Below are 72,089 nucleotides of genomic sequence, written 5' to 3' on the forward strand. Positions count from 1 at the left end.
AAATTTGTCTGAATGTAACGAATACAAATTTGTCCGAAGTTTCGAATTATCCGAAATATCGAATGCCGCATTTAAATGAATGAAATGTAACAAATTAATAACAATACAGTTCCATTCGTGTAGATGCAGCATTCGTTAGTTGGGATAATTTGTAACTTTGGATACATTTGTATTCATTACGGCAAAATAAGGTTTTTGCCTGGGGCAGTGGTCTCCAAACTGCGGCCCGGGGGCCAGATGTGGCCCCGTGCTTGCTTTTATCTGGCCCTTGAAGCAATATTTCATCCCCTGATACCAATAATGGAGCATAATTCTGCCCACTGACCAGGGCTGGCGCGATTACACACAGTCCAGCTCCTCCATCTAATCACAAGCCACATGACCTGCGGCTGCTCGGCCAATCACAGGACGCCCGCCGCTGCCCATTGCTGAGCTCGGCTCAAACACAGGGCGCACCAACTTTTAGGCAGCAGTTTGAACATTGATTTGCCGCCCCCCTGAAAGTGCCGCCTGGGACCGAGGTATCATCGGGTCCCATGGTAGGGCCGGCCCTGCCACTGACAAGAATGAGTGGGCGCAAATTCCCCCACTGACACCAATGAACAAGCACAATTCCTCCCACTGACACCAACAATGGGACAAATTTCTCCCAATGACATTGACAATGGCGTCTAATATAACCAACGATGGGGCACAATTCCTCCCACTAACACAAAGACGGGCATTGTTTTTTTTCCCCCCATAGACGTTGGGACTTTTTCTACTTCCAATGGCCACAGTCCGGCCCTCCTAAAGTCTGTAGGACAGTAAACTGGCCCTTTGTTTAGAAAGTTTGGAGACCCCTGGCCTAGGGTGTCAAAAATCCTTGCACCAGCCAGGTAATTACCATATATGCTTGCGCTGACATCATCGGTGTATGCGCACTGAAGAACCGGCTCGCTCGTGCCGTTTCTAAAGGGCCTGTGACGCGACCAGCGGCTCCTGCGCCGGAGTGATGTCACGCGACTCCAGCCAGTCACAGAGCCGGAGTCCATGGCCCCCGGAAGGAAAAGGGTTGAAGATAGATGCGGCCACCAGCGGGGACATCTGGGACATCGTAGGCTTTGTTTGCCAGGAAGGACGTGACCAGTGGCTCCTGCGCAGGAGTGATGTCACGTGACTCCAGCCAGTCACAGCGTCGGAGTCCATGGCCCCGGAAGGAAAAGGGTTCAAGATAGATGCGGCCACCAGCAGGGACATCTGGGACATCGTGGGCTTTGTTTGCCGGGACCTCCTGCGCCGGAGTGATGTCACGCGACTCCAGCCAGTCACAGAGCCGGAGTCCATGGCCCCCGGAAGGAAAAGGGTTGAAGATAGATGCGGCCACCAGCAGGAACATCTGGGACATCGTGGGCTCTGTTTTCCGGGAAGTGCAACATAATGGGCTAGTATGCGATGTACACTAGCCCATTATGCCTTTACTTTGCAGGGGAAAAAAGCGGAATGATCTCCTTACTCTATAGAGTTCTATAGAGATAGTGCTATATAAATGTATAAAACAAGTATCATTTTTTTTTTTACCTCTTTGTTCACATTTCATATTTTTGAACATTTTGACCTTCCTGGAAAGTGGGGGTCACGGAGAGACAGTTGTATTATACGGCCTCTTTCATAATTGTTTTTTTTTTTTTTATTGATTTCAAGGGGCAACTAATTGCCATGTGGCAGTTTGATGTTAATGTTTATTGAAGATCAGGAAACTGAGTTTATGAAAAGCTTTTGTTTAGTAACTGCAAAATTTCAAGAACTGTTTTATACTTCCTGACAGTGGAGGGCTAGCTTAATGGTTTGTTTTTATTACTTATTGCAAACATCTGAGAAGTGCGGCAATTACACCCCGTTCCACAGCATGCGCGGCCCATTTTTCATGGCGCACAGAGCAAAGCTGTTCAAAAGTGTTATGTGAGTTTAGTTTTAGCCTGTTTAGGGAAGATTGTTATAGCTTGCTAGGATAAGTTTTTACTTTTATGCTGTGATTACATTTTGTGAGTTTGACTATAAAGCCCACCTCCAGACAAAACTTTTTGTTCTGCGTAGAGTGATGAAGTTTTCCGAACCTCTGTACAATCTTTATATCTGTTTACATCCCAATTTAGGAAAATATTCCGTCCTTTCTCTATATTTAACCACTTCATGATCAGACCATTTTTTGCTATTTAGCAATGCGCTACTTCAACCACTTGCCGACCAGCCGCCGTCATTGTACTGCGGCAGTTTGACTCGTTCCCGGAAATCACTTTCATTGTACTGCAGCAGTTCAGCTCGTTCCCGCGAATCATCATTATTGTATTGCGGCAGGTCAGCCCTTTCCCGCGAAACGCCGTCATTGTGCTGTGGCAGGTCGGCTCGTTCCCATGAATCGCCGTCATTGTACTGCGGCGGGTCAGCTCGTTCCCGCCAATCACCGTCATTGTACTACAGCAGGTCAGCTCATTCCTGCGAATCACCATCATTGTACTGCGACAGGTCGGTTTGTTCCCGGGAATCACCGTCATTATACTGCGGCAGGTTGGCTCATTTCCTACGAATCACCGTCAGTGTACTGCGGCAGGTCGGCTTGTTCCTGCAAATCACTGTCATTGTACTACGGCAGGTCGGCTCATTCCTGCGAATCACCGTCATTATACTGCGGCAGGTCAGCTCGTTCCCGCGAATCGCTGTCATTGTACTGTGGCAGGTCGGCTCATTTCCTGCGAATCACCGTCATTATACTGCGGCAGGTCAGCTCGTTCCCGCGAATCGCTGTCATTGTACTACGGCAGGTCGGCTTGTTCCTGCAAATCACCGTCATTGTACTGCGACAGGTCGGCTCGTTCCTGCGAATCACCGTCATTGTACTGCGGCAGGTCAGCTCATTCCTGCGAATCACCGTCATTGTACTGCGGCAGGCTGGCTTGTTCCTGCAAATCACCGTCATTGTACTGCGGCAGGTCGGCTTGTTCCTGCGAATCTGCGTCATTGTACTGCGACAGGTCGGCTTGTTCCTGCAAATCACCGTCATTGTACTGCGGCAGGTCGGCTCATTTCCTGCGAATCACCGTCATTGTACTGCAGCAGTTCAGCTCGTTCCCGCGAATCATCATTATTGTATTGCGGCAGGTCAGCCCTTTCCCGCGAAACGCCGTCATTGTGCTGCGGCGGGTCAGCTCGTTCCCGCCAATCACCGTCATTGTACTACAGCAGGTCAGCTCATTCCTGCGAATCACCATCATTGTACTGCGGCAGGTCGGTTTGTTCCCGGGAATCACCGTCATTATACTGCGGCAGGTTGGCTCATTTCCTACGAATCACCGTCAGTGTACTGCGGCAGGTCGGCTTGTTCCTGCAAATCACTGTCATTGTACTACGGCAGGTCGGCTCATTCCTGCGAATCACCGTCATTATACTGCGGCAGGTCAGCTTGTTCCCGGGAATCACCGTCATTATACTGCGGCAGGTCAGCTCGTTCCCGCGAATCGCTGTCATTGTACTGTGGCAGGTCGGCTCATTTCCTGCGAATCACCGTTATTGTACTGCGGCAGGTCGGCTCATTTCCTGCGAATCACCGTCATTGTACTACGGCAGGTCGGCTTGTTCCTGCAAATCACCGTCATTGTACTGCGACAGGTTGGCTCGTTCCCGCGAATCACCATCATTGTACTGCGGCAGGTCGGCTCGTTCCTGCGAATCACCGTCATTGTACTGCGGCAGGTCGGCTTGTTCCTGCAAATCACCGTCATTGTACTGCGGCAGGTCAGCTCATTCCTGCGAATCACCGTCATTGTACTGCGGAAGGTCGGCTCATTCCTGCGAATCACTGTCATTGTACTGCGGCAGGTCGTCTCATTCCTGCGAATCACTGTCATTGTACTGTGGCAGGTCGGCTTGTTCCTGCGAATCACCGTCATTGTACTGCGACAGGTCGGCTCGTTCCCGCGTATCGCCGTCATTGTACTGCGGCAGGTCGGCTTGTTCCTGCGAATCACCGTCATTGTACTGCGGCAGGTCGGCTCATTTCTGCGAATCACCGTCATTCTACTACAGCAGGTCGGCTCATTTCTGCGAATCGTGTTCATTGTACTGCGGCAGGTCGGCTCGTTCCTGCAAATCACCATCATTGTACTGCAGCAGGTTGGCTCGTTCCTGCAAATCACCGTCATTGTACTGCGGCAGGTCGGCTTGTTCCCGCGAATCACCGTCATTGTACTGCGGCAGGTCGGCTTGTTCCTGCGAATCTGCGTCATTGTACTGCGACAGGTCGGCTTGTTCCTGCAAATCACCGTCATTGTACTGCGGCAGGTCGGCTCATTTCCTGCGAATCACCGTCATTGTACTGCGGCAGGTCGGCTTGTTCCCGCGAATCGCCGTCATTGTACTGCGGAAGGTCGGCTCATTCCTTGTAGACGCTATATTTTTTGCGCAAACCAATAAATATACGCTTATTGCGATTTTTTTTTTATACCAAAAAATTGAAAAATAATACGTATCGGCCTAAACTGAGAAAGAACATTTTATTTTTGGGGATATTTATTATAGCAAAAAGTAAAAAATATAGCATTTTTTTTTAATTGTCACTCTTTTTTTGTTTATAGCGCAAAAAATAAAAACCGCAGAGTTGATCAAATACCACCAAAAGAAAGCTCTATTTGTGGGGAAAAAAGGACGTGAATTTTGTTTGGGTGCCACGTCGCACGACCGCGCAATTGTCAGTTTAAAGTGGTTGTAAACCCTTTACAACCACTTTAACCTACAGGTAAACCTAGATAAAGGCTAACCTGTAGGTGCTGGAAATATCTCCCAGACCTGCACGGTTTAGGAGATATTTGCAAATCGCTGTACGACGATTTCTTCTGCGCATTGCGCCGGAGTTAGAAAACACGCGCGGTGCCGTTTTTTAACTCGGGTCATGCCGTGAGCGGCGGCTCCCGCGTGCATGCGCGGGAGTGACGTCAAGGGAGGTCGGCTCATTTCCTGCGAATCACCGTCATTGTACTGCGACAGGTCGGCTTGTTCCTGCAAATCACCGTCATTGTACTGCGACAGGTTGGCTCGTTCCCGCGAATCACCATCATTGTACTGCGGCAGGTCGGCTCGTTCCTGCGAATCACCGTCATTGTACTGCGGCAGGTCGGCTTGTTCCTGCAAATCACTGTCATTGTACTGCGGCAGGTCGTCTCATTCCTGCGAATCACCGTCATTGTACTGCGGCAGGTCAGCTCATTCCTGCGAATCACCGTCATTGTACTGCGGAAGGTCGGCTCATTCCTGCGAATCACTGTCATTGTACTGCGGCAGGTCGTCTCATTCCTGCGAATCACTGTCATTGTACTGCGGCAGGTCGGCTCGTTCCTGCAAATCACCGTCATTGTACTGCGGCAGGTCGGCTTGTTCCCGCGAATCACCGTCATTGTACTGCGGCAGGTCGGCTTGTTCCTGCGAATCTGCGTCATTGTACTGCGACAGGTCGGCTTGTTCCTGCAAATCACCGTCATTGTACTGCGGCAGGTCGGCTCATTTCCTGCGAATCACCGTCATTGTACTGCGGCAGGTCGGCTTGTTCCCGCGAATCGCCGTCATTGTACTGCGGAAGGTCGGCTCATTCCTTGTAGACGCTATATTTTTTGCGCAAACCAATAAATATACGCTTATTGCGATTTTTTTTTTATACCAAAAAATTGAAAAATAATACGTATCGGCCTAAACTGAGAAAGAAAATTTTATTTTTGGGGATATTTATTATAGCAAAAAGTAAAAAATATAGCATTTTTTTTTAATTGTCACTCTTTTTTTGTTTATAGCGCAAAAAATAAAAACCGCAGAGTTGATCAAATACCACCAAAAGAAAGCTCTATTTGTGGGGAAAAAAGGACGTGAATTTTGTTTGGGTGCCACGTCGCACGACCGCGCAATTGTCAGTTTAAAGTGGTTGTAAACCCTTTACAACCACTTTAACCTACAGGTAAACCTAGATAAAGGCTAACCTGTAGGTGCTGGAAATATCTCCCAGACCTGCACGGTTTAGGAGATATTTGCAAATCGCTGTACGATGATTTCTTCTGCGCATTGCGCCGGAGTTAGAAAACACGCGCGGTGCCGTTTTTTAACTCGGGTCATGCCGTGAGCGGCGGCTCCCGCGTGCATGCGCGGGAGTGACGTCAAGGGACGTCACGGCCACTCACAGAGCCGGAGTTCGCGGCCCCCGGAAGGAAGTGGGAAAAAAAAAGGACGTCAATTTTGTTTGGGTGCCAAGTCGCACGACCGCGCAATTGTCAGTTAAAGCGACGCAGTGCCGTATCGCAAAACATGGCCCGGTCATTTGGCAGCCAAATCCTCCGGGGCTGAAGTGGTTAACCGAGGTGCTTTTCTAATGTGTTTTGTAATTTTTTATCTGTAGATCAATGAGAAAAAACACAAACATGAGTACCCACTGTATCTTTCATCTGCCCTACATTAGAGAACCAGTAGAACTTGATTGCAGCATTGGTGCAATGTGAATTACTTCAACCTTTTTTTTTTAAAGATTAAATATTAAATATTAAAAGTGCTGGGTGCCATCCTTGTTGCTAAGTTTATCTCGAAACTCTAAGGCTGCTGCATGCACACTGGACGTTTTGCAGTCTCTCCTAGACAGTGGCGCAGCTAGCACATCTGGAACCCGGGGCTGGTCATTTTTTTTGCACCCCCCCCCCCCCAAGAAAAATGGTATGTGGCAACATAGCGGCGCCGTGCCAAAACTGTAGGTGTGGTCAGATTGCTTCAACAGTGGGAGGGGCTTAAATGGCCATATACTTTAATGACTGTGCCACAAGCGAGTATGTGACAGAAAGTACAAACCTCAATACAATCATTTTAATAAAAATAAAACTGTTCTATTGCATATTCTTTACTACACACAGCTAACCTTAAAGTGATATTAAGGTATTTTTTTAACCACTTAAACCCCGGACCAATATGCTGCCTAAAGACCCAAGGTGTTTTTTACAGTTCGGGACTGCGTCGCTTTAACTGACAATTGTGCGGTCGTGCGACGTGGCTCCCAAACAAAATTGGCGTCCTTTTTTTCCCACAAATAGAGCTTTCTTTTGGTGGTATTTGATCACCTCTGCGGTTTTTATTTTTTGCGCTATAAACAAAAATAGAGCGACAATTTTGAAAAAAATGCATTATTTTTTACTTTTTGCTATAATAAATATCCCCCAAAAATATATATAAAAAAAAATGTTTTCCTCAGTTTAGGCCGATACGTATTCTTCTACCTATTTTTGGTAAAAAAAATCACAATAATCGTTTATCGGTTGGTTTGCGCAAAATTTATAGCGTTTACAAAATAGGGGATAGTTTTATTTCATTTTTTATTTTTTTTATTTTTTTACTACTAATGGCGGCGATCAGCGATTTTTTTCGTGACTGCGACATTATGGCGGACACTTCGGACAATTTTGACACATTTTTGGGACCATTGTCATTTTCACAGCAAAAAATGCATTTAAATTGCATTCTTTATTGTGAAAATGACAGTTGCAGTTTGGGAGTTAAACACAGGGGGCGCTGTAACATTTAGGGTTCACTTTGTGTGTGTTTACAACTGTAGGGGGGTGTGGCTGTAGGACTGACATCATCGATCGAGTCTCCCTATAAAAGGGATCACTCGATCGATGCAGCCGCCATAGTGAAGCACGGGGAAGCCGTGTTTACATACGGCTCTCCCCGTTCTTCAGCTTCCGGGGAGCGATCGCGACGGAGCGGCTATAAACGAATAGCCGCGCGGTCGTCCCGGATCGCTCCCCGAGGCTTACCGACTGCCGCATGTACGGGGGGACCCCTGACCCACGTCAAGCAGAGCACGTATAGGTACCTGTATGTGCCTGTCCGTGCCATTCTGCTGACGTATATTTACATGAGGAGGTCGGCAAGTGGTTAAATAACAAACATGTTATACTCACCTCCTCTGTGCAGTTGGTTTTGCACAGAGCAGTCCGAATCCTCCTCTTCTCGAGTCCCCCGCTGGTGCTCTTGGCCTCTCCCTCCTTCCGGGTGCCCCCACAGCAAGCAGCTTTCTATGGGGACATCCAAGCAGGCGCACTCAATCTCCTGATTGGCTCACTGGCTGTAATTGACAGCAACGGGAGCAAATGGCTTCCGCTGCTGCCAAAAGCCAATCAGGAGTGCAAGTCCTTGCAGAGCCAAGGCTCTTGTGGGCATGGACGCATATGCTAAGGCCTAATTGTCATGTGGGCCAGATAGCAGGAAAGAGGAGATGTCGGGTATGGGATTTTTTCTTTCTTTAAATCATACTTACCTAGGTGGATGCTGCATCTGGCCGCCCGCTAGCTCTAAGGCTGAGAACCGAATAATCAAACACCGCTGATCACTCAGTTCTCAGTGTTTGATCATTCTTCCAGAGGCACATTTGTGCCTGGCCTGGCTCGCAGTCTCCACTCTAATTCATCCCAAAGGTTTTCTATCGGGTTGAGGTGCAGGCCAGTCAAGTTCCTCCACCCCAAACTCCTTTATCCATGTTTTTATAGACTTTGCTTTGTGCACTGGTCCAAATCATTTGGTGGAGGGGGGATTATGGTGTGGGGTTGTTTTTCAGGGGTTGGGCTTGGCCCCTTAGTTCCAGTGAAGGGAACTCTTAAGGCGTCAGATTACCAAGAGATTTTGTAAAATGTTATGCTCCCAACATTGTGGGAACAGTTTGGGGACGGTCCCTTCCTGTTCCAACATAACTGCGCACCAGTGTACAAAGCAAGGTACATAAAGACATGGATGAGCGAGTTTGGGGTGGAGGAACTTGACTGGCCTGCACAAAGTCCTGACCTCAACCCGATAGAACACCTTTGGGATGAATTAGAGTGGAGACTGTGAGCCAGGGCTTCTCGTACAACATCAGTGACCGACCTCACAATTTATTATTATTATACACGATTTATATAGCGCCAACAGTTTACGCAGCACTTTACAATGTATGGGGGGACAACACAATTACAGTATAGTTCAATACAGAAGGTACAGGAGGGTCCAGTTCGTAGAGCTTACATTCTAAAGGGAGGGGGTGGTACAAAAGGTAATACGCTGCAGAGAATGATTTGATGGGGGTGGCTCGGGGACAGTTGTTAGGTGGGTGTGGTATAGGCTTCCCTGAATAAATAAGTTTTCAGGGATCTCCTAAAGGTGGACAGGGTAGGGGCTGATTGGACACAGGGAGTTCCAGAGGATGGGAGAGGCTCTGGAGAAGTCCTGAAGGCGAGCATTGGAGGAGGTAACAAGGGAGCTAGAGAGCAGGAGGTCCTGGGAGGAGCGGAGGGGGCGATTTGGGCGAGATCTGCAGATGAGATTGGTGATGTAGAAGGAAGCGATGTTGTGAATAGCCTTGTATGTTATGGTTAGCATTTAGAATTTTATACAGTGGGGTAGGGGAAGCCAGTGAAGGGATTGGCAGAGAGGAGCAGCAGTCACGGATCGTTTAGTGAGGTGTATTAGTCTAGCAGCAGAATTCATAATAGACTGAAGGGGGGGATAGCCTGCTTAAGGGTAGGTAATTAACGAGAGAGTTGCAGTAGTCAATGCGCTTCTGGAAGAATGGTCAAACATTCCCATAGACACTCTCCTAAGCCTTGTGAACAGTCTTCCCAGAAGAGTTGAAGCTGTTATAGCTGGAAACAGTGGGTCAACCCTACAGACTAAATGCCTCAAACACACGATCAGTTTTCCCGACTGGAATCCCGGCCGTGTGTATGCTCCTCACAGTTTTTCCTAAAGGAAAACTGGCCAAAAAACGCCGGACAAAAAAAAAGAACCGGGAAAACCGGCGGACTTTTGCCTGGCGGTTTTTGGCAGTTTTCCTTTAGGAAAACCGGCCGTGTGTAGGGGAAAGAATGAACCGAGCAGGTTCTCGGCTTTCCCGGACATTCCCGAAAGCAAACTTTTCCCGTTGGAAATCCGGTAAGTGTGTACGAGGCTTAAGACTGGGATGCCATTAAAATTCAACCTTTTTTTAAATTAAAAATGTGGTTTGAAAGCACAAACAAAATGCTTTGTGCTTATAATAACGTGCTGACGTGTGGCGTTGCGGTCCTGTGTGGACGGGCGTTCGTGAGAGCCGGCCGGCTTTACTTTTTATCTCATGCTTATATGAAGAAACTACCTTGTAAGTGTATTTTATTTATTAAATTAATCCATTTCCTCCGGTACATCACTATTGTGAGCCTTGTATTTTTCGGGTCCATACTGCCACTCACGTATACCCAGGCCCGTCGCTACAGGACAGGCAAAACAAACAATTGCTTGGGGCCCCCAACTTCCCCTTCCCAGGCTGTAGCATGGCCAAGCTCCTCTTCCTTCCTGGAGTCCTGTCAGTCCGGCCGGGTACCGCGCATGGTACAGGAGATTCAGTTTCCTGTTCCCGGCCGGACTGACAGGAAGTGCACACTGAGTGCTAACTTCCTTTCAGTCCGGCCGGGAACACAGGAAACTGAATCTCCTGTACCGCGCGGTACCCAGCCCGGCCCGGGCACTATCTGATAGGGGACTGGGGACCCATAATGATAGAACACCGGACTGACAGGAGGAAGAGGAGCTCGGCCGCGCTACAGCGGCAGCCTACAGGGAAAAAGGGGAGGTGAGAATAGAAAAACATAGGTACTAGGGAGGAGTAAGAACATGGGTGTAAAAAATTAGTGTAGCGTTAACGTAGGCTTTGCATGCGGGGGGTGCTTGGGGCCCCCATTTTGCTTGGGGCCCCCAAATTCCTTCAAACGGCCCTGCGTATACCTGGAGGATCCTACATACCGGTGTTTGTTGCAGTCCCATCACAAGGCCCGGGCTGGGGTTTACAGCTGCAAGCTGCTTATGCTTGCCCTCTGGTAAGCTTACATCCCTTACGGTGATCTCTGTTGGTGGTGGTTTATCAGCATTAGATTCACAAGTGGAATATTCATTGCACCTTTATTAGGATTTTTTTTGATTAATCGGACTTTCAATTGTCTACATCAGGGATCTCCAAACTTTCTAAGCAAAGGGCCACTTTACTGTTCATCAGGGTTTAGGGGGGCCAGACTGTGGCCATCGGGAGTAGAAAAAGGTCCCGGCATCAGTTGGAGTAAACCATGCCCCATCTTCGGTATCAGTGAGAGGAATTGTGCCCCATCACTTGTGTCATTGGGAGGAATTATGCCCCAATCGTTGGTGTCTTTGGTAGGAATTGTTGGCCCGTCATTGGGCGGTGTCATTAGGAGGAATTATGCCCCAATCGTTGGTGTCTTTGGTAGAAATTGTGCCCCATCATTGGGCCCCATTGATGTCATTGGTAGGAATTTTGCCCCATCGTTGGGCACCATTGATGATGTCATTGGGAGGAATTGTGCCCCATTTTTGGTGTCTTTTGGTCGGAATTGTGACCCGTCATTGGGCCTCAGTGTTGATGTCATTGGGAGGAATTGTGCCCCATCTTTGGTGTCATTGGTCCCAATTGTTGGTGTCATTATGAGTAACTGTGTACCATTGTTGGTGTCAGTGAATGAAATGGTTCCCCAAGGGCCAGATAAAAGCAAGCAAAGGGCCGCATCCGGCCCACGAGCCGCAGTTTGGAGATCACTGGTCTACATGATCTTCTTGTGATTCACTTCATTGGACATTGTCATTTTCACATATTCACATGTTATTTATTCAGGTATTTATTTTGTACTGTGGCAGGTCATTTATTTTCTTGTACTTTTGGGGCCAGATCTACGTACCCTGGCGCGTCCTGTCGGGCGTAGCGTATCTCTGATACACTACGCCGCCGTAACTTACTTTTTGTTGTTGTATCCTCAAAGAATGCGCGCCGTAATTTTACGGCGGCGTAGTGTAAATTTGGCGGCGTAAGGGCGCGCAATTCAAATGGATGTGATAGGGGCGTGTTTTATGTAAATACGTCTTGACCCGACGTAAATTACGTTTTTTTTCAACTGTGCATGCGCCGTCCGTGGGGGTACCAGTGCGCATGCTCGAAATTAAACCGGAACAAGCCAATTTTTACGACGGTGACGTCATTTTACGCAAAGCACTATTCACGAACGACTTAGCAAACGACATAACATTTTCAAAATTTGACGCGGTAACGACGGCCATACTTAAAGCGGGGGTTCTCCCTAAATTATTTTTTTTTTTCTAGCATGTCATTCAGCATAGTAGCGTGAGCTACAGTATGCCTTTATATATTTTTTTGGCGCCGTACTCACTGTTTAATCGCGTAGTAAAGTTTCAGGGGAATGGGCGTTCCTATGCAGAGGGCTCGTGATTGACGGCCGGCTATGGCGCGTCACGCTTGACGGAAATAGCCGAAATAGGTGTTTGCTCTTCACAGGGCCTGCGCAGTCAGCTCCGATGTCTGTGCGCAGGTGCCGTATAGCGCCGTGAAGAGCCGAGACCTACTCCGGCTATTTTCGTGAATCGTGACGCGCCATAGCCGGCCGTCAATCACGAGCCCTCTGCATAGGAACGCCCATTCCCCGCGGGGAGTCTGAAACTTTACTACGCGATTAAACAGTGAGTACGGCGCCAAAAAAAATATAAAGGCATACTGTAACTCGCGCTACTATGCTGAATGACATGCTAGAAAGTTGTTTTTTAGGGTGAAACACCACTTTAACATAGGATACGCCTCATATAGCAGGGGTAACTATACGCCGAAAAAAGCCGAACGCAAACGACGTAAAAAAAATCGCCGGCCGGACGTACGTTCGTGGATCGCCGTATCTAGCTAATTTGCATACTCGACACGGAATTTGACGAAAACGCCACCTAGGGGCCAGCGTAAATATGCACCTACGATCCAGCGATGTACTAAGACGTACGCCTGTCGGATCGATCCCTCATTCCGTCGTATCTTGTTTTGTGGATACAAAACAAAGATACGACGCGGGAACTTTGAAATTACGTGGCGTATCAATATATACGTCGGCGTAATTCGTTTGTTGATCTGGCCCTTGGTGTGTATATCACTTTTTAGTTGCAGCTGATATAGGGCATTTAGCGCGGTATTTTTTCCTGTTTGCGTATAATAAAAGGTTGTTTAACCCCCCCAAAAAAAAGAAAAAATTCATGTGCGTGTAAAGGCAGGTGTCCCAATACTTTTGGTAATGTAGTGTACGTGCCTGGTCCGAATATAACTTCTGCATGCTACTTATTTAATTAACCACTTCCCGCCCGGCCTATGGCCGATTTACGTCCGGGAAGTGGTTATGAAATCCTGACAGGACGTTCTAGAACGTCCTGCAGGATTTCATGCCGCGCGCGCCCGTGGGGGCGCGCATCGCGGCGATCGGTGATGCGGGGTGTCAGTCTGACACCCTGCATCTCCGATCTCGGTAAAGAGCCTCCGGCGGAGACTCTTTACCACGTGATCAGCCGTGTCCAACCACGGCTGATCACGATGTAAACAGGAAGAGCCGCCGATGGCTCTTCCTCACTCGCGTCTGACAGACGCGAGTAGAGGATAGCCGATCGGCGGCTCTCCTGACAGGGGGGGTTAGCGCTGATTGTTTATCAGCGCAGCCCCCCCTCGGATCGCCACACTGGACCACCAGGGATGCCCACCCTGGAGCACCAGGGTGGGCAAAAAAAAAAAATGACAGAAAAAAAAAAAAAAAAAAATGACAGAAAAAAAAAAAAAAAAAAGCATAAAGAAAAAAAAAAAGATGCCAGTCAGTGCCCACAAATGGGCACTGACTGGCAACCTGGCAAAAATCAGTGCTGCCACCCCAGTGTCCATCAGCACCACCCCAGTGTCCATCAGCGCCACCCCAGTGTCCATCAGTGCCACCCCAGTGCCACCCCACAGTGCCCATCCATGCCCAGTGCCCACCTATCAGTGCCCATCTGTGCCACCCATAAGTATCCATCAGTGCCGCCCATGAGTGCCCATCTGTGCCGCCTATGAGTGCCCATCAGTGCCGCCTATGTGTGCCCATCAGTGCCGCCTATGTGTGCCCATCAGTGCCGCCTATGTGTGCCCATCAGTGCCGCCTATGTGTGCCCATCAGTGCCGCCTATGTGTGCCCATCAGTGCCGCCTATGTGTGCCCATCAGTGCCGCCTATGTGTGCCCATCAGTGCCGCCTATGTGTGCCCATCAGTGTCGCATACCAGCGCCGCCAATCAGTGCCACCTCATCTGTGCCCGTCAGTACTACCTCATCGATGTCCATCAGTGCCATCTCATCGGTGCCCATTAGTGCCGCCATATCAGTGCCCGTAATTGAAAGAGAAAACTTATTTACAAAAAAATTAACAGAAAAAAATAAAAACGTATTTTTTTTTCCAAATTTTCAGCCTTTTTTTAGTTGTTGCGCAAAAAAAAAAATCGCAGAGGTGATCGAATACCACCAAAAGAAAGCTCTATTTGTGGGGAAAAAAGGACGCCAATTTTGTTTGGGTACAGTGTAGCATGACCGCGCAATTGCCATTCAAAGTGCGACAGTGCTGAAAGCTGAAAATTGGCTTGGGCGGGAAGGTGCGTAAGTACCTGGTATGGAAGTGGTTAAAGACCCGAACATTTGATTTAAACCTTTTCCAGCAGATATTGCTTCCAGGTTGCCAGCAGGCGCAATAATTGCTCCATCTCGGAGTCCTGTAAATAAATCAGTAGATCTAACACATGCAAATCAAAGTAACAATAAACGAAAATTTAACAACTATTTTATATATATTTCCAGATTACTATAGCTGTAATATAAAAAAGACAGTATTCTTAAAATAGGTTCCAATTGGCATTGCTGATGCAGTATTAGCATCTTAATATGTTCCAAATTGAGACGAAAAAAGAAAAAAATCGAGGCTATTTATGTCAAAGTTCCTGCTGTTCAGATACACATGTTCACCACAGGTGCCCATGTGGTTTGGTGACACGTGTTTACCTTGTGGCCAATACATGTAATTACACTGGGGGTACTGGGGGTACTGGGGGTGCGAGCCTTCACAAACACCCACCACTCAGCGTCCTCCTAATCAGGTTTGGAATCTAAATGAATTATTTAAACATCTTTCAATGATCATGCATTGCATATGTTGAGTTATAAGGTAGAGCCAACGTAGTGTGGATTACGGCTCGCAGCTGTGCAAATGATTTCTAAAAGATGTTTAATAAAAAGTTTTTTTTATGATTTACTATAGCCTGGTGTTTTTAGAAATGGCTGACAAGGTATTTGATTTTCCGATAACAGTTATGGCTTCTGCGTTGGCCAGTGGGAGGGAAGAGCAGATTTCCAGATACTCCGTTCTATTCTTCCTCTTCTACAGAAGATGAAAGGGGTTCTGTGAGCTTAGAGATGATTGAAGAGTTACAGTGAGTGCGGAGACGAGGTATTCAGGCAGCTGGGCAAACTTTTAATGCACCGCTTTAAAGGGGTTGTAAAGGTACAATTTTTTTTTTCCTAAATAGCTTCCTTTACCTTAGTGCAGTCCTCCTTCACTTACCTCATCCTTCCATTTTGCTTTTACATGTCCTTATTTCTTCTGAGAAATCCTCACTTCCTGTTCTTCTGTCTGTAACTCCACACAGTAATGTGAGGCTTTCTCCCTGGTGTGGAGTGTTGTGCTCGCCCCCTCCTCCACCCCAAACTTGTTTATCGATGTTTTTATGGACCTTGCTTTGTGCACTGGTCCTAATCATTTGGTGGAGCGGGGGTTATGGTGTGGGGTTGTTTTTCAGGAGTTGGGCTTGGCCCCTTAGTTCCAGTGAAGGGAACTCTAAGGCCTTGTACACACGGTCGGACCAAACCAATGAGACTGGCCCCTCGGACCGTTTTCATCGGTTCACCGCTGAAGTGGCCTGAAGGTCTGATGTGCGTACACACCATCAGTTCAAAATCCGATCGTGTCAGAACGCGGTGACGTAAAACACACGACGTGCTGAATAAAACGAAGTTCAATGCTTCCAAGCATGTGTCGACTTGATTCTGAGCATGCGCGGGTTTTGAACCAATGCTTTTCTGTACTAGCCATCGGTTTGGTCCGATGGGGCAGCGGTCCATCGGTTCGGTTTTGAAACATGTTTAGAAATTTTGAACCGAAGGAAACCAGACCGATAGCCTATACACACGGTCGGTTTGGTCCGATGAAAATGAACTTCGGTTCATTCTCATCGGACCAAACCGACCGCGTGTACGGGGCCTTAGGCTGCATTCACACCTGAGCGTTTTGTCGCCTGAAGCGCGACGCCCCAAAACGCTAGAGGAGAAAAAATACATTATTCTCTATGGAGATGGTTCACATCTCCACTACAAAACGCCTGACGCCGAACGCTTGAAGCCCAAACAAGTTCTGGACCCTTTTTTGTCGCTCGAATTTGGGCGTTTGGGCGTTTTACATTGATGACCCTAGACCTGTAAAAAATCGTGGTTTAAAAAACGCCACGTTTTGTCACGGCAAATCGCGGTAAAAAAACAACACAAAACGCTATGCTCAGGTGTGAATGCAGCCTTAAGGTATCAGCATACCAAGACATTTTGAAAAAATGTTATGCTCCCAACTTTGTGGGAACAGTTTGGGGACGGCCCCTTCCTGTTCCAACATGACTGCGCACCAGTGCACAAAGCAAGGTCCATAAAGACTTGGATGAGCGGGTTTGGGGTGGAGGCACTTGACTGGCCTTAACCTGATAGAGCACCTTTGGGATATATTAGAGCGGAGACTGTGAGCCAGGGCTACTTGCCCAACATCAGTGCCTGACCTCACAAATGCTCTTCTGGAAGAATGGTCAAACATTCCCATAGACACTCCTAAACCTTGTGGACGGCCTTCCCAGAAGAGTTGAAGCTGTTATAGCTGCAAAGGGCGGGGCCAACTCAATATTGAACCCTACGGACTAAGACTGGGATGCTGTTAAAGTTCAGGGCCCGTATTCAGAAACATCTGCCTATCTTTAGGCGGGCATAGCATATCTCATATACGCTACGCCGCCGTAACTTTGAGAGGCAAGTCCTGTATTCAGAAAGAACTTGCGCCTAAAGTTACGGCGGCGTAGCGTATTATGGCCGGCGTAAGCCCACGTAATTCAAAATAGGCAGGTAGGGGGCGTGTTGTATGCTAATTAGCAGTGACCCCACGTAATTGACGTTCTTAACGAACGGCGCATGCGCCGTCTGTGAAAATATCCCAGTGCGCATTCTCCAAATTACGCCGCAAATAGTCAATGCTTTAGACGTGAACGTAACTTACGCACAGCCCTTTTTGCGTACGACTTACGCAAACGACGTAAACGACGCAAAATTCGACGCTGGCCCGACGTCCATACCTAACATTGGCTACGCCTCATAGAGCAGGGGTAACTTTACGCCGGAAAAAGCCTTACGTAAACGACGTAAAAAAATGCACCGGACATACGTTTGTGGATTCGCGTATCTAGCTAAATTGCATACTCGACGCGGAAATCGACGGAAGCGACACCTAGCGGCCAGCGGAAATATGCACCTTAGATCCGACGGCGTACTAAGACGTACGCCAGTTGGATCTAGCCCAGCTTCAGGCGTATCTTGTTTTGTGGATACAAAACAAAGATACGCCGGAGCAATCTAGCAGTTACGCGGCGTATCAATAGATACGCCAGTGTAACTGCTTCGTGGATCTGGCCCCAGGTGTGTAAAGGCAGGCGTCCCAATACTTTTGACAGTACAGTGTACCTTCCTATTTACTATTGCTAGCAGCATAAAGATTAAAAATAATTAAAGCGGTGTTTCACCCTGCAGAACAACTTTTTAGCATAAAATTCGGCATAGTAGCGCAAGCTACAGTATGCCTGTCCTAATTTTTTTATCCCCGTACTCACTGTGTACATAGAAGATTCCGACTGCCCGCGGGGAATGGGCGTTCCTTTCAAGAGGGAGGGTGATTGACGGCCGGCTCTGGCACGTCACGCTCCCCGAAGACAGCCGGAGTAGGTCTCGGCTCTTCACGGCGCCTGCACACAGACTATGCGCAGGCGCCGTGAAGAGCCAAGCCTATTTCGGCTATTTCCGGAGAAGCGTGACGCGCCAGAGCCGGCCGTCAATCACCTTCCGTCTGGATTGGAACGCCCATTCCCCGTGGGCAGTCGGAATCTTCTATGTACGATTACACAGTGAGTACGGGGATAAAAAAATTAAGACAGGCATACTGTAGCTCGCGCTACTATGCCGAATTTTATGCTAGAAGAAAAAAAATTTATAGGGTGAACCCCCGCTTTAATATTGATTGAGTTTAGTTGAATAGTGGTCTTTTATATCTTCTAAGGGTTCAGATTTATTATAGATAGATAGTTTTACAGGACAAAAATACATTTGAAATGTAACTGTCTACGTGATGAAAAGCAGCATTTCATCTGTAATTATTTTTTTAAATTTTATTTGCTTCATACAAAATTACATTACACGTTAAAAATGTTTTAATGAGCATTTAAATACCATTTACGGGTCTATTAAACAGATGTATCTGTATGCCAAAAGGCGCGTCTGTACCCTTTACACGAGAGCAGCTTGGTTTCCAGGGAAACTTCCATACTGTATTCTGACAATACTGAGTCACCTATAGCACCTAAGTGTAACTCTGTAATAGTGAAGGGCTTATATAACACATCTGCTAGTTCTAAAGCATTAGAAATATCTGTGGTTTATAAAATGTCAATTTGTTTTTTAGTTTTAAAAAGAAAACTTAATTTAACATTTAGGCCCATTTTGCAATAAAAAGGATACTGACTGTACTGAACGATTAGGGATGAGCTTAACGCCTTTACCAAAAACTGCCCCTGTAGATAAAGGGCGTCTGTAGATAAAACCAGGGCCGCTAATAGAAATCATGGGGCCCCATACAGCCTACCTGACGAGGCCCCCTTCAGCTCCACCCCTGGTCCCGTCCCTGGTCCCTCCTTCAGTCCCACCCCTGGCTCCACCCCTGACCACCCCAGATGCCATATTGTGCTGCAGACAGTACCACCCATATCATGCCACCCGCCAATGCCATATTGTGCTACAGACAGTGCCACCCATGCTGCCAATGGCATAATGCCATTGGCAGCATGGGTGGCACTGTCTGCAGCACATTATGGCATTGGCGGCATGGGTGGCACTGTCTGCAGCACATTACGGCATTGGCGACATGGGTGGCATTGTCTGCAGCACATTATGGCATTGGCGGCATGGGTGGCACTGTCTGCAGCACATTACAGCATTGGCAGCATGAGTGGCGCCGTCTGCAGCACATTACGGCATTGGCAGCATGAGTAGCACTGTCTCTGCAGGCAGCACATGCGTTATGGCATTAGCGTCATGGGTGGCACTGTCTCTGCAGGCAGCACATGCGTTATGGGCCATAACGCATGTGCTACCTGCAGACAGTGCCACCCATGCCGGCAATGCCATAATGTATAGATGCTGCTGCAGTAGTAGTAGATCTTGAATCCACCATAGACCACCATAATCTCTGCTGGAATTCCAGCAACCTCTTGTGGACTAGTTGGGTACAGTTCTACTCAGTTAAGATCACAACCAAACATGCCGCAGACAATCAAGTCCACCTGAAATAGATGAAATAGTCCCTCCCCCTGCCTATTGAGCAATCAGCAAAAAAAAAAAAATGGAAAAGCTAAAAGTGGAATCGGACATACAATGTTTGGTCATGGTGGTAATTAGTTCTCTGTTCAGGTTGCCCGGGCCCCCCTGCCTATCAGCGGCCCTGGATAAAACCAAAACCAAAGCTGAATAATATCCCTGCAAAGGTGTAAGACATTTACATTACCTCATGAAGCCTGACTGGGAAACTTCTAAGGACGTTGCTAAGAGATGCATAGTGTTACTGTTCACCTTCACCATCGAGGAGCGAGCCCTAGGGTTTCCACTTGCCACCTGTCCTGGATTCACCGGGACAGTCTGGGTTTCAGATCCTGGGTCTGGAGGGGATTATACTGGGGGACAGACTGACCTGGGAGGGATTATACTGGGGGACAGACTAGCCTGGGGGGATTATACTGGGGGACAGACTGGCCTGTGGGATTATACTGGGGTACAGACTGGCCTGGGGGGATTATACTGGTGTACAGACTGGCCTGGGGGGGATTATACTGGTGTACAGACTGGCCTGGGGGGATTATACTGGGGGACAGACTGGCCTGGGGGATTATACTGGGGTACAGACTGGCCTGGGGGGATTATACTGGGAGACAGACTGGCCTGGGGGGATTATACTGGTGTACAGACTGGCCTGAGGGGATTATTCTTGGGGACAGAGTGACCTGGGGGGGAGGGGGGATTATACTGGGTCACAGACGGACCTGGGGGGATTATACTGGGGGTCATACTGACCTGGGGGGATTATACTAGGTCACAGATGGACCTGGGGGGATTATACTGGTAAACAGACTGACCTGCAGGATTATAATGGAGTACAGACTGACCTGGGGGGATTATACTTGGGGACAGATTGACCTGGGAGAGATTATACTGGGGGACAGACTGGCTTAGGGATTATACTGGGGTACAGACTGGCCTGTGGGGATTATACTGATGTACAAACTGGCCTGGGGGATTATTCTTGGGGACAGACTGACCTGGGGGGGATTATACTGGGTCACAGATGGACCTGGAGGGATTATACTGGGGTACAGACTGACTTGGGGGATTATACTTGGGGACAGACTGACCTGGGAGGGATTATACTGTGGGACAGACTGGCCTGGGGGGATTATACTTGGGGACAGACTAACCTGGGAGGGATTATACTGGGGGACAGACTGGCCTGGGGGATTATACTTGGGGACAGACTAACCTGGGAGGGATTATACTGGGGGACAGACTGACCCGGGGGAATTATACTGGGTCACAGACGGACCTGGAGGATTATACTGGGGGACAGACTGACCTGCAGGATTATACTGGGGTACAGACTGACCTGGGGGGATTATACTGAGGGACAGAAGAACCAGGGGGATGTACTGGGGAACAGACTGACCAAGAAGGGATTATACTAGAGGACAGACTGACCTGGGGGGAACATGCTGGGGAACAGAGTGACCTAGGGGGGTTGTACTGAGGGACAGACTGGCCTGGGGGGAACATGCTGGGGGACAGACTGACCTGGGGGGGGATTATACTGGGGGACAGACTGACCTGGGTGGATGTACTGGGGAACAGACTGGCCTGGGGGAATTATACTGGGGGACAGACTGGCCTGGGGGGAACATGCTGGGGGACAGACTGACCTGGGGGGGATTATACTGGGGGACAGACTGACCTGGGGGGATGTACTGGGGACAGACTGACCTGGGGGGGATTATACTGAGGGACAGACTGACCTGGGGGGGATTATACTGGGGGACAGACTGACCTTGGGGGAACATGTTGGGGGACAGACTGACCTGGGGGGGATTATACTGGGGGACAGACTGACCTGGGGGGATGTACTGGGGAACAGACTGGCCTGGGGGATTATACTGGGGAACAGACTGACCAAGGATGGATTATACTGGAAGACAGGCTGACCTAGGGGAATTGTATTGAGGGACAGGCTGACCAGGGGGGACAATTATACTTGGGGACAGACAGACCCGGGGGGATGTACTAGGGAACAGACTGACCATTGAAGGATTATACTGGAGGACTGACTGACCGGGGGGAAATATATTGGGGTACTGACCTTGGGGGGGATTGTACTGGGAGACAGACTGACCTTGTATGATTTAACTATGCTCCTTAAGCTTTTGGGGACGCCCACTGTTTGCCACAGGACGCTACATGCGCTGCAATACTACACTTCTTGGGGCACCCAAAGGTAACCCAGCTCTTTTACAATCCTATAGTGTAAACTGCAAAAAAAAATAAAAAATGCTTTGATCCACTAAAGTGTTCAGGCTTAGCTTAATGAAAAGGCGGCAACCCTAGCGAGCTCTCAAGCACTGAGATCAGAGCTACTGCATCAAAGGAGAGAAAGCAAATGTGAGGGGGATTGGATCAGAGAAAGAGCTCACTCCTGTGATGGTGAAGGTGAACAGTAACACTAGGCCCCACTTAACAACGCCCTGGAAGATTTTCAAGGCAGGCTTCATGATGTCCGTAAATGGCCTACACCTATAAAAAGGGCATTATTCAACTTCAGGGCTTGTTTTTCTCTACAGATGTCCTTTATCTGCACAGGCATGTTTTGGTAAAGGGGAACTATGGGGTAGATTCAGATAGAATGGTCTATCTGTCCGCCCGGCGTAACGTATCTCAGATACGTTACGCCGCCGTAATTTAGGGCGCAAGTTCTGTATTCAGAAAGAACTTGTGCCCTTAGTTACGGCGGCGTAACGTAACTGTGTCGGCGTAAGCCCGCCAAATTCAAATGTGGATGATGTGGGCGTGTTTTATGTATATTAACTACTTAAGGACCGGACCAATATGCTGCTAAATGACCCAAGGGGTTTTTACAATTCGGCACTGCGTCGCTTTAACTGACAATTGCGCGGTCGTGCGACGTGGCTCCCAAACAAAATTGGCGTTCTTTTTTTCCCCACAAATAGAGATTTCTTTTGGTGGTATTTGATCACCTCTGCGGTTTTTATTTTTTGCGCTATAAACAAAAATAGAGCGACTATTTTGAAAAAAATGCAATATTTTTTACTTTTTGCTGTAATAAATATTCCCCAAAAACATATATAACATTTTTTTTCCCCTCAGTTTAGGCCGATACGTATTCTTCTACCTATTTTTGGTAAAAAAAAATTGCAATAAGCGTTTATCGATTGGTTTGCGCAAAATGTATAGCATTTACAAAATAGGGGATAGTTTTATTATTTATTTATTTTTACTACTAATGGCGGCGATCATTCTGCCGGACACTTCGGACAATTTTGACACATTTTTGGGACCATTGTCATTTTCACAGCAAAAAAAGCATTTAAATTGCATTGTTTATTGTGAAAATGACAGTTGCAGTTTGGGAGTTAACCACAGGGGGCGCTGTAGGAGTTAGGGTTCACCTAGTGTGTGTTTACAACTGTAGGGGGGTGTGGCTGTAGGTCTGACGTCATCGATCGAGTCTCCCTATAAAAGGGATCACTCGATCGATGCAGCCGCCACAGTGAAGCACGGGGAAGCCGTGTTTACATACAGGTCTCCCCGTTCTTCAGCTCCGGGGAGCGATCGCGAGGGGGCGGCTAGAAATGAATAGCCGCACCCTCGTCCCGGATCGCTCCTGAAGCTACGGGAACCGCCGCATGTACGGGGGGGTCCTGATCGGACCCCCGACCCACATCTAGGCAGGGACGTACAGGTACGCCAATGTGCCTGTCCGTGCCATTCTGCCGACGTAAATGTACATGCGGCGGTCCGGAAGTGGTTAACTGTGACCCTGCGTACTTCACGTTTTTTATGAACGGCGCATGCGCCGTTCGTGAAAAAATCCCAGAGCGCATGCTCGAAATTCTGCCACAAATCGTCATTGCTTTCGACGTGAACGTAAATTACGTCCAGCCCTATTCGCGAACGACTTACGCAAACAACGTAAAATTTTCAAAACTCGACGCGGGAACGACGGCCATACTTAACATAGGATACGCCTCATTTAGCAGGGGTAACTATACGCCGAAAAAAGCCTAACGTAAACAGAGTAAAAAAATGCGCTGGCCGGACGTACGTTTCTGAATCGGCGTATCTAGCTCATTTGCATATTCCTCGCGTAAATCTATGGAAGCGCCACCTAGCGGCCAGCGTAAATATGCAGCCTAACATACGACGGTGTAAAACACTTACGCCGGTCGGATCTTAGGGAAATCTATGCGTAACTGATTCTATGAATCAGGCGCATAGATACGACCGGCCGGACTCAGAGATACGCTGTTGGATCTTCTATCTGAATCTACCCCTATGTCTTTAAGGTTCGATCTGAGCAAAAGCTTGGACCGAAACTTGACTGTTTGGGCACTCAGATAGAGTTGGGGACCCCAGGCCCCTTCAGGCCTGGTATGAATTTTAAGGGAGACCTCAGGCAAAAAAAAAATCTTTAGGTCCCCCCAAATTCTATACCAGCCAGGAAGGACTTGAAGGGGAACCCCCACACAAAAATGCAAGAAAATAATTGTGAGGTCCCCCCAAGAAATCCATACCTTTATCCGAGCCATGGTGCCTGGCTGGCCGTGAATTGTGGGGGACAAGCATTCTCTCCCCCTCCTGCATCATATCAAGTCACATGCCCTCAACATGGGGGAGGGGTGTACTTTGCCAGGGAGGGATGCCCTTGGCAAAGCACCTTCTTACCATGTTGATGAGCACAAGGGTCTCTTCCCTACAACCCTTGCCCAGTGCTTATTGGAAATTGGAAGCCTTCTTTAGCAATAAGGGAGCCCCCAGATACCACCCTCCTCCATGTGAACGAGTGAGATGCACACAAAAAAAAGTAAAGTGTAGATAAAAACACAAACACAGTTTATGAGATTTACTTTAATTGAAAAAAATCTAAATAATGTCCAAGAAGATCCACATGACGAGTGGGAGGAGCTGCAGTGCAGAAAGCTGGAGGGGCAGAGATTGGATCTGAGCTGAGCTGAGAGCTAGGGGGAAACAGGAAAGATCTCACGGTGATGACGGCGGCCATATTTTTGAAGCCAGAAACAGATCTGGTGCTAAAAATAGTCCTGATTTCCCGGGACAAAAGCAAAATCCTGGGATTTTAATCGGGATGGCCTCCGATCGGGATGAGGGTCTCAAAATCGGGATTGTCCCGGGAAAATCGGGACTGTTGGCAAGTATGCACTATGCCCGACACCTGCTGACCCCCCTGAAAGAAAAAACCCACCAATAACTGACACTTATCTGGTCCTGTCCCTTTAGTTAATTGCAGTTGTTGGAGTAATTGACAATACACATCCTGGGCCAGATTCACAGTCAGCTTACGCCGACGTATCTATGTATCTATGTATCTACGCCGACGTAAGTTCTGTGATGCGCCGTCGTATCTATGCGCCGTATTCAGAGAACAAGATACGCCTGAATTTTGCCAAGATACGACCGACGTAAGTCTCCTACGCCGTCGTATCTTGGGTGCATATTTACGCTGGCCGCTAGGGGCGCCTACTTTGAATTAGGCGGGCTTACGCCGGCCCATTTACGCTACGCCGCTGTAACTTAGGGAGCAAGTGCTTTGTGAATACTGTACTTGCCTCTGTGTGTTACGTCAGCGTAGCGCATATGAGATGCGCTACGCCCGCACAGAGATACACCGATCTCTGTGAATCTGGCCCCCTGTGTTCTGTGGTACATAATATGGCTTTATATTATTATGCTTCTTGGGCAGGTGTATGAGATTTTGCTTTACCGTTGGGTCCCAAGCCCTACTCCATAGAAGTCGTGATTATTATACACTGCACTGATGATTGCCAAATAGCCTAAAACAGCCGTATACAGTTTGGAAAAAACGGACTAGGAAAAGTCCCAGGTTTGCTTGATGACCTCCCTCTCCAGCACCTAAATGAGTTCCTTCACCCCACTGAAATTCCTATAAGGTTCAACCTTCAAAAAACTGAAACCTTCTATGTATCCCCCCCTCACCCCCCATCCACAAAAGGGCACTTGGGCCTGGTGATTAGCCATTCAGATACTGTAAGAAGTGGTGGTGTTTGTTCACCAGTACCTGAGGGGGAGAGTACAGACCTATTCACAACATAAGGACTGTAGAGATTTATAAAATCGAGAAACAGCCCGTGTTCCACATCCAGACCGCTGCAAGATTTGATCCGGCCCACAGCTAGAGTCAGTGGCATATACTCAATGCACTGACTGAGGATTAGGATTAGAAAAGGCTGCCTATTGTCTCTGCTTCTGATGGGGACCCTGATGTAAGAGGGAATTCTAAGGCAGACTGGGATATGAGAGGGCTATGATTGGGACCCTTATGTATTGATGGACTCTGATGGGGACCCTGTTGTAAGGAAAGACTCTGATGGGGACCCTGTTCTAAGGAGGGACTCTGATGGGGACCCTGATGTAAGGAGGAACACTGATGGGGACCCTGATGTAAGTAGAAACTCTGATTGGGACCCTGTTTTAAGGAGTAACTCTGATGGGCACCATGATGTAAGGAGGAACTCAGACAGGGACCCTGATGTAGGGAGGAACTCTAAAGGGGAGCGTGTTGTAAGGAGGAACTTTGATGGGGACCCTGATTTAAGGAGGAATTCTGATGGGGACCCTGATGTAAGGAGGAACTCTGATGGGGACCCTGTTTTAAGGAGTAACTCTGATGGGCACCATGATGTAAGGAGGAACTCAGACAGGGAACCTGATGTAGGGAGGAACTCTAAAGGGGAGCATGTTGTAAGGAGGAACTTTGATGGGGACCCTGATTTAAGGAGGAATTCTGATGGGGACCCTGATGTAAGGAGGGACTCTGATGGGGACCCTGATATAAGAAGGAACTCTGATGGGGACCCTTATGTAAGGAGGAACTCTGATGGGGACCCTGATGTAAGGAGGAACTCTGATGGGGACCCTGATGTAAGGAGGAACTCTGATGGGTACCCTGATGTAAGGAGGAACTCTGATGGGGACCCTGATGTAAGGAGGAACTCTGATGGGGACCCTGATGTAAGGAGGGAGGGACTCTGATGGGGACCATGTTGTAAGGAGGAACTCTGATCGGGAGCCTATTGTAAGGAGGAACTTTGATGGGAACCCTGATGTAAGGAGGAACTCTGATGGGGACCCTGATGTAAGGAGGGAGGGACTCTGATGGGGACCATGTTGTAAGGGGGGGACTCTGATGGGGACCCTGATGTAAGGAGGAACTCTGATCGGGAGCCTATTGTAAGGAGGAACTCTGATGGGAACCCTGATGTAAGGAGTGAGGGACTCTGATGGGGACCCTGTTGTAAGGGGGACTCTGATGGGGATCCTGATGTAAAGGGGACTCTGATTGGATACAGTGAAGCCCTCATACTGAAAAGTTTGGAGACCCCTGTAATACAGCAACCAACTGTATAACATCCACCCAAGAATGACCACAGAGCCTGTCACTCAGTTCAGCTCACAGAAATCGTAACTTATATTTTTATTTAACCTATGGAAGAAATTAAATCAGTGATATGTAAGTGGATCCTGGTCTCCTCCCAGTCATCCTGAACTTCTTCTACAATAGGCTGTCACTAAATACTGGATTGTGCGCTTTCATTTCTATTCTGCGACTCAGGCAAACTCTTCAGGGCCTGTCCAGATCCCATTCTGGGTGTGACGGCATGCTTTTATTCCCGACTCTAGGTACTATGGCCCAGTGTGAGCGAGGTATTGCTATGCTCCATTGGGAAGCAGGATAACATTAAGTCATGTTATTGCTACTGGATTAAACGGTTGTGCAGACGGAACTTTACAGTAGCAGTAATTGATAAAAGGTGTGCACTTGTACATAGAAATATATATCTGCAGATCTCTAGAGATGAGAATAAATGAATATAAATTATAATATATATATAGTATCTCACGAAAGTGAGTACACCCTCAAATTTTGTAAATATTGTATTATCTTTTCATGTGACAACACTAAAGAAATTACACTTTGTGTAAATTTGCTGTCCCCTCAAAATAACTCAACACACAGCCCTAAGTAAAAAATTTTCAAATTGGGCCCAATTAGCCATTTTCCCTCCTCAGTGTCATGTGACTCGTTAGTGTTACAAGGTCTCAGGCGTGAATGGGGAGCAGGTGTGTTAAATTTGGTGTTATCGCTCTCACTCTCTCATACTGGTCACTGGAAGTTCAACATGGCACCTCATGGCAAAGAACTTTCTAAAGATCTGAAAGAAAAGAATTGTCGCTCTACATAAAGATGGCCTAGGCTATAAGAAGATTGCCAAGAACCTGAAACTAAGCTGCAGCCCGGTGGCCAAGACCATACAGCGGTTTAACAGGAGGGGTTCCACTCAGAACAGACCTCGCCATGGTCGACCAAATGAGTTGAGTGCACGTGCTCAGCGTCATATCCAGAGGTTGTCTTTGGGAAATAGACATATGAGTTCTGCCAGCATTCCTGCAGAGGTTGAAGGGGTGGGGGGGTCAGTCTGTCAGTGGTCAGACCATACGCTGCACACTGCATCCAATCGGTCTGCATGGCTGTCATCCCAGAAGGAAGCCTCTTCTAAAGATGATGCATAAGAAAGCACGCAAACAGTTTGCTGAAGACAAGCAGACTAAGGACATGAATTACTGGAACCATGTCCTGTGGTCTGATGAGACCAAGATAAACTTATTTGGTTCAGATGGTGTCAAGCGTGTGTGGCGGCAACCAGGTGAGGAGAACAAAGACAAGTGTACAGTCAAGCATGGTGGTGGGAGTGTCATGGTCTGGGGCTGCATGAGTGCTGCCGGCACTGGGGAGCTACAGATCATTGAGGGAACCATGAATGCCAACATGTACTGTGACATACTGAAGCAGAGCATGATCCCATCTCTTCCAACATGATAACAACCCCAAACACGACGACCACTTCCTTACTAAAGAAGCTGAGGATAAAGGTGATGGACTGGCCAATCATGTCTCCAGACCTAAACCCTATTGATCATCTGTGGGACATCCTCAATGGAAGATGGAGGAGCACAAGATCTCCAACACCCACCAGCTCTGTGATATCATCATGGAGGAGGGGAAGAGGACTCCAGTGGCAACCTGTGAAGCTCTGGTGACCTTCATGCCCAAGAGGGTTAAGGCAGTGCTGGAAAATAATGGCCACAGCTGCTGTCAATCACATCCAATGACGCGGCAAGAGCTTCCCACCTTGGAAGGTAAAGATGGAAAGCTCTTGCAGGGGGGGGGGCGAGACAGCCGCCGAGGGACCCCAGAAGACATGGATCGGGGCCACTGTTTCCAAACGAGCCGCACCGTGGAGGTATAGCATGTTTGTTATTTTAAAAAAAACATTTTACTTTAGTGATCCTTTAATTCAGCCAATAATCGGACAATTGTTGTCGGAATATCCGATCACGCTTACACAAATTCGTCGGACTAAAATTCAAAGTACAAACACGCATGCTCTGAACCAATCAGACAACAATAGCAGAAGTTGCCCAAAAGGGTGGCGCTAAAGAGCTGACAAATCACGTGGTTTGGTGAATGTTGGCTGAAAATGTTCTGCCGTCTGTATGCAGAACAAGTTTACAGTCAACGCCCTTCGGACAAAAATCCACGGACTTGTCCGATGGAAGTCCGATCGAGTGTACGAGGCTTAAAGTGGATGTAAAGCCACTCTCATCCTTTCTAAACTACTGCCATGGTGCTGATCTATAAGGATATAGATGCCTCCTGCATGTATCCTTACCTGTCACATGTCTCCCCTCTGTCTGTTATAAGAACTGAAAAACTGCAGATTCTGTGGGTGGATCTGTTGTCTGGAGCCCGGTGGGTGGAGTCGTGATGTCAGTAGACTCCCCCCCCTCCTCTACACTCCCCTTGTCAACATGCATTTTGTCCTGTGTATTTCTTACACTAAATTCTGCTATGATCACTAACATCCAGTCAAAATCCAGAAAAGTAACCACATGACTTTAGAAAAGGAGTGGGGGTGGGAATTAAAAAATAATGCCTGTCTCCAGGCTAGTGCATGATATATGTAAATAACCTGTCACTCACAGCAAGGGGGGCGGAACGGACTAAGGTTTTTCTCTGTAAGTCCGTTTTTTCTCACTGAACAATAAAAGAGGATTGCTCAGAGCTGGATTAACTCTGTTTGGCAAGACTGGGTACAGATGATAGGAAATCTTATACTCGACATTGTGACATCAAATTTTTTTTTCTGGAAATTACTGTTTACAGGGTATAGGGATATTGGGCCAGATTCAGGTAGGAGATACGACGGCGTATCTCTGAGTGTGAGGCGTCGTATCTTGGCGCCTGATTCAAAGGCCCCATTCACACCTAGGCGTTTTTACGCCTGAAGCGCACTGCTCACAAACGCCAGAGGGGAGAATTAACATTATTCCCTATGGTGACTGTTCACACCTGAACGCCTGAACGCCCAAACGCCTGTCGCGCGAAGCTCAAACAAGTCCCGGACCTTTTTTTGTCGCGCGAATCGCGCGACAGCGGCGTTTGAGCATTTTTTTTTCCCCATAGAAAGTAATGGGAAACGCGCGTATTGAGCGTATCGTGCGACAACGGGCGTTTCGTCGCTTTAATCAATAGAACTTGTCGCCCATGCAGAAGATTAAAAAAAATCTACCAACATAGCAACAAGTGATGAAAAGATGATAATTTTTCCTATTGGCTAAAATAAGAAACGCCGAAGTACAAAAACGTCGCACGACGCTGTATGCAAACGCGCAAATAAGCATGAATACGCGCGAAAAAAAACGCCCGAAAAAACGACCGAACGCCCTACGCTCAGGTGTGAATGCAGCCAAAGAATCAGATACGCCAGAATTTGTCTAAGATACGACCAGCGTAAGTCTCCTACGCCGTTGTATCTTAACTGCATATTTACGCTGGCCGCTAGGGGAGTGTACGCTGATTTACGCCTAGAATATGTAAATCAGCTAGATACGCCTATTCACGAACGTACGCCCGGCCGTCGCAGTACAGATACGCCGTTTACGTTAGGCTTTTTCCGGCGTAAAGTTACCCCTGCTATATGAGGTGCAGCCAATGTTAAGTATGGATGTCGGGCCAGCGTCAAGTTTTCCGTCGATTACGTCATTTGCGTAAGTCGTTCGCGAATAGGGCTGTGCGTCATTTATGTTCACGTCTAAAGCATTGGCTTTTTGCGGGTTAATTTGGAGCATGCGCACTGGGATACTTTCACGGACGGCGCATGTGCATGTGTGGGGTCACAATAAATTTACATAAAACACGCCCACATGTTCCACATTTGAATTAGGCGGGCTTACGCCGGACTATTTACGCTACGCCGCCGCAACTTTGCTTTGTGAATACTGCACTTGCCTGTCAAAGTTGCGGAGGCGTAGCGTAAATAGGATACGTTATGCCCGCACACAAATACGCACTCCCTACCTGAATCTACCCCATAATAGTTAACCGATTCCTTTTAAAAACGATTACAAATTGATAAAAATCAGTCATATAATGTACCTGTAGTTTCTAGTTTTCGTTTTTGCATCTAGTTTCAGAGCCATAGAGCAGTGATGGTTTGGAAAACAAAACTAGAAACTAGACACACATAGGTAGATTCACAAAGAGTTAGGCCGGCTTATCTACAGATAAGCCGACCTAACTCTGAATCTACGCCGACTTATGTTTAAGTGTATTCTCTAACAGAGATACACTTAAACATATCTAAGATAGGATGGCTTGCGCCGTCCTATCTTAGATTGAAATGTTTTGGCTTACCGCTAGGTGGCGCTTCCATTGCGGCCGGCGTAGATTATGTAAATGAGCATTTACGACGATTCCCGAACGAACGCGAGCCCGCCGCAGTCGATTAACGTTGTTTCCGTACGCGATAGGCCGCCTAAAGTTATTCCACCTATGAGGTGGAATAACAATGTTAAGTATGGCCGCCGTTCCCGCCGCGAGGTTCGAATTTTTTACGTCGTTTGCGCAAGTCGTCCGCGAATCGTGATTTACGTTGTTTACGTACGCGTCGAAATCAATAGGCCCGTACGGCCTACTTAGCCGCAATGCGCACTGGGAAATGTAGTCGCCCGGCGCATGCCTCATTTCCATACCACACGCCCCCCTCCAAGTCATTTGAATTAGGCGCGCTTACGCCCGCTCGTTTTAGGCTACGCCGCCGAAAATTAGCAGGTAAGTGGTTTGAGAATCACTACTAGCCTAACTAATTTACGGCGGTGTAGCCTAAAAAGACTAGGCTAGGCCGCCCTAAAGTTAGGCGCCCCTACGTGAATCTACCCATAAGTAATCACACCTCCTTGATTAGTGACCACAGAGAGAAAGCTCCCAGCACTGTGGTCATCAGGAAACAGACAACCAGGAAGTGTGGAGATCAGAGAAGAATTACAGCAACTTGAGAGCAAAAATGTACAATGAGGACATAAAAACAGCACTGCATTAAGGTAAAGAAAGCTATTAAGATAAAAAAAAAAAATCCTCTACAAACACTTTCATTTCCAAAGCTCTTCTCCTTTAAACATGTAAACAATTTCCAAATCCAGTCCTTATAATGTTTAGTATACAATTCCATGGTAGCTCATTTAGAAATGTAGCCTACAGTTTATATATATATATATATATATATATATATATATATATATATATATATATATATATATATATATATATATATATATATATATATATATATATATATATATATATGTATGTCATATGTTATAGCTATCATTTTTATGGATTTTATGTATATACACAGCAACCTCTATTTAAACTGGATGACTTGCAAAAAAATGTAAACTTTTTTATGAAAACAAATATTTAAGGGTTTGCACCACCATTAGGAATGAATGATGATGATGAATCTGTAGATCTATATTTCCTTTATCGCCACTTTAAAATATAGCAAACTTGGTAGGAGTGTTTTTTTTTTTTTCTTTCTGGTTTTAACAGTATTCTTGTGTTTCAGATGGCAGCGGGCCAGAAACCACGGATATAGAACGATGTTTAACCCTAGTGCAAGAAAAAACAAGATGGCTCAGCAATTAACAGCATTATATATGTTCGTGTTAAGTAGTAACAGATGTTTCTTTTGGTTCCCAACAAATTCCTTGCAAACCAGCGACCATAGATGTTGACAAAAGTTTATGAAAGTGCATTTGCTTTCATTCCTCTTTCTTGTATACGGTCAGTAAATTGTGCGAGCCGAAGCTCAGATTCTCACACTAATGCCGCGTACACGCGACCGTTTTGAATACCATGGAAAAAAACGAAGTTTTTCTCGATGGGATTCTTGTCAAGCCTGCCTTGCCTACACACGATCGTGAAAAAAAAATGCTCGAGCAAAGTGCGGTGACGTACAACACGTACGACGACACTATAAAGGGGAAGTTCCATTCGGATGGCGCCACCCTTGGGGCTGCTTTTGCTGATTTTTTGTCAGTAAAAGTTTGGTAAGAGACGATTCGCGCTTTTCATTCTTCGTGCTTTTTAATCTGTTACAGCGTGACGAATGTGCTATCTCCATTACGAACGCTAGTTTTACCAGAACGAGCGCTCCCTTCTCATAACTTGCTTCTGAGCATGCACGTTTTCCCCCGTCGTTAAAGCCTACACACGACGTGAAAAACGACGACGTGAAAAACTTTTTTTTTTTTTTTCTGTCTTTTCAGGTTGTTGTCTTCCTCGTCTCTCTCACACCGCCCCCCTTGGAGATAGGGCTCCGGGTCCCCGTGGGAGGGTGGCAGGGGCCGGGAAGTCCAGTACTTAACGACAACAAATAAGGTGATCGGAAATGAATAGAATAAATATAACTTCGTACAATGTGAAAGGGCTAAATATTCCATTAAAAAGAACGAAATTAATGCTGGAACTAGGGAGATTAAAAACACAAATTGTTTTCATACAGGAAACACACTTCAGAAAAGATAAGATTCCAAAATGGAAGAACCAGAGATTTCCAGTGGTTTATGTGGGGGCATCCCAGTCGTCAAAAGCAAACGGGGTAGCAATTTTATTAGCCAAAAACATAACATGGAAAGAATCTAAGGTGGTGACAGATGAAGAAGGAAGGTTCCTATTGATAAAGGGGACAATAAACGAACAACAGGTCACCCTGGTAAATATGTATCTCCCTAATGTAGACCCAGTAGCCACTTTGGGTAAATTCGCAGAACTGATAAAAGAAAATAAAGAAGGAGCTCTGATATTAGGAGGAGATATGAATATGCTATTGGATCCTAGACTGGATTCTTCCAGGGGGTCCTATGGCATATCCAACTCTAAATTGAGGCAAGCAATAAATATGCTGTATGACCTGCAGCTAGTGGATAGTTGGAGGTCCCAACATGTCCATGAAAGAGACTATAGTTTTTACTCCCATAAACACAAAACCTATACACAAATTGATTACATCTTTTTAGATCGAGCGGTTTTGATGAATTTAAGGGAAACTTCAATCGGTCCAATCACTATTTCGGACCATGCCCCAGTTAATTGTACCATCGATTGGGGAGTTGCAGGACCTAGGGAATGGAATTGGAGGATTAATGAATCCTTAATCAAAGACCCAGATTATGAGGAGAGGATAAGCCAGGAAATAACTTCATTCTTCGAAAGGAACAACGACGATGAAACATCCCCACTTTGTAAGTGGGAAGCACATAAGTGTTACTTGAGGGGAATGCTGATTTCAATGGGGGCTCATAGGAAGAGAAAATTAGGGGTAAAACTAGATACCTTGCTGGGGGAAATTAAGATAGCGGAAAATGAACACAAGAAAGCGCAAAAAGCAACAAATGAGGATAGACTGATGTCCCTTCGAGAGAAACTCAACTTATTATTGATGGATAAGGCGAAAGCCAAGCTGAGTAGATGCAGAAGGGCGTATTATGAGTTTGGCAATAAACCCAGTAAGATGCTAGCAAACGCACTGAGAGAGTCAAGAGCCAGAAAACACATAGAGAAAATAAAAACACAGGGAGATAACTTAGTGAGCTCCTCACAATTAATAGCGAAAGCATTCAGAGATTACTATAAAGGCTTGTACCAATTAAATAATCAACCAACCGTAGAGGAAAGTCAGAAGAGAGAAGAGAGAGTGAAAGAATATCTAACGAAGTCAGGAATGCCCAAAATTCCAAATGAAAGCATAGGGAGCATGGAGAGTCCGATCACAGTTGAGGAATGCCAAGAGGTAATAAAGGAAATGAAACCAGGCCAATCACCAGGGCCAGATGGATATACGCTTTTATATTATAAGACATTTCAAGATAAATTAATACCGAAATTTCTAGAGGCTTTCAACTCATTGAAAGAAGGATCCCCGATGAGACGAGAAACTTTAGGGGCACACATAGCGGTTATTCCCAAGGAAGGGAAAGATCCCACAGTATGTGCGAGCTACCGACCAATATCTTTGTTGAATATAGATTTAAAAATATTTTCAAAGATAATCGCTAACAGACTAGTAAGAAACATTCCCCCCCTCATACACCCAGACCAGGTAGGTTTTGTGCCCGGAAGGGAAGGAAGAGAGAATACGCAAAGAGTGCTAAGTACCATTTACCTGGCCCAATTCTATCATAAGCCATTAGCACTCATTTCAACAGACGCAGAGAAAGCCTTCGACAGGGTGGATTGGGTTTTACTGAATGCTACATTAAAATTTATAGGGCTCGGTGTTGGTATGCAGAATTGGATTGCTAGCCTTTACTCTTGCCCTTCTGCGAGAGTGAAGGTAAATGAGGCACTCTCTGACTCTTTCCCAATCCGGAACGGGACTAGACAAGGCTGCCCGCTTTCCCCGATTATTTTTATTTTAACACTGGAGCCACTACTGAGGACAATTCGATTAAATCCAGATATAAGAGGTTTTCAGATTAAAGGAACTGAATATAAAGTAGCGGCTTTTGCAGACGATCTGTTGTTCTCAGTGGCGGCTCCAGAACTATCATTGCCCCCCTTGATTAAAGAGATAAGGGAATATGGAGACCTTTCCAATTTCAAGGTAAACTATAGCAAATCAGAGGCGATGGGGATAGAAGAAAATAAACAAATTAAGGACCAACTAACAGTAAACTTTCCCTTTAAATGGTCGGATTCCCATATACTCTATCTAGGGACAAAAATATCAAAAAATTTAAATAGAATCTTCGAGCTGAACTTCGTTCCGATAGCAAGGCAAATTAAATCCGATTTCATGAGATGGGAAAAAGAGACCTACTCTTGGTTTGGGAGGATTAGTATCTTAAAAATGAATGTGTTACCAAGACTACTCTATTTATTCCAAACCCTACCGGTAAAGATCCCTCTGAGTTTTCTTAGGGACTTAAGAGCTAGGTTCGCGAAGTTCATATGGGCAGGAAAAACGGCAAGACTACGTAGGGAAATTCTAACTTTGCCCAAGGAGAGGGGAGGAGTGGGTTTCCCGGACCCAATAGGATACTATGAAGCAACACACATGTCAAGGGTGGTTGAATGGTGTATCCAGGAGAAATATAGACCATGGATACTTTTAGAGCAAAAAATCACGAATATCCCCCTCGAAGGTTTGGTGTGGATACAAGAAGTAGACATACCAGGGGAGGTTAAGAAACATCCAACAGTAGGTGCAACTCTACGTGTCTTGAATTTTTTTTTTAGGAGAACGAAACTTGCAACATATCCAAGTCCACTAACCCCGGTACTGGGAAATCCTAAATTTCAACTAGGACTTCTAGACCCACACTTCAAGATATTAAAACGATTAGGCTGGAGTAGAGTAATACACTTTGAGGGGGACATTTCAAGGGCAAGAAGAAAGGAAAGGGACGAGGCAATAAAAAAAGAGCTAGATTTAATGAGACAAAATCAACTAAAAATGGCCATCAGAACATTAAAAAGGGGACCGCTCAGAGACCTTACAGGATTTGAGGAACTGTGTCTGAAGGGAGGGGAGATGAGACACGGTCTCTCAGTGATGTATAGCCTCTGGGTGGAGACGGAAGCACCAAGGGACCTACCGTTTATACGTACCTGGGAAAGAGATTTAGAAGTAGTGTTTTCAGAAAATCAGATAAAAAAGATTTTTAACTTTACACATAAAGCATCATTGGCCACCAGATACTAAGAGGGAGGGTATAAAATCTTAATCAGATGGTACAAAACTCCCGTAGCATTAAGTCGGATATTCCCGGAAGTTTCAGACAGATGTTGGCGATGTGGTAAAGAGGAGGGCACTATGTTACACGTTTTTTGGTCTTGTGTAAAGTTAAAGGACTTTTGGAAAATGGTCATGGACACAGTTAAAGATATCGTGGGGGTGGACCTGTGAACTAATCCGGCCACCTACCTATTATTGGATATACCAATTTCCATGGCCAGGTTCAAAGGGTCCCTGATTAGACACCTATTGGTTGCAGCAAGGGCATGTATTCCAATCCTTTGGAAAAGTACAAATATCCCAAACAAACAACAATGGCTAGGCAGAATATCGGAAATTCAACAGATGGAGAAGCTCACCATGGGCATAAGAGAACAAGAGGAAAAGTACAGATTGATATGGACACCCTACATAAGATATAGAGAGGGAGACCTTTGAGAGAATGGGGAGGGGAGAGGCGACAACGACAATGACCTGGAAATTTTTTTTTTTTTGGGGAAGGGGGGGATGGAGAGGGGTGGTTGGGAGGCGAGCGGGAGGTGGGTGGAGGGGAGATATGCATGGGTTATTCATAATATATAGTTATCAAGGTAAACACTTACATACAGAAACTAGGATGCATAAAAGTTGAATATATTGATTTATGTAGTAACATATAGAAGCCATATTTGTGTGCAAATGTAACAACATGATATGGATAACTTTGAAAAAAAAAATAATAAAATAAAGAATTGAAAAAAAAAACTACGAGAAAAATTAGAGCAGGTTCTGAATTTTGAATGGCCATTTTTCTCGTCTAAAAAAATGCTCTGGAGTCCACACACGACCGTTTTTAATGACCAATTTTAAAAATGAAGGGCCAGATCCACATACATTTAGATAGGCGCTGCGTATGTGAGATACGCTACGCCGCTGTAACGTACTTTTGAATTCTTCGAATCCACAAAGAATTCGCTCCGTAAGTTACGGCGGCGTAGGGTATCTCTCGGCGCGTAATTCAAATCAGCGAGTAGGGGGCGTGTTTCATTTAAATGAAGCGTGTCCCCGCGCCGAATGAACTGCGCATGCGCCGTCCCTAAATTTCCCGCCGTGCATTGCGCTAAACGACGTTGCAACAACGTAATTTTTTTAACTTAGACGTGAATTACGTCCATCCCAATTCAAATTTCGACGCGGGAACGACGGCCATACTTAACATGGCAAGTCTAACTATACGCCGCAAAATAGCAGCTTTAACTATACGCCTGAAAAAGCCGACTAGAGACGATGTAAGAGAATGCGACGGCCGCGCGTACATTCGTGGATCGTCGGAAAAAGCTAATTTGCATACCCGACGCGGAAAACGACGCAAACTCCACCCAGCGGACGCCGAAGTATTGCATCTAAGATCCGAAGCCGTACGCCTGTCGGATCGAACCCAGATGCCATTGTATCTTGGTTTGAGGATTCAAACTAAAGATACGACGCGGGAAATTTGAAAGTACGCTGGTGTATCAGTAGATACGCCGGCGTACTCTCTCTCTGGATCTGGCCCTAAATTTTTCTCGTCATGAAAAACGGTCGTGTGTATGCGGCATTAGACCCCTTTCCACACTGAGGAGTTTTTCAGGTGTGTTAGCACTAAAAATAGCTCCTAAATACTGCCTGAAAAACTCCTGCGCTGCAGTCTCAGTGTGAAAGCCCGAGTGCTTTCACACTAAGGTGATGCGCTGGCGAAGCCGCTCCAAAAGTCCTGCCAGCAGTATCTTTGGAGCGGTGAAGGAGTTGTGTGTTTACCGCTCCTTTCCATTGAAAACAATGGGACACCACGGCAGAGGCGCATTGCGGGCGGAGTTAACCCTTTTTCGGCCGATAGTGGGGATTAAAACCGCACCGCTTGCGCCTGAATACCTCCCAAATAGCGGCGCTATACCACCACCGCACCAGTATAAAAGGGGCCTTAGGGTGCTTTCACACCTAAGCATTGACGGCGTTGGCGGTAAAGCGCCGCTATTTTTAGCAGCCATTTACCGTAGTTTTTGCAAGGTTTTCGGACGCAAATGGGGCACTTTTAACCCCTGCTAGTGGCCGAAAAATGGTTAGGAGAGGCGGAGGAGATGCTGCTTGCAGGAGTTTTTTTAACGTCCTGCCAGCGCCATCGCCTCAGTGTGAAAAAACTTGGGCTCTCACACTGAGACTGCAGGGGAGCCGTTTTTCAGGCACTTTACAGGCAACATTTTTAGCCCAAAAGCGCCTGAAAAATGCCCCAGTGTGAAAGGGTTTTTAAAGAAGAGCTCTGCTCAAAACGAGTTGTTCTAAGTGTCTAATGGCAGGTTCATCGGATTTTCCGCAGACAAAGCCTCTGACTTTTGTCTGAAGGGTGTTGGCCAAAAACTAGACATGTGCACACTGAAATACTTTGTTTCGGAATTTTGTTTTCGTCCGAAAAATAAATGTATTTTGTTACTCCCGAAATTCGTTTTTATTTATTTTGTGTCGTTAAAAAATGCATTCGTCCGAAAATCCGAATTAATTAAGGTCGAATCTGTCATTGAAGGCTTATGGTGTTTGTCGAATGTTCTAAGAAGATACGATGGAGCAGCTAAACTGTACGACGCCGCAATCGCACATTTCCGGTCGAATGCTCCGCCCACAAGCTATAGTAGAATTCTAATGTTGTATGACACTAGTAATAATTATATTTATAAATTATTACTAGTCAACCAACAATCAAATTCTTCTATAGCCTATGAGCGGAGCATTTGACCGGAAATGTAGGATTGCGGCGTCGTACAGTTTAGCTGCTTGTCGAATCTCCTTAGAACTTTACGACAGACACCATGGGCCAGATCCACGTAGCCCGGGCACAACTTAACTTTTCCCGATTTAAGTTACACCGTCGCAATTTTTCCAAGTTAGTGCCCGATCCACAAAGCACTTACCTGGAAATTTGCAGCGGTGTAACTTAAATCCGTCCGGCGCAAGGCGGGCCCAATCGAATGGGACGAGTCCCATTTAAATTAGGCACGCTCCCGCGCCGGACGTACTGCGCATGCTCCGTCGGGTAAATTACCCGACGTGCATTGCGCTAACTGATGTTAGCGCAATAGACGTTAACGTAAATGGCGTCCAGCGCCATTCACGGACGTCTTACGCAAACGACGTTGATGTTTAAATTTCGACGCGGGAACGACGGCCATACTTAACATGGCTTAAGAGAACTAGGGCTCAGCCCTAGTTTTACGCGGCGTAACCCGACGGAAACTACGAAGATTTAGATCGACGGGCCGTTCGGGACGTTCGGGGATCGCTGTAAGTCTTCATTTGCATATTCTACGCCGGCCGCAATGGCCTCGCCACCTAGCGGCCGGCCTAGAATTGCATCCTTAAGATCCGACAGTGTAATTCAATTACACCTGTCGGATCTTAGGGCTATCTATGCGTAACTGATTCTATGAATCAGTCGCATAGTTAGAAACAGAGATACGACGGCGTATCAGTAGATACGCCGTCGTATCTCGTTTGTGGATCTGGCCCCATAAGCCTTCAATGAAAGATTCAACGTTTCTATGTTTTTCGCGGCTTCATCGAATCTTCGTTCATGTTGAATGGTCTACCCCAACACTGTCTCTATAATGTTGAATCTTTCCTCTCTATGTCGAATAATCTCGGACTAATAGAGTTAAGGTTAGGCACATTCGACCTCAGGTACCATAGACACGGATCGCTATTGTCAGCGTCATGTCGACTCTCCTATCTATATGCAACTGTTGTAGCAACGAAAACTAAAATAAAGCATTTTTTTAATGTCGGATCTTTCGGATTTCGGATTCTGCGCATTCGTTTTGGTTTGTAAATACCAGAAATTCGGCCGAAAATGCATTCGGGCGAAAACTAATACACATGTCTACCAAAAACTTGTCTTGCATACAAACGGCACACAATTGTCGGCCAACAGCTCTTTAGCTCCACCCTTTGAGCGCCTTCTACTAATGTCGTATTTGGTGAGCATTGATTCTGAGCATGCGTGTTTGTACTTTGGACTTTTGTCCAAAGGACTTGTGTACACGCGCTCGTAAAATCCGATAACAGACCGTTGTTTGCGGAAAATTTGTGATGTGTTTTAGAAGACTGTGAGAAAAGGACGGGGCATGGCGATCTGAGCTGGAAGTGGGAGCAGGTACCAGTCAAAACCAGGTACCCCCTCTACCCCAAAAAGTGCCAAATGTGTCAGTGGAGGGGGGGGATGCAAAGAGGTGGAACCTCTCCTTTTGGGTGAAGTTCTGCTTTAAGTTTGCTGAATAAAAAGTCCTGCTGGTAAGCCCCACATTATACAAGCTGGATTAACTGAACTACACAATAAAATCCATACCTGGAATTCAGCTTTATTAACTCCCCCTCTAAACTTACAAGAAAAGCATAATGTTATAGTTTATCATAAATGAAAAAATGGCTGCAATCTATTAAAAATCGGACCAAGCATGGACCTCTTGGGTAGAATATTACCTACCTAAAGATTTTGACTTGTCCCTGTTAGCCATGTAACATTTTTTATTAGCCTTTGGGCTCCCCTACATTGAGATACAAGGTGGTACGGTTCCATTTCCCAACCTCCTGCACTACCCCTTCTCCTAAAATTATTTTTCTGACCCTTCCTATTTGCTTCCTTCCTTTTTATGTCCTCTTAAGCCTCGTACACACGGCCGGGAATCTCGTTGGGAAAAAAAAAATTGGCCCAGATTCTCAAAGGAGATACGACGGCGTATCTCCAGATACACCGTCGTATCTCTGAGTCTGGGCGGTCGTATCTTTGCGCCTAATTCTTAGAATCAGTTACGCATAGATTTCTATTAGTTCCGACCGGAGTCTGTTACGCAGTCGGATCTTAACTGCATATTTACGCTGGCCGCTAGGGGCGTGTACGCTGATTTACGCCAAAAAATATGTAAATCAGCTAGATACGCAAATTCACGAACGTACGCCCGGCCGACGCAGTCCAGATAAGCCGTTTACGTTAGGCTTTTCCCGGCGTAAAGTTACCCCTGCTATATGAGGCGTACATGCGGCGTACCAATGTTAAGTATGGACGTCATTCCCGCGTATAATTTTGAAAATTTTAGGTCGTTTGCGTAAGTCATTCGTGAATGGGGCTGGACGTCATTTACGTTCACGTCAAAACCAATATGTCCTTGCGGCGTACTTTGGAGCAATGCACACTGGGATATTCCACAGACAGCGTATGCACCGTTCGTGATAAACGTCAATCATGTCGGGTCACAAGTTATTTACATAAAACACGCCCCCCTGTTCCACATTTGAATTAGGCGGGCTTACGCCGGCCGATTTACGCTATGCCGCCGCAACTTACGGAGCAAGTGCTTTGAGAATACAGCACTTGCCCGTCTAAGTTGCGGAGGTGTAGCGTAAATAGGATACGCTACGCCGGAACAAAGATACGCCGATCTACGAGAATCTGGCCCATTGTTTTTCCCGACGAGATTCCTGGCAAAGCCGAGTGTACACACAGCACATTCAAAAGAACCGCCGTTCTTTTGAATGGCAAGAACAAGGTGATGTAATCGACACGACGAGCATGCGCTTGTCACATTCGATGCTGTCGCCGCCATCTTGCTTCACCCTACACTACCCTTGTAAGCTACCACGCGCGTCGAAGTCTCATCGAGCATGCGCGGGCTTACAGGAGGACAGGTAAGCTTGTAGCCGCATACACACACAGTTTTCTCGTCGGGAAACAGGCCGACAAGAATCCCGACGACAAAATAGAGAGAAGGTTCTCTATTTGTCTCGTCGAGATTCCCGGCAGTTTTCTCAACGAGAAAACATACATATACACGACCGGTTTTCTCGTCAAAAAGCTCTGCCAGCAGTTTTCTTGCCGAGAAAACCTGCCGTGTGTACGAGGCTTAAGACCAGCCATTTTTTAACTAGGGTTTCTCCAGAGGTTTCTAGGGGTTTCTTGAGCTGTGGCTGATTGACCTCCTGTTTGATGGTGATTGCATAGTTCAAGGACTAATGTTACTCGGCAAAGCCAGCAAAGCCACCCCTGTAATGCCGTGTACACAAGACCCTTTTTCGGGTTGTAAAAAATTACGTTTTTTTTTTTTTTTAATTAATTAAAAACGATCGTGTGTGGGCTCCAGAGCATTTTTCACAATGTAAAAAATGGCCATTAAAAATTTAGAACATGCTCTAACTTTTCACACCATTTTTAACGTTGTTGTTTTTTTACGTCGTAAAAAATGGTCGTGTGTAGGCTTGAACGACGTGAAAAAAACGTGCATGCTCAGAAGCAAGTTATGAGACGGGAGTGCTCGTTCTGGTAAAACTAGCGTTCGTAATGGAGTAAGCACATTCATCACGCTGTAACAGCCTGAAAAGCGCGAATCGTCTTTTACTAACACGAAATCAGCAAAAGCAGCCCCAAGGGTGGCGCCATCCGAATGGAACTTCCCCTTTATAGTGCCGTCGTACGTGTTGTCCGTCACCGCGCTTTGCTAGAGCATTTTTTTTTCACAATCATGTGTAGGCAAGGCCGTTTTAACGATCGGGTTGAAAAAAACTTAGTTTTTTCTAGACCATTAAACATTTCATTTTTTCAACCCGAAAAACGGTCGTGTGTACGCGGCATTAGGGTTGCATTCTTTATACTGATCGCCGATGTAAATGTTAGGGTTCCTTGAGACCTTTTTTTAAGCATTCTTGTGGGGTAAAGGGGTCTGGAAAGGCTGGGCTAGACACTGCTTTTTTTTTTTTCCTTCTACAATTTTTTATTCTCTAACATCACAATTCACCTACTTATGGGCCTCAACCCAGTGGCCTATGGTAGTTTCAACAGGTGGCCACAAGCTATTGGAGAGATCATTCTGCTTCTACTACAGCAGTGGTTCTCAACCCTTCTAGTGCCATGACCCATTGATAATGTGGGTTGTTGGCACCCAAGGCAAGATAAGTAATTTGCGCCCCTAGCCCACAGACGTTTAGCGCTCCCCGAGCGAGTCCCTTCCACTTGTACAATATTAAAACTCCTTATGGTATATTTTAGGATGCACCACTCTTTCTCTTTGTTCTCCTTTCTTTTCCTTTTATCTCTCTCTATCCTAATTTCTTGTTTTTTGCCCCCTATCCCTCTATTGTTCTTTCTATTATTCTTTTCTCCCTTTTTTCTTTGTTCCTCCCCCTCTTTTCCTCTCCTTTCCATATTTTCTCTATTTGTATTCCTTCTCTTACTCCTTGGTGGAGGGAATAAGATGAGTGGCAGTGCTGGCGGAGGGTGAGATCAGTGGCAGTGCTGGTGGGGGTTGAAATCAGTGGCAGTGCTGGTGAGGGGTGGGATCAGTGGCAGTGCTGGTGGGCAGGGCCGCTGTTAGGAATCATGGGGCCCCGTAGGGCCTACCTGACAGGGGCCCCACACACACACACCTGACGGTATTCTAAACAATATTTTCACAAAAAAATACATTATTAATGGACACAAATGCCACTTCAATTCCCCCTCTTAGTACAAATCTCCCCTGCCTGCACAATTCCCCCAATCCCTCCTCTTAGCCCCGAATTCCCTCATCGGCTCCTGGTACACAATCACCCGCATCTCCCCTTCCAGCACAAATCTTCTTTCTTCAATCCCTCTCCTAGGACACATTCCCACAAATCCCTCCTCCTAGCACAACCCCCTCTCGGGGCAGGGGAAGAAGCTCAGCGGGGGGTGGCCAGGTTCATTATCCCTCCATGTCTCTCACCCAGCAGCTAAAAGCCGACGGAAGGGACAGGGGGAGAAACCTGGGTGAGAGACATGGAGAGCATTGTTCTCCACCAACCCTCCTGCTGTCTGGGCCCCTCTGTGTGCCAGGGCCCCCTACAGAAGGGCTGGTGGTCCCCCCTATCAGCGGCCCTGTTGGTGGGGGGTGGGATCAGTGGCAGTGCTGGTGGGGGTGGGATCAGCTGCAGTGCTGGCGGAGGGTGGGATCAGTGGCAGTGCTGGTGGAGGGTGGGATCAGTGGCAGTGCTGGAGGAGGGTGGGATCAGTGGCAGTGCTGGCGGAGGGTGGGATCAGTGGCAGTGCTGGTGGAGGGTGGGATCAGTGGCAGTGCTGGTGGGGGGTGGGATCAGTGGCAGTGCTGGTGGGGGGTGGGATCAGTGGCAGTGCTGGTGGGGGTGGGATCAGCTGCAGTGCTGGCGGAGGGTGGGATCAGTGGCAGTGCTGGTGGAGGGTGGGATCAGTGGCAGTGCTGGAGGAGGGTGGGATCAGTGGCAGTGCTGGCGGAGGGTGGGATCAGTGGCAGTGCTGGTGGAGGGTGGGATCAGTGGCAGTGCTGGTGAGGGGTGGGATCAGTGGCAGTGCTGGTGGGGGGTGGGATCAGTGGCAGTGCTGGGGGGAGTTCTGACCAGCCAACTTAGGTCCTCTTGATCAAGGTCATCTTCTGATCTGAGAACTGTAGTGGGGACTTTTAATGGCAACTATAATTACAGGTAGTGTTACTCACTGTGTTTCTGGCTCGGTCACGAAAAGGCCGGGAGAGTGGTGGGGGCTTCAGGAACAGCCCAGGATTTGGTGACCCCTGGCAAATCACCATTCGACCCCCGAGAGGGTCCTGACCCCCAGGTCGAGAATCCTACAGGATTATTATTTCTCTACCAGACTGCAAATTCCTGGCACTAGAGTAACTAAGGCTCCCTGTATAGGGTGGACCTGGCTATACTCATTTATAAGAGCCCCAATGCTCTTAAAAACCTGCACTTAGATTTGCAATGGGGCTTGAAGCGGTGTATCTCTTTTTTATATTAGTGATGAACTGTTTTTGACTTTGTATGTTCAACACTTGCTTGTTCCACCCTGTAACTTAGCAAACTTCTAATAGAAGTTTATTGAAGCTGAAAAGTATTTACCACCCCTCAGTGATCACAGCACTCCCGCTAGCAATGCCTTCATCTGCTTTTGTTTCCATCTTTGTTGAGGCATTATCCAGAGTCAACACCTGCTCAGAGATTAGACAATCATTTAAAGTGGTCGTAAACCTAGTTGCACCACTTTTACCTACAGGTAAGCCTATATTAAGGCTTACCTGTAGGTACTGGAAATATCTCCTAAACTTGCACGGTTTAGGAGATATTTAACATATACACTTGTGCCGACGTCATCGGCGCACTGAAGAAAGGGTGCAATCGTGCTCCACGGCCCCGGAAGGAAGAGGGGTGAAGATTGATGCGGCCACCAGCGGGGACAGCAGAGACATTGCGGACTTCGTTTGCAGGTAAGTGCAACGTAATGGATTAGTATTCCATGCACACTAGCCCATTATGCTTTTACTTTGCAGGGGACAAAAGAGGAAGTAAAAACCATTAGGGTTTACTTCCTCTTTAACCAGTTCCCGACCCCCGCATGTACATATACGTCCACAATATGGCACGTACAGGCACATGGGCGTACACGTACGTCCTCGCCTATTAGCGGGTGGGGGGTCCGATCGGGACCCCCCCCGCTACATGCGGAGGTCGGGTCCACTCGGGGAGCGATCCGGGACCACGGCGCGGCTATTTGTTTATAGCCGCTCCGTCGCGATCGCTCCCCGGAGCTGAAGAACGGGGAGAGCCGTGTGTAAACACGGCTTCCCCATCCTTCACTATGGCGGCGCATCGATCGCGTCATTCCCTTTATAGGGAAGACACGATCGATGACGTCATTCCTACAGCCACACCCCCAAACAGTTGTAAACACATACTAGGTGCACCCTAACTCCTACAGCGCCACCTGTGGTTAACTCCCAAACTGCAACTGTCATTTTCACAATAAAGAATGCAATTTAAATGCATTTTTTGCTGTGAAAATGACAATGGTCCCAAAAATGTGTCAAAATTGTCCGAAGTGTCCGCCATAATGTCGCAGTCACGAAAAAAATTGCTGATCGCCGCCATTAGTAGTAAAAAAAAAAAAAATAATAAAAATGCAATAAAACTATCCCCTATTTTGTAAACACTATAAATTTTGCGCAAACCAATCGATAAACGCTTATTGCGATTTTTTTTTACTAAAAATAGGTAGAAGAATACGTATCGGCCTAAACTGAGGAAAAAAAAATGTTTTTATATATGTTTTTGGGGGATATTTATTACAGCAAAAAGTAAAAAATATTGCTTTTTTTTCAAAATTGTCGCTCTATTTTTGTTTATAGCGCAAAAACTAAAAACCGCAGATGTGATCAAATACCACCAAAAGAAAGCTCTATTTGTGGGGAAAAAAGGACGCCAATTTTGTTTGGGAGCCACGTCGCACGACCGCGCAATTGTCTGTTAAAGCGACGCAGTCCCGAACTGTAAAAACACCTTGGGTCTTTAGGCTGCATATTGGTCCGGGGCTTAAGTGGTTAAAGCGGATGTCCGCTGAAAAAAAAAATATTAAAAGCCAGCAGCTACAAATACTGCAGCTGCTGACTTTTAATAATAGGACACTTACCTGTCCTGGAGTCCAGCGCCGTCCGCAGCAGAGGACGAGCGAATGCTCATCACTCTGCTGCCCCCCCCCTGCCATCCTCGGTGAGGGAACCAGGAAGTGAAGCACTCCGGCTTCACTGCCCGGTTCCGTACGGCGCATGCGCGAGTCGCGCTATGCCTGCCGATTGGCTCCCGCTGTGTTCTGGGACCCGAGTGTTCCCAGAACACAACGGGGGGGGGGGGAGGGTGACGTCATGCCCGCAGTCTGCCCGAGACTGTGTGGCCAGAAGTGGGTGCAAATACCTGTCTTTAGAAAGGTATCTGCACCCCCCTCCCCCCTGAAAGGTGTCAAATGTGACACCGGAGGGGGGGAGGGTTCCGATCAGCGGGAGTTCAACTTTAGAGTGGAGCTCCGCTTTAAATTCTGGTACCTGCCTGTGCAGCTTTTGGCTGTGTTCACAAATTTCTGACACAAAGTAACCCCTGCTGCATCCTTTCACATTGTGATTTACAATGTTGCAGTCCGATCACTGGGGTAGAGGATACTGAGGACACACTTCCTCATGCCTGTAGCATACTGACAGCATGATTCCAGCCTAGGCAAAGTCACTTGACTGAAGCTCGAGTGCTTTTTAATTATAAACAGTAAAACCTCTGATTGTGAGTAACGCAGTTTACAAGCGATTCGCAATACAAGCAATACAAGTACAAGTGTCATGGCATTTTGACCATCAAGCATCAAGATAATCAGCAAGCACAATCTATAATTTGTCCTGATTTTATTACTGGACTTTTACATTCCTTTATGCAAATAATTATAATGAAAATACACTGAAAATAAAAATGTAAGGATTGTTAATTACTATAGGTGGATGAGAAAACGCTACAAGCATTGGAATAGAGGGTGTTGAGTTAGATCTATGATGCAGTGTGTAAAATAATCACTAAGGAAGGGGAATGATTAAGCAAATAGCAACTGTAAGCTGGATGTATAGCCAAAAGTTATTGTTGCTTTGGGTAGAGTAATGCCTCGTACACACGAGCGGTTTTCCCATCGAAAAAAAGTCAGATGAGAGCTTTTGGCCGGGGAATCCCGACCGTGTGTATGCTCCATCTGACTTTTTCCAACAGGAAAACCGCCGGGAAAAAAAGAGAGCAGAATCTCAGGAAAAAATCCTAGCGGGAAAACCGTTCGTCTGTATGCAATTTCAACACGCATGCTCAGAATCAAGTATGCTCGTTCTGGTAAAACTAGCGTTCGTAATGGAGATAGCTCAAAGCTGCTAATTATTGCATCATTTAATGCAGCGCATTATTTTCTTCTTTATAATGCTACAATAATGAAGTTGTTTTGCTGTTGTTCTGTCAAACTTAGTTCTTTATTATTTCTCGTGATCTCATAAATATATTCCTATTGGTTTTTAAAGCCAGATCTTCATAATAATGTTTAGAATTTTTTTTTTTTTTTTTTAATCAAGATCTCCTGTTTTTTGGATTTGTTTAAAAATATTTTCTAGTGATCTTTTTTATTTATTTATTTATTTATTTATTTTGGTGTGTCAAGTTACCACACCAACATTATTATCTTGTATTTTTTTTACCTCAAGGAGGTTGGTTGGTGTCCCTTATTAATTTGACAGTGGCCCAGATTCAGGTAGATTTGCCCATTACTTACACCTGTGCAGCTCAGCTGAATTTTTCTGCGCCGGGGCAATTTGTCAAGAATGCCACTTGATTCAGGATGCCTTTTGTCTGTTAATTTGCTCCTGTGTAAGGCAAAATTGAGGGCGCAAGCCTGTGCAAGTGAAAGTGGGTGTGCCCCTATGCAAATAATGGTCTTTCCACTCAGCAGTGGCTTACGCCCGGCGCATCCTCTACGGAGCATGCTCAGATCAAACGCTTCCATGTGTGCCTGTGTGCAACTGCACCTGTCCTATTTTCAGGGCAAATCCTGCTCACCTGCTTGCACTGAGCAAATAAATAGGGGCAGACCTGCGCAGGTCCTGTGCAAAATTACATCCTGCTTGTTCCATCCCCCCCCCCCCCCCCCCCCCCCCCCCCCCCCCTGAGCAAGGTCATTTTGCAATTTTTTTCTGAGATGGCAACTCCTGATAAGAAAAAAAAAAGAAAAGCAAATTTTGTCTCCGCTGAGATGGATATACTGCTTGCGGCACTGACGCGCCATACTGCAGTTCTTTTTGGTTCAGAGCGGAAGAATACCACCGTAGCCCAAAGGAGGGCAATATATGAGGCTATTACATTGGACATAAATGCCCTGGGCATTGAGGAGAGGACCTGGGAGGACATCCAAAAAATTTTTACTGACATGCGTCGTCGAGTCAGGGACAAAATTGTCCTAATCAGAAAGCATAGCAGGGGCACGGGAGGAGGACCAGCCTGCTCTTTACGATTAAATCCAGAGGAGGAGGTTATCGCACAGAGTTTAGCGCTGGAGCAGGTGGAGGGACTCCCAGGCTATGACTCCACTGTTGGGGACTTGGGGACTGGTAAGTTTTTTTTTTCTCATATTTGCTGTGTATCATGGGAGGGGGTAGAAGGGAACATATGAGGGGGTAGAAGGGAAGATGTAAAAAGTTTTTATTTCTCATATTCGCTGTGTATCATGGGAGGGGGTAGAAGGGAACATGTGATAAGTGTGTTGCTCCAGCAACATATTTTTTTTTGTCATCCACAGATGTTGATGATGAGGCTGGGCCGTCATCGGCTGTAGGGCGACCCACGCCATCCCCAGAACATCATGGGGTCCAGTCAGGCCCCCTGCAGATACTGGGCATGTTGGTGGAGGAGGATATCGCCCATAGTCCATCTAGGGAGAAGTAGGTGGTGGAGGAGTCCATTATCCTCAACCTGGATGAATCTGTGTACCTCCAGGAGGATCCCACCATCCCTGACCTCCCCACCACCCCCACCATAACGTCATCCCCCCCCCGGGCAAGCCCCCCCCGTGTCCCCCCCCCCAGTGTCCCTCCCTTCCAGTGTGGCCCCCTCCCCTTCTTCTCCCTCAGTTCGTGCCCCAGCCTCTCCTCCAAGGAAGGCTCTATGTAAAACGAGGGGTGTACCCTCCAGCCTCCGTGAAGGTCTGCAGGAGGAGCAGGCCCGGCAGACCCGCCATATAGGGGACATGGTGGGAGACTTGAGGCGGGTGGCGGACAGCCTGGCATCCTCCTCCTCCTCTCTGGCCCAAACCAGCAGTGTGCTCACCCGCCTGGCCAACGCCATGGAGGGCATGCAGGCACCACCTGCCAGGAGTGAGGAAGTAGGGGTTGATGCTCCTCCCCCCCCTCCATCCCCACCACAGGCTCCATCCTCAGCCCAGGCTCCCTCCCCACCACAGGCTCAACCACGCAGACTGAGGAGCCAGAGCCGGGGCACCCTTGGCACAAGGATGTCCAAAAAAAAAATATTATTTTCCTTTTATTTTTTGTATTTTTTACCTATCCCTTGCTGCTCATATAAGGAGCTTTTTCTATTTATTTTGATTATGCTTATATTTTTTTTTTGGGGGGATATTTTTTTTTTGCTCAGATTAGGAGCTTTTCTAAGTTTTTTTTTTTTGTTTGTTTGTAGTCCCTACACACGGTGAGGAGTGCTGTAGTTGCTCTCCAGCTGACCTGTGGCCATCTGTTGCTAACTTGCCCTGCTTTTATAATGTGCAAGTTTGCCCGGGGCAACAGCTTGCGCGCTTGGTGTGCAAACCTGCGCCTCACCCCGCGCAGGTTTTTGAATCAGCGTTAGTTCCTCATTTGCATATTTGCTGAGGGAAAACACTGAGAGCGCAAGTTGCACCCTGTGCAAAAATGCCCATTAATTTGCGCCGGGGCAGAGAAACTGCCTGCGCTGAAAAATGCCTGATTTCAGGCTTAGCTTGTTTTCTGGGTCATCCGCAAATTTGCCTGGGTGCAAATCCGTACTTACGCGGCGCAAATTGCGATTGCCCCCGCGCAAGTCGTACCTGAATCTGGGCCATTGTATTTTTTTAAATGTTCCTGCCTACACACAAACAAACTGTCAAGAAAAACACATAGGCAATTTTTTTCTGAAAAAAAAATATGCATTTGTAATGGCTCATAACAAAATAAAGAGGAAGGCAACGCTGGAGAAACTGCTGCAATTTGCCAAAGCCTTTGGACCCCAGGGCAGACATCAAGTCAGAACGAACTAACAGAAGCACTGAAGAACAGCAAGGCCTATGAAGAGCGACCTGAAAATCAGAAACGGTGTGGACAAGAACGCACTGAAAAACAGATACGAACTGACTACACACACTGAAAGACAGATATGAACCCACAAGCACCAACTGAACAGCAGAAAACTATCTGAAAAGCACAAAAGCCTGAAAGCGCGAATTTGTCTCTCACCAAACTTTTACTAACACGAGATTAGCAAAAGCAGCCCAAAGGGTTGGCGCCATTGGAATGGAACTTCCCTTTATAGTGCCGTCGTACATGTTGTACGTCACCGCGTTTTTGACGGAATTTGGTGTGACCGTGTGTACGCAAGGACATACTTGAGCGGAATCCTGTCGTAAAAACCATCGTTTTTTTTCGACAGGAAAACCGCTCATATGTATGGGGCATGAGAACGGATGTAGGCTCCTGCCAGTTAATTTATTTTTTTGGTTGTGTGTACCATTAAAGGATCACTAAAGGAAAATGTATTTTAGCTAAAATAGCTTCCTTTACCTTACTGCAGTACTGGTTTCATGTCCTTATTGTTCGTTTTTGCTTTGAAGTTGCTGTAATTCTGCTGTGATCTCCACACTTCCTGCTTGTCTGGCTCCTTATAACCATCATACTGGGAGCTTTTCACGGTGGTCTAAGCTGTCATCATTACTGTGTCTAAAACTCCTCAGAACCAATCAGATTCATTTTAAAAACAAAACACTGCCCTGGATTTGTTTGTTTTTGTTCTGTGGGTCTCTTTACTTCACAGAAACATGAAACCAGTTTAAAACCGAAAGTGAAACTAGAGGCACATTATACTGTATGATTGAATTTAAGACACAACAGAAAGTTAAAGGAAATCTCCCAAAGTGAGGTGAATTTTTACTCTTGGCGGGCTGGCTCTCCCCTGCTTCCAGAAGTATTACTGGGCTGCGGTTCTTGTCACACTCCGGTGGTGGCTTTCGGAGGAGCCGGCCAACCCGGCGGCTACTCTGGAGGCCGCACTCCTGGGATCCTACTCCGAACTCCGCAACCTTATCCATCGGGGGCCAAGATCTAGCCCGGCTGTTACGTCCTCGATGGACACTACCCTGAGGGTGTGGGAAGTTGTTCGGTCCCAAGTTCAGAGCCCCAGCTGCTGGTCCCCGCGTACTCCGCTATGGGAAACCCGCGTCTTTCCCACTTCCACTCCATACCTGACCCGGCCCTATGGGCCCGTTTCGAGGTTAAGACGCTTGCGGACATAGTCACGGCGGGCAGACTACTCACCTTTGATGAGTTAAAACAAAGGAAAGGCCTGACGAATCGGATGTTTTTAGGTTTCTCCAACTGCGTCATGCGTTCAGGGCACAATTCCCTGGGCTCATTACACTTGAAACTACGAGGGTAGAGCGAATGCTGAGTGCGGCGGATGAGACTAAGCCCTTGTCTGCTCTGTACTCGCTGTTGGTGGGTCTGGACACGTCTAAGGTTTCCCAGTTGTTCTCGGTGTTGGCAGACGGATATTCCGGGGCTGGCTGACGACGACTGGGAGGAAGGCATACAACAATACCTCACCCTGGTGGGTGTCGGCTAGAGATAGGTTTATTCAACTCAAATTTCTGCATAGGGCCTACTTCTCCCACCAGCGCTTAGCAAAAATTTACCCGGAGAGGAGTCCTATCTGCACCAGATGCGGCGTGGAGGAAGGCTCATTCTTCCATGTGGTCTGGTCCTGTCCCATCTTGCAAACTTACTGGCAGGGGGTGGCTAATGTAATCAAAACGGTATGTAAGATCAGCGTACCCTGTGACCCTTTGCCGTTGCTTCTGGGAATAGTGGACACACTGCCTGCGACTGCGGCTAAAAAACGTTTTATTTTTTTTGCAGCCTTTTACGCCAGGAAAGCAATTCTGTTGAAGTGGAGGGAGGCTTTCTCCTCCACGATACGACAGTGGAAGATGCTGATTAATGCTGCTCTTCCTCTGTACAAACTAACATACATGGGTCGCAACTGCCCTGGGAAGTTCGATAAGGTGTGGGCGGCTTGGGTAAAAGCGGAACATTTGGACCTTGACTAGGGAGGCAGTATAATACTGAAAACCAGGTTACTTTCTCTGGGAGTGCTGGTGAACGGTACTTGGGGCCGAGTGGGATCCTGCTGGACTGCCTATGCGGATCACGAATGACTGAGGGGCTTTGGTATAGTGAGGCCCATACCCCCCCCCCCGCCTCCCCTCCTTTCCACTCGTCTGCTAACACACTGTGCAGTAGGCTGGCAGGGGCTTATCCCTGTGCCTTTAGGGGGGATCTTGCTTCCACAATTGATGTGACCCCCGAGGGGGAAGATTATTTCTGCGAGGGGGGGCTGGTGGGAGACGAGGGCTATGCAGACTGCAGCTTCTAACATTGCATTTGGTATGTGCTTATCTGTTGACCCCACTGTGTGGGGGAAATTCTCTCACAAATACGCATGATCAGTCACCTTGCGTGGTAATCTATTGTATCTTCATTCTTTACTGCTGTATAACATGCTGAATTATGTATGGCGAATGTCTGGCAACTGTATGTTTGCTCTGTTTATTTTATATCAATAAAAAACTCTTTTGTTAAAAAAAAAAAAAGTGAGGTGAATTTTCCCAGTTGGATGTCACTAGAATGGATGCCCCCCAGGGGAAGATTTCCCTATTACGTCTTGTTCTGGAGACAACTCTAAAATTTTGGCCTTCCCCTCACTTTTGTTCATCAACTGATAATGGTCACCAATACAAATAGAGGGGTGAATCTCCTCAATGGGGGCACAGACTGCAATTAAAACTTAACAAAGGGTCTTGTCCTTCCCCCCTTCAATCTAAAACATAATTTCTTTATAATGCAGAAGCAGACTTGTAACATACATAAGGATGAATATGTTGAGATAGATAGGACCTGTAAAGAAAACGAAAGAGAGAGAAACAAGAATGCAGGTACAGACAGTCCAAAAGAGTTAGGGCCCCCTAGGTGAAGGGAAAAGGGAATTGGGTGCCAGATACTTTAGATATTTTAATCGATTTTTTTAAAATACAAGAACATCTGACATAGAAGGGTTATGCACAGGATACTCAAAAATAGTCAAAAATGTAAATTCAGAAAAAAAGACCTTTAAAGTGGATGTAAAGCCACTCTCATCCTTTCGAAACTACTGCCATAGTGCTGATCTATAAGGATATAGATGCCTGCTGCATGTATCCTCACCTGTCAAATGTCTCCCTCTGTCTGTTATAAGAACTGAAAAACTGCAGATTCTGTGGGTGGATCTGTTGTCTGGAGCTCAGTGGGTGGAGTCGTGATGTCAGTAGACTCCCCCCTTCCTCTACACTCCCCTTGTCAACATGCATTTTTTTCTATGTATTCCTTACACTGAATTCTGCTATGATCACTAACATCCAGTCAAAATCCAGAAAAGTAACCACATGACTTCAGAAAAGGATTAGGAGTGGGAATTAAAAAATAATGCCTGTCTCCAGGCTAGTGCATGAGATATGTAAATAACCTGTCACTCACAGCAAGGGGGCGGAACGGACTAAGGTTTTTCTCTGTAAGTCCGTTTTATTTTACTGAACAATAAAAGAGGATTGCTCAGAGCTGGATTAACTCTGTGTGTCAAGACTCGGCACAGATGATAGGAAATCTTATACTCGACATCGTGACATCAAAAAAATAAAAAAAATCGGGTTTACATCCACTTTAAGCTGAAGCCGACACTCTACTCTTCATACCCCAGACCCTATATAATTTATACATATATGTCAGGGGTTCCTTGAGCAAAGGGCAATTCCTACTCTCAGATAAGTAACCAGTGACACACTGATCTTTTTAGCTCTCTGTAAGAGTGGATTTTCTCAAATGACCACATTCCCAGTGACCATCACACTAATGTAATGTGAGCTGTAGATAATATAGGAATTATTAGTAGGAGTTTCCCACAGCTGAAACGTTATTTCAAGGGTTTTCCTCAAGTTAAAAGGTTTAGAAAGGTTGCTTTAGAGCAGTGGCTCTCAACCTTACTAGTTCGTGACCCCTTGATAAAATTTCCTAAGTTGTGGGGACCCCTAACTGTAAAATTTTCGTATAGTGGTTGTCTGCACCCAAGGCAAGACAAGTAATTTGCGCCCCTAACCCACGAACATTTAGCGCTCCCTGAGTGCCTTCCACTCGTACAATATTAAAACCCTTATGGTACATTTTAGGATGTACCACGCTCTCTCTGTGTTCTCCTTTCTTTTCCTTTTTATCTCTCTCAATCCTAATTTCCTGATATTTCCCCCCACTTTCTCTTTAGCCGTCTTTCTTGTTCTTTCTCTTATTCTTTCTCTCCCTTTTACTTTGTTCCTCCCCCTCTTTTTCTCTCCCTTCCATGGTATTCTCAATTTTTTTTCCCTCTCTTACACCTTGGTTGGGGGGGTCTCCTCCAGCTCTCCCACTTCACATTCCTCACCAGTCAGCTGATCGCTAGTCTCTGCCAGCAATGCTCTGTACTGAATGGGTGGCTGCGAAGAGGCTTAGTTGGCGGCCGCGGGCTCCAGGAACAGCCAGCTGGGCGGCCACAAGTTGCAGGGACAGCCCAGCTGGGCGCCACGCGAAAAGTCTGGGAGAGCGGTGCAGGCTTCAGGAACAGCCCAGGATTTGGTGACCCTGGCAAATCGTCATTCGACCCCCAGGTGAGAACCACGCTTTAGAGACTCCTAACTACTAAAAAAAAACACCAACATTCTTAATTCATCTGGGGACATTTAAATTAATACAATTTAGTTAAAATCTGTCTTCTGAATTTCAGGATCAACTCAACTATTGGCCTTTCACAGTGATAACACAGGCAAAAACTTAACTGATTGGCTCTTATTGGGTCTATGAGGCTGTCAGTGACATCCTGACCTTAAAGCGGGAGTTCACCTGAAATATTTTTTTTAACATTAGATTGATGCTCATTTAGTCTAGGGGAATCGGGTAGTTTTTTAAAAATTGAAGCAGTACTTACGTTTTAGAGAGCGATCTTCTCCTCCGCTTCCGGGTATGGTCTTCGGGACTGGGCGTTCCTATTTGATTGACAGGCTTACGACGGTCGCATACATCGCGTAACGAGTAGCGAAAGAAGCCGAACGTCGGTGCGGCTCTATACGGCGCCTGCGCGCCGACGTTCGGCTACTTTCGGAAAATGTGACGCGATGTATGCGACCGTCGGATGCCTGTCGGAAGCCTGTCAATCAAATAGGAACGCCCAGTCCCGCAGCCCATACCCGGAAGTGGCGGAGAAGATCGCTCTCTAAAACGGTAAGTACTCCTTCGATTTTAAAAAAACTACCCGATTCCCCTTCACAAAATGAGCATCCATCTAATGTTAAAAATTTACTTTTCGGGTGAACCTCCACTTTAAGCCTCAGGTGCCCACTTGGGGACACACCATACCCCCCTTCCGCCCCAGTAAAAATGCTGTGTCCTATATAAACATTATTTTAGTGCCATGACCCCCTTTTAGCGACTTATGCATACTGTGGGCAGTAATCAAGCAGCTAAGAAAAACATTTCGAGATTACTTGTGCTGTCACACTTCAGTGACGATATTACCTGAGTATATTTTTTTCTTTTTTTTTTTTTTTTTTGCTCTGCACATACTTAGCATTGCTTTGCATGCTAATAGGCTTTAGAGAAACCCTGATTTTGTAAAGGCACGCACTCCTCATGAATCATTACCGAACACATGATCGTAATTGGCAAAATAGCCATAAAAGAATTGTGAAGGTGGATTAATTACAATTCATTACAGTGTAAATTTTCCCTGGGCTATTGTTAAAGAGCAGAAGTTTTAGGGTACAGTCTTTTATGATTCTTTCACCATGTCATCGAAACGCAGGCTAAGCACCAAACTCTATTCATTACACTGAAAACCACTAAGCTTTATTGTTTTCCCAACATTCCAGCTTATTATAAGATTTCATATGGACAGCACATTTTTAACAATTGGCAGAAAGTCTCAGTGAAATAGTAGAGTCCATTCCCTCCTGGTCCCCACTGACATCCATTTTACAAGTACATTTTCTGCACTGTTTATAAATATTAATTCCCACTTAACATTGTTAAATTGCAAGCCGTATATTTTGTGTGTGTTATTATTAAACTCTTACAAATTAACATTTTCTAATCTTTTTCACCTGCACGATGTAATCGGCCTTTTACACTCTCATAGGGAGGGTTTACTGAGTTCTTTAAAGTGGAGCTAAAGTTCGTTTAATAACAAGTGCTGACAGGTAGGTTTTTTTTTATGACAGAGGAGACCTTGCATGTCTCTTTTGTTGTAAGTGTACAAGCCGTACATTTGAAGCTCAATGTACAGTCTTGGCATGATTCTGTGCCAGGGAGAAGTAACTCCCATGGGGGTAGATTCAGCTAGGTGTGCGCACTGATACGGCGGGTGCAGCGTACCGTTTTTACGCTACGCTCCGTAAATTACTGGAGCTACACTTCATTCACGAAGCATTTGCTCCGTAATTTGCGGCGGCGTTTCGTAAAAGGGGCCGGCGTAACCGCGCGTAATTTAAATGATCCCGTAGGGGGCGTGGATCATTTAAATTAGGCGCGTTCCCTCGCCGAACGTACTGCGCATGCTCCGTCGGGAAATTTCCGACGTGTATTGCGGTAAATGACATCGCAAGGACGTCATTGGCTTCGACGTGAACGTAAATGGCGTCCAGCGCCATTCACGAACGAGTTACGCAAACGACGCAAATATTGAAAATCGTGACGCCGGGGAACGACGACCATTCTTACATTGGCTGCGCCTTCTAATAGCAGGAGCAGCCTTACGGCGAAAACGACGTACGCAAACGACATAAAAAACGAGCGCGGCTGTGGTACGTTTGAGAATCGGCGTTAGTATGCAATTTGCATACTCTACGCTGACAACTACCGGTGCGCCACCTAGCGGCCAGCGTCAGATTGCACCCTAAGATACGACGGCATAAGAGACTTATGCCAGTCGTCTCTTAAGGCTACCAGTCGGCGTATCGAGCTTTCTGCATACAGACAGTCGATACGCGGCGCTACTTAGCAATTATGCTGCGTATCTATGGATTCGCAGGCGTAATTGCTTGCTGAATCTACCCCCCATGTGTTTAGGCCGAGCGCAGACTTTCCTCCCACCTGTAGGTGGCACTGTGTTGATGCTGCAGGGGGAATAGGAGTTTGATAAAGGAATTGTCCCTTATGGACTCCGATAGTCCACTCTGGGAAGGTAGGAATTGATTTGTTGGCAAGTTCCTGCAAGAGTTCAGGAGGCTTTAACCACTTAAAGCGGTGGTTCACCCTAAAAAACATCTATATACTATTACATCCAGCATACTTCCGACATCTACAGTATGCTGTTTTTTTTTTTTTTTTTTGCCGTACATACCGTTTTTTTTTTTTTTTCCCCCCCGCTTCTGGGTTCTGGCTCCCGCGGGAGTGGGTGTTCTATCAGAGGTTAGATGATTGACGTCTGGTGAAAAACTTCCCCCTGGCGCATAAGGCACGTCACAAGTTTTCCGTCGATTTTTCTAGACCATTAATAATGGTCGTGTGTACGCGGCATGAGTCATGTTTGCAAAGGTGTCAAATACTTATTTCACTTATTAAATCCAAAATCAATTTATAACTTTTTTAAATGTGTTTTTCTGGATATTTTTGCTGTTGTTCTGACTCTCACTGTTAAAATAAACCGACCATTAAATGATAGGCTGATCATTTCTTTGTCAGTGGGAAACGTACAAAATCATCCAATATTTTTTCCCCTCACTGTACTTCCCTATGTGCAATATGTACATTCCAGCCTTGGCTGTATTCATGGTGATGTTAGAGAGGAAGGTGACAGAAGCTTTAGGTTCCATGTACACTGGCTTTAAAATCGCTGCTTCTACATGAGTTTTGTGTTCTGCCAATAAGAGCAGCTCAATGTATTTGCTATGTGTCCATGCACATTAGGACAATTAGAGGCATATTTTAAGCTCAACATTTAGAGGCTAAGATCAAGTGTAGTATCCATGCTGCCTTCAGGACTTCTCCAGAGCTCTCCCATCCTCTGGAACTTCTGCCCCGGTATGTGCAATCAGCCCCCTACCCCTGTCCATCTTTAGGAGATCCCTCGAAACTCATTTATTCAGGGAAGCCTATCCCCACACCCACCTAAAACTGTCCCCGAGCACTGCCAGAAGAGGGAAATTTATCAGGGAAATGGCTGGTATTGGCAGCTTCAATCATCACGGCACCATGGTCTCAGAATGATTGAAGCGCATTATTTCTATTATTGCATATGTAATATAAAATGAAATAGTTAAACTCACCATAATGCCGAATCAGTGGGAGCCCTGAGTGTGTCACTTGCCACGTCGCCTGCCACCAAATGCGGATTGTCACTTGCCACATCACCTGCCACACGTTGCGGATTGTCACTTGCCACGTCATGGATTGTCACTCTGCCACGTTGCCTGGCACACATTGCGGATTGTCACTTGCCACGTCATGGATTGTCACTTGCCACGTTGCCTGGCACACATTGCGGCTTGTCACTTGCCACGTCACTGTCACATATTGCAGCTTGTCACTTGCCACACGTTGCGGATTGTCACTTGCCACGTTGCCTGCCACACGTTGCGGATTGTCACTTGCCACGTCTGGATTGTCACTTGCCACGTTGCCTGGCACACATTGCGGATTGTCACTTGCACGTCACCTGTCACATATTGCAGATTGTCACTTGCCACACGTTGCGGATTGATACTTGCCATATCCCCTGCACACGTTGCGGATTGTAACTTGCCATTTCCCTGCCCACACGTTGAGGATTGTCACTTGTCCGTCACCTGCCACACATTGTGGATTGTCACTTGCCACATGTTGCGGATTGCCACTTGCCACGTCACCTGCCACACGTTGCGGATTGTCACTTGCCACATCGCTGCCACCATATTCGGATTGCACTTGCCACGTCGCCTGCCACCAGATGCGGATTGTCACTTGCCACATCACCTGCCACCAGATGTGGATTGTCACTTGCCAAGTCGCCTGCCACCAGATGCGGATTGTCACTTGCCACACGTTGCAGATTGTCACCGCTGTGTCACTTTCTTGCTAAGGTGCTCTGTCCCAAAGTCAGGCAGCAGAGAGATGATGTAATCTCTCTGCTGGGCACAGCTGCCTACACAGTCACAGAGAGGAGTTTAACTGCAAGGATGCAGGCGGGCGCTGGAGATGATGTCATCTCTCTGCTCCCGTGCTGCCTGCTCCTTGATTGGCCAGAAGCGCTCACACACCGAGCCGCCCAGCTACCCCCCCTCTCTCACCCACCCCGTCCACTCACCGTCCGAGCGCCCCCACTATGTCGCATGCGGAGCAGCACGCCTATGGCGGAGTCACCCTGCACTGTCACCCACAGAGTCACCCGCTCTCACCCGCATTCTCGGAGGGGGCAAATACCCCATTGCCCCCCCCCTGGATCCGCCCCTGGGGGTACGTGACGTTCTGTTACTGGTCCTCCCTCTCTCATGGGGTCTCTCTTTCGTGGAGCCTCATCTAGTACTTGGGGTTGTTCTGTTTCCTATTTTAATAAAAAATATAGGGCCAGATTCACAAGAAGAGATACGACGGCGTATCTCCTGATACGCGGTCGTATCTCTGTTTCTATCTATGCGGCTGATTCCTAGATCAGTTACGCATAGATATCCCTAAGATCTGACAGGTGTAATTGTTTTACACTGTCGGATCTTAGGATGCAATTCTATGCCGGCCGCTAGGTGGCGATTCCATAGCGGTCGGCGTAGAATATGCAAATGACTAGTTACGGCGATCCACGAAGATCCGCACGTTCGTGCAATCCCGTACGTCGTCGCTAGTCGTTTTTACCCGTCGCAAAGTTAACACCTGCTTTAACATGGCTTATGTTTAGATCAGCCATGTTAAAGTATGGCCGTCGTTCCCCACGTCGAATTTCGATGTTTTATTTTTTTTTGCGTAAGACGTCAGGGAATACGAAACGCCCGTAACGCACGTCGCATTTAAAAAAAACGTCGGGGGCGCCGTAACTTCGCGCAGTGCACGTCGGGAAATTTCCTAACGGAGCATGCGCAGTACGTTCGGACGGAGGAACGCGGCCTAATTTAAATGGTTGCCCGCCCCATTTGAATTAGGCGGGCTTGCGCCGAGCGGGAAACTTACGATTACACCGCCGCAAGTTTACAGGTAAGAGCTTTGTGAATCAGGCACTTACGCTGTAAACCTGCGGCGGTGTAACGTAAATGGGATACGTTACGCTGCCGCAGCGTAACGTATTTCTCTCTGAATCTGGCCCATAGATCATACAAAATAAAATGAAAAGGATAGCTTGGAAACTATTTCGCGCCATTCGATGGTACAGGCAATGCAAATGAAAACAACAGGAGATTTTTTTGAGAAGGTCAACCTGGGAGTTCTTGTCCGGCATGGCTCTATGAAGGGTACTGAACAAAATAAAGAAATACGGATCTATAGAAAACCAGAGCACCTGATACTTCTTATTTCTCCATTAGTCTGTATGGCAGCACTGACACCACCTCTTGTCATTGCTAGCTCATATATCAGCCCTACACATCTATAATATATTGTCTGCGAGGGATGCCTGGTTCTTCTTATTCTGCAATGCAATATGTTTGTTCTTATTTTGCCACCATTGTTTTCATGTACCACTGACACTCCACAAAGCAATGGAGAGGGTTATGCTTAGCGTATCGACAATGACAGATTCTGACCTTGATATGTGTTTTATGAAGTACTAGCAAAGTGGTGTTTCCTACAATTCTGCTTATAAACATAATGGGGAAGATAATGATATGTCATTAATGCACGCACGGCCTCAGCTGAACACCACATTTACTGCAAAGAAAAAAAGGCAAGAACCATAATGAAACTTAAATACAGACATTTATAGCTTTTTTGGTTTCATATTGCATCAAATACTTGAGAGTAGATCTACTGTCTGCTGCCTGCTCAGATTGTTATAAAATACAGTGGGGGAAATAATTATTTGACCCCCCGCAAATTTCGTAAGTTTGCCCACTTACAAAGAAATGAAGGGTCTATAATTTTTTATCATCAGTTTATTTAACAACTTGAGCCCTGGGCCATTGTAAAATGACGGCTTCACGGTCATATGAGTCTGGATTCCTCCGGCCCACTGAGGGGTGCGCGAGCGCGCATGCAGCGGCGCGTCCCCGAGATGCCGATGCGCGTGCCTGGCGGTCGCAATGTCCGCAGGTACCCGCGATCGGTAATCACAGGCAGGGACGTGGAGCTCTGTGTGTAAACACAGAGCTCCACGTCCATGTCAGGGGAGAGAGGAGACGATCTGTGTCCCCTTGTACCTGGGACACAGCATCGGTCACCTCCCCCAGTCACCCCCCTCCCCCCACAGTTAGAACACAATACAGGTACACATTTAACCCCTTCCTCACCCCCTAGTGTTAACCCCTTCAATGCCAGTCACATTTATACAGTAATTAGTGCATATTTATAGCACTGATCGCTGTATAAATGTGAATGGCGCCAAAAATGTATCAAAAGTGTCTGATACGTCCGCAATAATGTTGCAGTCCCAATAAAAAAAATCGCAGATCGCCGCCATTACTAGTAAAAAATAAAAAAATAATAATAATAATTCTGTCCCATATTTTGTAAGCACTTATTGCGATTTTTTTTTATTTTATTTTTTTTACCAAAAATATGTAGAAGAATACGTATCGACCTAAACTGAGAATTTTTTTTTTTTTTTTTTAAATTGGGCTATTTATTATAGCAACAAGTAAAAAATATTGATTTTTTTTTCAAAATTGTTGCTTTTTTTGTTTATAGCGCAAAAAAAAAAAAAAACAGCAGAGGTGATCAAATACCACCAAAAGAAAGCTCTATTTGTGGGGAAAAAAAAGGCCTCAATTTTATTTGGAAGCCACGTCGCATGACCGCGCAATTGTCAGTTAAAGCGACGCAGTGCCGGAAGCGGAAATTTCACCTGGGCAGGAGGGGGGTATATGTGCCCAGTAAGCAAGTGGTTAAAATGAGAGAGACAGAATATCAACCAAAAATCCAGAAAAAACATATGATTCAAGCAGGGGCGGACTGACAACTCATGGGGCCCCCGGGCAATAGAAGATTATGGGGCCCCCGGGCTTACAAATGGCCACCAAGCCAGGAGGCAGTACAGAGTCGGGGCAGCTAAAATCTCGGGATTTTCACATCAAAAGCATGTCGGTTTTGGACATATCAGGGACAGATGTAAAAAAAACACACATTTTTACATACTGTCCCTGGTTTTACTGAGCCTGACAACCCTGATGGGGCCCCCTAGTGGCATGGGGCCCTCGGGCAGTGCCCGAGTGCCTCAATGGTCAGTCCGCCCCTGTCCCCAAGCAAACCATGACTTAGTACTTGGTGGAGAAACCCTTGTTGGCAAACACAGAGGTGAGACGTTTCTTGTAGTTGGTGATCAGATTTGCACACATCTCTGGAGGGATTTTGGTCCACTCTTCTTTACAGATCTTCTCTAAATCCTTCAGGGTTTCTTGGCTGTCGCTTGGCAACTCAAAGTTTCAGCTCCTCCATAAATGTTCTATAGGATTAAGGTCTGGATACTGGCTAGGCCACTCCATGATGTTGATGTGGTTCTTCTTGAGACACTTCTTTGTTGCCTTGGTGGCAAGGGCGGCCCGGCCATTAAGGGCACATGGGCGCCGCCTCCCCTTTACATCACCTCCGCCATGCCTATTTATGTGTCCGGCCTCTTTCAGGATGCTGGGTGCATAAATTACAGCGGCAGGGTTTTTTTTTTAAGCACCTGATTAGAGGCAAAGGCTCTAATAAGCTTCAAAATAGGGTGGGCTCCATTTGCAGAGCATTGCGTTCGGAACCCCCCCAGGTGTGTTAGAATAACGACTGAATATTTGCTATTCTAACACTGAATCGCCTCTCCGCCAATCAGGAAGCATGGGTGTGAGAAGCGTTTCCCGATTGGCACGGAGGGAGAAACGTTCTGATTGTCCGACAGGAGAAGGAGATGCCCGCTTGTGGTGCCCACGGAGGTGAGCCGAGGTAAGCTGAGGTAAGTACACTGACCGACCCGGGGGGGGGGGGGGCGGGTGTACTGTTTGCCACCCCCCTCAAAAAAATTACCACCAGCCGCTACTGTTTAGTGGTATGTTTTTGGTCATTGTCATGCTGAAAGACCCATCCACAACCCATCTTCCGTGTTTTGGCTGAGGATTTTACAATACATGGTCCAGTTCATTGGCTCCTCAATGCCGGCCTGTACCTTTAGTGGAGAAACAGCCCCAAAGCATAATGTTTCCTCCTCCATGCTGGACTGTAGGGATGGTGTTCTTGGGGTCATAGTCAGCATTTTCCTCCAAACACGGCGAGCTGAGTTAATGCCAAAGAGCTTAATTTTGGTCTTATCTGACCACAGCACTTTCTCCCAATCCTCCAAATCATTTAGATGTTCATTGGCAAGCTTTAGACAGGTCTATACATGTGCCTTCTTGAGTAGAGGGACCTTGTGGGCGCTGCAGGATTTCAATCCATGGCGGCGTATTGTGTTACCAATGGTTTGTTCGGTGACTGTGGTCCCAACTGCCTTGATATCATTCACAAGCTTCTCCTGTGTAGTTCTGGGCTGATCCCTCACTTTTCGCATGATCATCCTCACCCCATGAGGTGAAATCTTGCATGGAGCTCCAGACCGAGGGTGATTGATGGTTATTTTGTATTTCTTCCAATTGCAAATAATCGCTCCAACAGTTGTCTCCTTCTCACCAAGCTTCTTGCTGGTGGTCTTGTAGCCCATTGACATCCTTTGACAGCTCTTTGGTCTTGCCCATGATGGTGAGGTTTAAATGGAAGAAAGAGATTCTGTGGACAAGTGTCTTTTATACACTAGTAGCTAGATTTAGGTCGGGCGTCCTAACTTTGCGGCCGCGTAGCGTATGGTGTTTACACTACGCCGCCGTAAGTTAGCGAGGCAAGTACATGATTCACAAAGTACTTGCCTGCTAAGTTACGGCGGCGTAGCGTAAATCGGGCTCCTAATTCAAATTTAGCTGAGGGGGCGTGTTTTATGTTAATGGGGCTTGACCTGACGTGATTGGCGTTTTTTTGGAACGGCGCATGCGCCGTCCGCCTACATATCCCAGTGTGCATTGCGGCAACGTATGCCGCACGGGCCTATTGGTTTCGACGTGGACGTAAATGACGTAAATCCCTATTCACGGACGACTTACGCAAACGACGTAAAATTTTCGAATTTCGAAGCAGGAACGGCGGCCATACTTTAACATTACTATTCCAACTATTTGATGGAATATCTTTAGGCCTGATAATGCGTTACGTAATTGGCTTATCTGTACTGCGTCGGCCGGGCGTACGTTCGTGAATAGGCGTTCGAATTTTTTACGTCGTTTGCGTAAGTCGTCCGCGAATCGGGAGTTACGTAGTTTACGTCCACGTCTAAATCAATAGGCCCGTACGGCGTACTTAGCCGCAATGCACACTGGGAAATGTAGGCCCCCCGCGCATGCGCAGTAGCAAAAAAATTCAAAAAACGTGAGGTCAAGCCTCATTTCCATACAACACGCCCCCCTCCAACCAATTTGAATTAGGCGCCCTTACGCCCACTCGTTTTAGGCTACGCCGCCGTAGATTAGCAGGTAAGTTGATTTAGAATCACTACTAGCCTAGCTAATTTACGGCGGCGTAGCCTAAACACACTAGGCTACGCCGCCGTAACTTTAATCCACTGTACGTGAATCTTCCTAAAAATCTACAAAAAACAAAAAAAACAAGAATTCAGGACGTGGCAGTATCACCATCTTCTGAATGTCTGGAAGCCATTGGTCTACTGCGGATCACTTGTCAGAAAGCTATAGAGACTGACGCCTGTGTGAAAGGGCTGTAGATACTTGTTACCAGAACAGGTGTCCCCCCACTGGGGAATTTCTCCATCTACTCCTGCCTGATTGACGGGTGTAAAATTTGGATTTGATATCACCTTCTGTTTTGATGACAATTGTCACCAGGGCAGACAGGGACATCAGGGACACTGACAGTTATGAAAGCCAGCTATTTTGTGTCTGTTTCTTCTTCTGTCTGTGAGGAATGCATTTCAAGTGTGTCCACACCCATTAGTGGTATCCAACCAACAGATACACACAATGGATTCCCATTCAATTGGGAAGTCTGTATTATTGGTTGATGTTGATCACATGGTGTTTTGTTTGATACTATATATTTTTTGTGCATTTTCTTACATGCTAGCTATGAGTAAGCACTGATTGTAGTGCGAAACGTCAGCTGTATGCCCCTGTCTTTGCTGTGATGTGTGGTGTTTGAAAACTTTTATCAATAAAAGGCAACCAAGAAGGTTTTTCCAGAGTGCGGCTGTCCAAACATTTCTACTAATCCCCCTTTAAGTGCTTATTCTCATATGCCTCAGCCTTTGCCGCCCATCTAAAAAGCAATCCACGGTCTACAGGCAGCAAGGAGATATGTCACCTTAAAAAGACCGAACCACTACATCGTACATGATTCCAGACCAAAAAGCAAATAATTGTGGCCGTGAAGTGGCTGCATGACCTTCTATAGATTGAGGGTTGGGAGGGGGGGTAGTAAAATTCGGAATTAGTCATTCCAATTTTACTGCCAGAATTTGACATTACATAATTACATAGGGCCAGATTTACGTACAATTGCGGCCCGTTTACGTTACACCGCCGCAAGTTTACAGTGTTAGTGCCCGATCCACAAAGCACTTACCTGTAAACTTGCGGCGGTGTATCGTAAACACGTCCGGCGCAAGCCCGCCCAATTCAAATGGAGCGGGTACCATTTAAATTAGGCGCGCTCCCACGCCGGACGTACTGCGCATGCTGCGTTCGCAATTTTCCCGACGTGCTTTGCGCGAAATACGGCGGCGCGACGTGTTTGTGAATCGCGACGTGCGTAACGTACTTACGCCGGGAAAAAAAATTCAAAAGCGACGCGGGAACGACGGGCATACTTTAACATGGTGGAGTAAATTTACACCATGTTAATAGCAGCCCTAACTTTGCGATGTGAAACTAAGACTTGCGCCGACGTAACGACGGGAAAAACCTTTGTGGATCGCCGTAACTGCTAATTTGCATACCCGACGCTGGAATACGAGGCAAACTCCACCCAGCGGCGGCCGAGGTACTGCACTTCTAAGATCGAAGGTGTAAGTCAATTACACCTGTCGGATCTAAGGGCTATCTATGCGTACTGATTCTATGAATCAGTCGCATAGATACTCTGAGAGATACGACCGGGTTTCTGAGAAACGCCGTCGTATCTCTTCTGTGAATCTGTCCCATAGTTAGTAAAGTTAATCAAAGACACCACAAATACATTCGTCCCCGTTGGAAGATTTTCCTTTTTCCATGGGTTTTGGCGGAAACTCTAAATTTTTGGATTTCCCCAAATTTGTTTTTCTCGATGATGATGATCAGCAGTACAAATAGAGGGTGTGAATCTACCCAATGGGGACACAGACGGCAAAAATAACTCAACAGTGGGTCTACCATTCCCACTCTATCCAAAAACTAAAAAATAAGACCTACCCACTCTATCCAAAACTAAAAAATAAGGGCCAGATTCACAGAAGAAGTACGCGGGAGTTTCTACTGATACTCGGCGTACTTTCAAATTTGCCGCGTTGTATCTGTGTTTGAATCCTCAAACCAAGATACGACGGCTTTTGGCTTCGATCCGACAGGCGTACGGCTTCGTACGCCTTCGGATCGTAGGTGTAAATACTTCGGCGCCCGCTGGGTGGAGTTTGCGTCGTTTCCGCGTCGGGGTATGCTAATTAGCTTTTTCCAGCGATTCAACGAAGGTACGCGCGGCCGTCGCATTCTCTTACGTCGTTGCTAGTCGGCTTTTGCCGGCGTATAGTTAAAGCTGCTGTTTGGTGGCGTATAGATAGACGTGCCATGTTAAAGTATGGCCGTCGTTCAAGCGTCCAATTTTTTTTTTGCGTAAGTCGTCCGTGAATAGGAAAGGACGTACCTCACGTCGACGCTCAAAAATTACGTCGGTGCGACGTCATTTCGCGCAAAGCACGACGGGAACTTTCAAAACGAGCATGCGCAGTACGTTCGGGCGCGGGAGGGGGAATTGCGCCTAATTTAAATGATCCACGCCCCCTAACCGGATCATTTGAATTAGGCGGGCTTGCGCCGGAGGGATTTTACGCTACGCCGCCGCAACTTTACAGGCAAGTGCTTTGTGAATCAAGCACTTGCCCGTTAAACCTTGCGGCGGTGTAACGTAAATGCGATACGTTACGCCGCCGCAAATGTACATGAATCTGGCCCTAAGGCCTTTGCCTAAAGATACACTTTAATTGGTGAATGTTGTTCTCATTATACTATTGTCTATTGTTTTATCACAAGCAGGAACTTTGTAACCAGCTCTCTGTACCTACAGCTGCATCGTGCTGTCCATCTGTGTTACCTGTTGTGCATTTTTCTGATTAGTCAGATGTTTTCCAGATGAAAGCTCCATGGGTTACTAACAGCATCATCAATTTGCCCAGGAAAACGGCATGATGTTAGATAGTAATATTGTTTGAATTTACAATATGTCTTTGATGTGTTATATTGAGAACATGTGAAAAAGAATTATTATCTGGTACATCTACATCTGTATTTAAAACCCCAACAACATAAGAACATTTTAAAAGATAACATCTTACATTGTATGGCAGAGTTATTTTTATAATTTGTGTGATATTTTGTGACTATGGCACTGTGTTGTTGTGCGTTTGCAGTGGTTTGTAGAGATATTTGTAAAAGTTACAAAGTTAGTTAGGTTAATAAAAGAAATGTGTCCATCAGGTTCAACTAAAATACACAATTAAATACATTGGAAACCATGTATCTTACGAATCCTAGACCTCCAGGCTGATAGTAAATGCTTGATACAGCTCCAACCTTCATTATAGTTAAAAGATACTTGTACTTGTGTATAATTATTCTTTAAAGAGGACCTCAGGCCTTTCTTCAAACTTGCACAGTTTGTAGAGGCTCTTCTTCTGTATTGATATTGCTTACACTGATGTCAGTGCACACTGTGAGCTTTTCACGATGTGCATTAGAATCTGCAGCAAGTCAGATAGAGCCTACTTTATTTCTGGCTGAAGGAAGTACAGCATCATCTAGCCCTTTCCTACTCAATCTGACTGTCTATGGCCTACTCCTTTCATTTTCTGCCCTCCTGAGCCTTTGGGGCTCCTCCTCCTCTGTCCCATCTAGATAGGACTGACATAGCTAGGACACAACTTACTATGGACCAAAATCTGATCTTATGGGGCCGACCTTCACATCCAGCTCCACACACCTTGTGTGCACTCCCTTTTTGAACCATACTAGTCCACATGCACTCAATATGGGGTACCTTACCGGCAGGGGAGGGCCTTGACATAGCACCTTGTTCCTATGTTAATGAGGACAAAGGGCCAGATTCACGTAGCCCGGGCGCAACGTAACTTAAACCATTTAAGTTGCACCGCCGCAAATTTCCCAAGTTAGTGCCCGATCCACAAAGCACTTACCTGGAAATTTGCGGCGGTGTATCCTAAATCCGTCCGGTGCAAGGCGGGCCAATTCAAATGGGGCGAGTCCCATTTAAATTAGGCGCGCTCCCGCGCCGGACGTACTGCGCATGCTCCCGACGCAAATTTCCCGACGTGCTTTGCGCGAAGTTACGTTGCGCCGAGGTTTTGTGAATCGCGACGGGTAAAAAAGACTTGCGGCAGGAAAAAAAAAAATAAATAAAAAAAAAATGTAAAGCGACGCGGGAAAGACGGGTATACTTTTACATGGTGTACTAACTTTACACTTTGTAAAAGGTACCCTATCTTTGCGACGGCAAACTAACACTTGCGGCGACTTAACGAAGGGAAAAAGTTTCGTGGATCGCCGTAAGTGCTAATTTGCATACCCGACGCTGGTTTACGACGAGAACTCCCCCCAGCGGCGGCCGCGGAACTGCATCCTAAGATCCGACAGTGTAAAACTATTACACATGTCAGATCTTAGGGATATCTATGCGTAACTTATTCTATGAATCAGTCGCATATATAGAAACAGGGATACGACGGCGTATCAGCAGATACGCCGTCGTATCCCTTTTGTGAATCTGGCCCAAAGTCCTTTTAACCACAGCCCTGGCTTGGGAGTGTTGAGGGCCCGTGGTTGGGGGCATATCGAAATCTGTATTCCCATTTTAAAAATAAGGGGCCTCCAGATACTCTCCCTCCACATGAATGAGTATAGGGTACAAAGCATCCCTACTCATTCACAATTGTTTTTATCTAGAAACAATAAAACTCAAAGGTTTGATCATTTATGAAAAAATAATCCTAAAAAATGTACCTCATTGTAAATCAATTGTCAATCATGATGCCTGCAGCCCAACAAATCAGAAACAGAAAAACAATGCACTGGCATTACTCACAGAATGGCAGCATTCTGAGCTGTCATTAGCTATATAAGGGAACGGGTGGGGATAGTGATGACATCTTTAACCAAATATGGCAATGGCCATAGAAGGTATAATCCTAGACTCAGACCTTTCAGCCCCAAATCCAATCACTGTCCAAATCGTCCAGACTTCACCTCCGAAACATCTCCAAACTACGCTCCTTTTTAACCGTTGAGACCACTAAGCAACTTATTCACTCCCTTGTTATCTCCCGCCTTGACTTTTTTAACTCCCTCCTCATTGGCCTACCTCTTCGCAAGCTATCCCCTATTCAGTCTTTTATGAATGCCGCTGCACCAACCGTTCAGTGTCCACCACTCCTCTCTGCCAATCCCTCCACTGGCTTCCCATTGCCCAACGAATAAAAGTCAAAACACTAACAATAACATACAAAGCCATTCACAAGTCTGCCCTGAGCTACATCACCAATCTTGTCTCCAAATACCACCCAAACCGTCCTCTCTGCTCCTCCTAAGATCTTCTGCTCTCTAACTCCCTTGTCTCCTCCTCCTTTGCTCATTTCCAGGATTTCTACAGAGCCCCTTCCATCCTCTAAAACTCACTACCCCATTCCGTCCAGCTATCTCCTACTCTGTCCACTTTCAGGCGATCCCTGAAAACCCATCTTTTTAGGGAGTCCTATCCTGTCTCCAACTAACAACCAAATCTTCTACTTCCCTCATCAGTTCACCCTCACAGTCCCTAACTTTTGTTTCACAAGCCCCTTCCTCTTAGATTGTAAGCTCACCGAAGCTTCTTGTTTTGAATTGTACTGTTGGTATAGTGTCTCCCTACATTGTAAAGTGTTGCACAAACTGTTGGCGCTATATAAATCCTGTATAATATAATAATAATAATAATAATAATGCTTGGTCAATGTCATTGTCGAAATATTGGCAGGGGCCATATTTGTGAGGTGATGTATCCCTGCCTTTTTGCTTATGTGGCTGGGGATTCCCAGCCATGTAAGTCAATGCCAGTGCCAGTGATGTCAGTGGTTGCTGGGGACATGGTGGGAGCTAACACTGCCCCTTCCTTAGCAACTATTGACAACCGGAAGCTGTCATATATAGAAGTGATAGTGATGATGATCCAGTATCATATTTGAACAGGTTAATTATACCCCTGTAAATGTAACAAGATTTCAGACGCTTTGTTATGTTTTTAGAACAACCATTTCCAATTTCTGGCCCAGAAGTGGACT

The sequence above is a fragment of the Rana temporaria genome, chromosome 4, assembly GCF_905171775.1.
Source record: "Rana temporaria chromosome 4, aRanTem1.1, whole genome shotgun sequence".
NCBI classification, from domain to species: Eukaryota; Metazoa; Chordata; class Amphibia; order Anura; family Ranidae; genus Rana; species Rana temporaria.